Source organism: Buteo buteo, chromosome 9 (assembly GCF_964188355.1).
Source record: "Buteo buteo chromosome 9, bButBut1.hap1.1, whole genome shotgun sequence".
NCBI lineage: Eukaryota > Metazoa > Chordata > Aves > Accipitriformes > Accipitridae > Buteo > Buteo buteo.
This window is the reverse complement of record NC_134179.1, coordinates 43781507-43851396: the sequence shown is the minus strand read 5'-3', so window position 1 is coordinate 43851396 and position 69890 is coordinate 43781507. Positions and strand designations below refer to the sequence as shown.

The window sequence follows — 69890 nt, the reverse complement described above, 5'->3', positions numbered from 1 at the left end:
CTGCCCGGTCCCTTTCCCATCTTGCTTTTCTTTGTGTTTTTAACGACAGCAGCACTGGCTGCTGTTGGTGCTGGGAAGGTTCAGCACCGGGACACAGCAGCTTTCTCGGCTGATGGAAACACGGCGGGTGGCACGGTGATCCCGTGGGCTGGCCCTGGTGATGCTCCCGGCCCTGGAGCGAGGGCGGCACAGGACCAAAGCCCAGATAGAGGAGAAGGGCTGAACACCCGCAGGGACAAGGAGAACAGCAGCACCTGGCTGTGGCCCCAGGGAACCTGCCTGCCGTCCCCATCAGCTTGAGACGCAGGGGGGGGATGAGCCAGGGCCCAATCCTGCACCAAAGGGGTCCCCATAGGGTCCCCTGCAGATCATCGCTTGTAGCCTGGCCCTGCTCTGCTGCTCCCCCTCCAATGCCATTCCCCCCCTGCCAACTTTCACCAGCCCAAGGAAGAGAAACAACATGTATGTGCAACTCAGAGAGCCGTTTCACACCCAGGTTTATGTCCTGGATACAAACAACTTGTGTATCTGTAATATATAGATATATATCTATATACATATATATGTATTTTTTTAATTCCATGGCTTTAAGTTCCACACAGTTGAAGAGGGTCCAGAGAAGGAAGAACAAAGACGGGGGAAATGAAATAGAGGAACAACTCAGGGCTGCTTTGGTTATTTCCTTACTGCTCAGATTTGCTGTCAGGGTTTCTACGCTTTGGAGGAATTACGAGCCACCCTCAGGGGCCGGTAAGGCTGTGGATAAATCCAGGAGAAGCCAACACCAGAGAGCAGCGAATACTGTGGGTCCCCCCCTGCAGAGTGCAATTAGAAGGGGCAATTAATACTGCAGCGGGGTGGGGGAACAGGGGTTTGGCCTCCAGGGACCCGATGGCAGGAGAAGTGCTCACAGCACCGCACCTCCCGCGGGGAGGTTTGGCACCTCTCGACGAGGTCAGGAGGGAAATCAACCCCTGGGTTAAAAGGAATTCGATACGATCCAGCAAACACAAGGACGTGAGTGGTAATGGCTTAGAGAGAGGAGGAACCTGTCCACCCTGGGGCCACGGGGGACATTTTACCCTGCAAGCAGAAGCAGAGGATGGAAGTGGAAGGCAAGGGCAGGTCCTCCTCCCCGCAGCGGGATGCGGTCGCTGTGCCCATGCTCTGGGCAAGTGGGTGGGGATGGGCACTAAAGGTTTTTTCCAAGGTACCACCTTTCCAAAAGGTTTCCTGTCCCTCACGTCATGTTTTTTTTCCAGAGCATAAAGTCTCAAGGGACAATTTACTCCATCGCAAGGCTCAGCAGCTGAGCCAGGAGCTGCCTTGCTCAGGCAGGGTGTGAAGGGCAAACTGGGGAGCTCAGGCAGCACGAATTTCCCAGATTAAATTTCCAGTGGCCTCATGAAGAGGCAAGGAGACCTCAAGCATCAGGTTCAAGGCAACAGCACGCAGCTTCTGGCGTGGCCGGTGGAGGTCAGGCAGGCGAGGGGGATGAAGGTAAGAGGAAGCATGTGCAGGGCCCAGCCTGTGGGGAGCTGGCTTCTGGTCTTTTAGGAATTGCTCTTGTAAAGTCAAAAGGGAAAGACAGGAAAAAAATAAAAGACCCACAACCAACAACAAAAAAAACACCATTAGTGTTGGCAAACACCCACGGTGGAGTAGATGTCCGAGCTGCATAGAGAAGGCGTCATCTCAACATGGCAGGGGAAGGAGAAGGGAGGACCTAGAGAAAGTGCTTTAATCGCCAGAGAGAAAGGAGCTTGGAGAGGAAAGGCAGGAAAGTAACCCGGGAGCGGGGGCTGAGCGAGCAGCGCCGATGAGTGTGGGGTACACGGTGCGACCCCCCACGCCAGTCTTCTCCTTTCCCAGCTGCTTATAGTATGCAAAGTCTCTTCTGAGCCCGCCTCAACACTTCTTCTTGAGGACCTCCTGGAGATAGCGGGCGACCTCTGTAGCTGACTCCCAGGGGACAACAGTGGCCTGGAAGGCTCCAGGCTGCTGCTTCTCCATCTCTTGGGTCATTCGGTGCATGGGGTAGCCCTTCCGCGGGAAAGCCACGTCAGCTGAAGTCAAAGTCGCGGAAGGGCAGAAGTCATTGGCACCGTCTCCCACGTAGAAGACCCTCTCGAACTCTACCTCCTCCTGGGCTCTCTCCGCCAGGTACTCTGTTAGGATTTTGCGTTTGCACATGTTGGCCGGGCAGTCAAGGCACTTATGGCTGTGGTAGGGCCCCAAGGTGAAGTACCCCCTCTTGTCAAAACCAGACGGGTTGCTGAAGATCTTGCGGAAAAGGGAGTAGAAACCGGCTGCCCTCAGATTGCATTCGATGCCGAACATGTTGGCATCAGAGATGAGGATGATCTCGAAGAGCTCGTGGTTCTTGGAGAGGAACTGGAAGAGCTCTGGCATGCCAGGGGACAGGGGGATGTTCTCGTAGACAGTCTTGAAGTCCCCCATCTTGACCCCCTGGTCCCCCATGTACGCCAGGACGCGCTGCATGTACTCGTTGTAGAAGCCCTCGCGGAAAGTCTGTCGGATGTGCTCCGGCAGCGCCTGCCCCGGTGCTGCCCGGACGATGGAGTCATCGCTGTTCTCATTGATGATGGTCTCGTCGAAATCGAAGACGAGGAGGTATTTGGGAGGCCGGGAGCTGGCCATACCAACACCCTGCGAGGTGGAAGGATAACGCCCAGCCGTTAGTTCAAGGCACTTGGCTTCGGCCCTGGCACAGCGATGGTGGCAACCGCAGTAGCAAGAGGCTGCCAGTGCCGCAGAATGATGCTCCTTGGCTACCTTACCCCCCCAGGCAGCTTATTAGCCCAGCTGGGCTTGGGGGGGGGGCTAATCCCCTGCTGACATACCTCAGCCCCAGCCCTAAGGCGTTTATCCTGCCTATAAAGAGATCATTTTGTCACTGCTAATCCTGGTCCTGCCGTCAAGGCGGTCACTGGGCCGAGCAACTGCCGCACACGTCCTCCCAAGGGAGACGAGGACAGACTGTGCCTTGGGGTGGTTTGTGCAAGGAGGGTCCTCGGCAGAGAGGAGGGGAGGTTTACTCCCCAACCTGCTCCCATCCCACCTCTGAAAAGGGTTTTGTGTCCCTGCAGACCCCTCTTGCTGCCAGGACAAGTTTGGCTCTTCCCAACAGATGAAAACATTTGGCAGGTTGATTTTTGCTCCATCACTTAGATGCAGTTTCTCCCTGGGTTGGGCTCCGCAGGCTCCTGAGCAGCCCGGGATAACTGGGAGCCACCTCCTGCCCTGCTCTAAAACCAAAATAAACCCACTCTGCCAACAAGGGTGCAAAGCTGGTGAGCCCCAGCCTCCCGGTGCCTGTCTGCTCCCCTCGGCTAAAAGCCACGATGGCCCCAGCGGCACCCGCTCACCTCCCGGCTGCTCCCGTGCCGCCTGCGACCAGAGATTTGCAGGATGGGGACAAAATTCCCGCTCCCTGGCCCTGAGAAGAGAGGGAACAACCCCGTTCAGAGAGGACAAGACGAGTGAGAATGGCACTGACCTTAAACAGGCATGGCAGCCCAACGCCCTCACAGCACCTTTTCATTTTAAGACCATCACTCTGCAGGCAGCGTGTTGCTGAAGGCAGCGCTTAGGGCTCGCCGGGCTGCTCTCCTGACTGCAAACCATAAAGAAGGGGGAATTTGGTTAACGGCTTGGGTTTTCCCCAGCTGCCACCTTTGGGCACAGCACCAAACGGCACAGCACAGCCGGGCTCTACGTCCTGCAGCAAACTCCCAGGCTCAGGACCTTTTGTACCAGGCACGGAGGAATTAAAGGAGTCTCCGGAGAGCAGGGCGAGCGGGCAGACCCCGTTTAATGCTTCTCATCCCTCTTAATTCCCCCGAGCGCCAGGGCTTTGCCGCACATGAAAGCAGCCAGGGGAATGGCTCGGCAATAAACCCTGGCAACGCATGCCCTGTTCCAAAATTGCCCTGATTTTCTTCCAGTATAATTAGTTTGGGGTGTTTCTTTTAATGGAGTAATTATCCTGGAATGAAACTGGGTGCCCAGACAGCTCGGGTGAGGATGTGCCAGTCTGCTGCCCCAGAGCAAAGGCAGAGCCCAAGTTACTTCTCCTGAATTTTGCCGACCTCTTGTGGTCCACAGCGATCAAAGCAGAGTGATGGGAAACCTCAAAAAACCAACCTCGCAGCCAAACCCGGCTGAAAACTCAGCCGGGTGGTTAGCGGGAGGAATAACACACTGGGACACGGGAAATTTTAACTGGGCACCAGTAGCTCGGCTTAGCTGAGGCTAGGAGGATTTCAAAGATTTTTTTTGTCATCAGCATGACAACAGGAAGAGTTTTTCAGCTGAAGGTGATTTGTGTGGGATTTGTCTGGTTTGATGCCCAGCATCAAACTATTTTGGGCACAAATGCAATTCATGAGTCTGCTAAAATAATAAACCACAACTGCAACTCAAAGGTGGCACACTGCAAAAGGAAGCGGGCATTCAAAATTAAACCCTGGGTTGAAATCTTGTAAAAGCAACTTTTTGTGAAATCTTCAAACCCAACGCTAGTTATTTCCTTGTAGGAGCACCCATCAAAAGCCAAATAATGCTACAGCCAGCCTGGGGGTGGGATTAGCCACCACGATTTTCAGGTCCAAACCAAGGGAAACAGAAAAAAAAAAAAGATTAAACATGAAAGAGTAATTGTAATTTTTGTCATTATATTCTGAAGAGCTGCCAGGAGTGAGAAAATAATTTGGGTCTAAGCCTTAAGGAGACTTTGCGGTACCAATGCAGTGGCACGGGGAAAGAGCCCTGGAAGGGCTGGTTAACCCCGTGGACACCATTACAGGCAGCTGTAAAGGATGATGTGGACATAGGGAGCTAACCCGCCCCAGAAAAGCTCTTCTGGGCCCCAAGTTTTTGCATTTTGCAAAACAGGAAAGAATAACAGCACACATCTTGGATTTCGGGCAGATGAGGTCAAACACAGACCTCAACAGCAACCTCCGTGCAATCTATCGTCCCTTTAGCGCTTTTCAGCTGAGGTTCCCCAAATACCTTCCATTTAGCCACCTCTCCTGAATTAACCTTTTGTTATGTACATAGAAAAACCGACCTACAAGCTGGGGAAAAGCCAGTTTGGTCTCTTCTGGCTTATTTTTGCCCTGCCTCCCCCTAGAGCTGACCAGCACGAGGTCAGAAGTAGCATCACCCGCCCTGATCTCACATTAACTTGTCCTCAGCAGAGCTCTTGCCAATCCTCCCCACTTCCCCGGCATCACTCTGCTCTCCCTGAAGCACCGTGGGCACCAATAGCTCCAGCAGGGATAAATCCAGCTGCTCCCAAGAGCTGGAAAACAAAATCAGTTGCTCTACCAGGTTCCTTGCCCCCGTGTCTCCAGCACTGCCACCGCTGCTGCCCAGAGCCTCTCCCAGCCCAGGGCTCTGAGCCAAGCACCCTGACAGCAGCTTCTCCATCGGGGGGGAGGAAAAGAAGCCACCAGACCATTTTCTACAGGATTTCTAAGGAAAACGATAATCCGTGAAGTCAGCTTGGACAATTGCTGCCCCCCATCTACCGGCAGGAGATCGGAGCATTCCTGCCACGCTTCTGCAAAAGCCGCCTTCTGCTCTCAGCCATCCCCAACGCTGCTATTAATTGTATCAAAATGCGCATTGCTTTTATGCAAAGGAGAAATTGAAATCTAAGCCAGCGTTAATTAGGGAATAAAGGTCCGGGGATGGGGTTTCTCACCACCGGCCTCAGGGGGCTGTTGGGCAAATGACATCCTTCCCCCATGTGCTGTTTTCCCCTTGTGATACAGAAAAAGGAGATACCAGCGTTAGGAGCGACTCTTAATAAACCAGCGCTCATCCTCTCTGGCTAAAGACAAGCAGGCTGAGCTGTGGGGTCTGGCAGCGGCCACCTCAAACCCTGACTCTGCCCCGCGCAGGAGGAGAGCAGAGACGAGAAAAAAAATACTTCGCAAATCTCCCAGCCTTAAATTACCCTGTTAAATCCAGCCAGGAGCCGGCGGTGCCCGTGGGCACACCGCTAGTGGCGTGGGATGGAGCAGCCAGCTCCATCCGGGGAAGGAAGAAGTGAAATCCCTGCAGGACCATGTCACCGCTTCCAGCAGAGCTATTTCTGCGCGGAAATGACTCACCCGGCGGCTGCCTCCCGGGAGCGCGTCCGTCCACCTTCTGCAAAAAAGGGACTCCCTCCAAAATAAAAGAAAAGCGGCCGCGCTTCCTAACATTATGCAAAGCCTGAATGTTGGAACAGAAAATAAAACAGATATTTGCTCATTAATCGCGGCAAACATAAAGGTTTAAACAAACTGAATTTGGGATGAGGGTCAAAATATGCCTGATAAAAGTGGCGAGCTGCTGGGCTCACGGCGAAAATAATTTCCCAGGGTAGTTTATCCCCAAATCTCAATGTTTTCTTCCCCTCTGGCAATACCTCCAGCCATCCCCGGGATCTTTGTGCCCTGAAGAGGCCCAGAGAGGAAAAGCTGAAGCCCAGCAATATTCTCTGCCCTCCTCATCTCTGCAGAACAGCTCTTGCTGCGTGTCCCGGCAGATCCCTGCACCACCGTGCAACTTTGGGCTTAATCCCATAATGGGTTCAGCGCAGGATGAGCTGCATGGAAAGGAGCAGCACTGCGCTACGCGCCCGCCCTTTGCCGCAGGATCAGGCCCTACGTGAGCCCCCATCGCACCCGAACGAGCGCGGACGGGGATCAGCACCTGATTTTGGAGCCGGGAACTGCTGAGCCTCAAAAGCGAAGGGGCACGGGGGCATTTCCCAATTGCGGGCACAGTCCATGGGCTGGTTTTAATCACCTGGCGTACTCTGCTCTTGCCTGTTTTTAACCTTATAAAACCACTTGATGTTTTTGGTGTGTAAAACATGGGGTTTTTTTAGTTTTAACTCAAAACCCAAGCACTGACCTTTAGCAAACTTGTTTGTCCACCCCCTAGGACAGTACTAATGGCAAAACAAGAAGACAGAGTCCTGCTGCCCAAAAAGCAAAGGAGAGGAAAGTCTCCCTCCCAGGCACCGCCAGGCATGTCATCAGGATCATGAGACAATTTCACCGCTCCTGGAATAAAACCCGACCCGTTCCCATCCCTGGCCATCTACACAGCTCCCGAAACAGAAGCAAACGAGCAAATAAATAACAAATCACCGGACAGCGGAGCTCGGAGGGGTTTCTCAGCCAGCCCCGACCCCCTCCACGTGCCCAGGTGCCACCTCGCCCCTTCTTGTGCTCCGTGGCTCCGGCTTCATCCCAAATCCCCCTGGCAGGGGCGAAGGGGAACAGGAACGGGAATGGGAACACCTTCCCCGGGGCCAGGGCTCACCCTGCTCGCCCACACGGCTGCGACGCCGTGGCCGGTCACTTCGGGTTATGGGGATGGTCCTTTTTTTTTTTTTTTTTTTTTATGGTGTTTATTTTTCCTGCCGCCTGCCAGGAAGCCGTGGCGTTACCACAGCCAAAGGCTCCCGCTGCGGCCGTCGGGACCAGAGCTCTCTGCTCTGCAACAACAACAACAAAAAACCTGAAACAGGTGGTTTTGGCCCCAAAACGCTGCCGTTAGCAGGTGGCGGGTGCCAGATTGACGGCTGGTTTTGTGGGAGTCCCAAAACTGGATCCCAGATTCCCAGCTACGGTGCCGGAGCCGTACCTGGGCAGACGTATCCTGCGGCTTTTCGCCTTCGCGGTCACCGGTGCCGGTACTGGCCCGGTGTCAGCTCCCTGCGGTCGGTGGTACCGGAATGGACAGCGGCTGTTGCTCCGGCTCCGGTACCGGCATCCCGCAGCCTGCTGCCCGGGAAGCGGGAGCAGTGCCGACTCACGCACGGCCGCTCCTCCCGGTACCGGTGACGGTAACGGGGCTGACTCATGCACGGTCGGTACTGGGAGGCTCCTGCCCGGTTGGCACCTCCCGGTACCGGCACCAGTCGCATACCGGTCCTCCGAGAGTCCAACCGGGTGGGGACTCTCCGGTACCGGCATCAGCCGCCCCGGTCACCGCAGGGTCCTACCGGATCGGCACCTCCCGGTACCGGCACCAGCCACCCCCGGTCAGCAGAGACCACCACCGACCGGGCACCTCCCGGTACCGGCAGCAAGCCGTAGCGGATCAGCATCTCCCGGTGCCGAGAGCCGGTACACCGATCCTCGGAGCCTCCTAACCGGGTCGGTACCTCCCGGTACCGGCCGCCCCGGTGCAGACTCACGCCTGATCAGCCCCCGGAGCCTCCTTACCGGGTCGGAACCTCCCGGGAACACCCGGTTCGTCCCGGTGCCGGTGGGTGTGCAGGTAGCCCGGCGTCTTGGACCGTAAACGGGGCCGGGAACCGGTGGTTGGGGAGCGCGGTCCGGTCCGGTCCGGTGCGGCGGGGCCGGCGCCGCTGCCGGGGCTGCAGCGAGCGCGGCCCCTTTAAAGCGACGCAAACGGAGCGGCGGCGCGCCTCCGCGGAACAACCGCAGTCCCTGCACGTCACTAACGGGACAGCCAATAGCAGCCACGGCGGCGCGTATCAAAGAAGGCGGTGCCCGCCAGAACCACGCCCCCACTCCGCAGGGAGGGGGGAGCGGCTGAGCGCCCTCTTCCCCCCCCCCCCCGCCCTCCCCGCTAATACCGCGTTAGCGCAGGGTTTGCTCCCCAAAGTTGCAAAATCTTCAACAAGGAATAAAACGCTCCTAGAAATAGCATTGGAATTTAGCCATTTGGCCCCAAAACAAGGGGTGAGCATAGGGGGCAACCCCCAAGACCAAGGGGTGTGCGGAGGTTCTGACCAAGAAAAAAAAAAACAAACACAAATTCACCCCAAAAACAAGGCACCCTCCCAAGCTCCGGGGACCCAGAGGCACCGTCCGCGGGCCGAGCTGCTGCCCACAGCCCGGGGCAGGAAGCCGAGGCTAATTTTAGGTACTGGCTCTGCCCTGGGACACCGAATTGCAGGGTGTCCGGCCAGGCACAGAAGCAGGGCAGCCCCAGCAAGCGTGGTCCACACCCCAAAATACTCTCCTTGGCTCCGGCGTGGCGTTTAAGTGGTATCTTTGGTTTTGCAGCATGTCTAATTTGTACTGAAGTCGCCTGTGATAAAAAAAATAAGGCCAGTTTGTTCAAAGGCTGGAGGCAGAGGGTGTGGGCAGGGAGGGGACACAGCAGCATGGCCTTAAAAACATGTAGTTAAAGAGAGCACCAGAGGTTGGGGTTTGTGTTGCTTTTTAATTAAAAATGTCTAAGAATGGAAGGACGCAAACAGAATTCAAAGGGTCTGGAAAAACCACAGTTTTCTGCTCCCTATGTGGGCTGGACAAGAGTTGTCTGCCCCTGTGCCGGCTGCTCTGGGGAATGCCACGTTGTCCAAGCTCTCAAGCTGTAACCCCCCAATGCTCTAAAGTTTCCCCATTTTAGCAAAATTCAGTTCCAGCCCGAGCTGAGAACAGAGCTCAGAGCATTTCTGCAGCCAAACCCTTGCTATTCCAAGCCCCTTCCTAACAGCCCTTACTCCCAGTTAAAGGACAGCAACCTCTACCTACTGATAGCCTGAGTCACTAGCCTCTCCTGAGAAATAACCTTGGTTATCAAGAAAATATTTTATTGCCTATTTAGTCTGAGACATTCTGGCTTTTCGATGCAGAGCACACCCCGTTTCCTCTGCACAGTGTGGGTTTTGCCGTTTCTCCTTTCGCGTTACCCCCGCCCTTTGGAGTTACACCAGCTCCTATTGACACAGGAGACCGACCGCCTTCAAGCGATTTGTCAGTGGTACAAGGCAAGTGGGAAACTCAAAAGGGCAAATTCTCCGCTGCCTCCTGTCTCCTTCCCACTGAAAGGCAGCGGGGCAAAGATCATTCCAGAAACATCACAGACGGAGGAGTTTGGCAAGGGTGATCCTGTATCCCAGTGATTTTCCACTGTTAAGAACCCTGGAGAGCAAGTGAGGACAGCGCTTTCTGCGTTGGGCTGACCTGGCTCCTGGCAACCCCTGAATAGACAGGCAACACTCTTATGAACACACGGATTCCCCACAATGGGTGTAACATCCCTGCGCTACAAGAAATACACTGATGCACACTTCTCTCCAAGTTTGTCCTCCTGTTTTTTAACCAACAAGTGGATTGCATAAGCACATAAGCAAACCCTGAGCCCACAGCATCCACGTAGCTGTCTGTCTGTCCCACCCCACCCGCTTTATTTCCATCCTGCAGCACACACAAGAAGTTTGGTTAAGACTAGCTTGGTAGCTGCTGTGAAATCCATCTGGCTGCCTGTGTCAGACCTCCTTGGTGCCCATGGTCTGCAATACATATTTTGGGGAGGCTCTAAGTAAATGGAAGCTTTCCTTTACTTACAAGGGGAGCTAATCACTATAGCTCAGACTTCAAGGCACATGGACAAGAAAATTTTGATCCTCAACACAGTATTCTCTAATAAACAGTATTTCTTTTACAGCAATAAATTTTTGGTGGCCAAATACCATTTATATGCCCAATATCAGGAAAAACCTCAAGAACTATCAAGCAAGAAGACAGCAAACTCCATTCATTTCATTTCACCATGTGGGGTGACCTTCCCATGCATCTCCTCCTGCGAGTCCCCCTCAGTGCAACAGTGAGGATACTTGACAAAGAGTGGCCAACTCTGCTTAGTGCAGGCTACAGCAGTCCGAGCTGAGGTGTCCCTAATTTTCTCCTGTTGATGTGGGCTTCAGTTTTGTATTTAATGCTAAAAGTCACTAAGGAAGAAACAAGGACTTCCTAGAGGAGCGGTTAGCTCACCACCCATCAGGAGTCAAAGTATTTTATATGTTCTGTTCTATGTAACAGTAGAATGTAGAAATCAGGAAACCCAGGCAACAAGATAGGGCTTTTTATCAGGTGGATAAGCTTCTGCTGAAGTGGCAGGAGATGCATAGATAATGTCGACTGTCTCCACACACTACAGGTCAGAGGTATCAGCCACTCCAGCTGCTCTCACACCACCATGCTGGTGAGCAGAGCAAGACGATGCTCTCAATAACTGCAGCCCACTTTGTAAAACACATTGCACTCAGTCAGCTGGAAATCCTATTCTTTCACATGGAAGTCAGTTCAATCTCTATCTCCTTAAACCCCAGTCTAAAAATCCTCCTACTCCTTGCCAGTCATCCAGTGTAACAACTGACACCAATCATCACAATGGTTTCTAAAGAGACTGACAGAGGTGACAAATCTCTCACTGCAGCCTCAAGTTGCTGAGCATATTTAGGGAAATACAACTTAAGCAATGTGAAAATTCGAGAGATCAGGGACATTAGCAATTAATTAGAAACAAGCGGCAAATTGGAAATGTTCTCTAATTCACTAAGTTACTTCGTGCACAGATTCCAACATCGATACCGTCAGAGGAGCAAGCTGCCTTCCTTCATCCACTTCATTTGCTTCTTCAGAAGCAGGCAGCGATTCCCTCCGCTGCCATCTCCTGGCTAATCCTCCACAAACGGTTCCTCCTGCAGGTCTGTCTCCTCCTCAAGAGAAAGGACATTGATTAAATCTCAGCCCCCCGGGGAATGATTTCTCTGTGGGATGGGAAAAGCCAAGAGCTATGACAGCAACATAACGTATCGCAAGCTACATTAGCTTAAATTAATTTAAACCACTGAATTTATCTTTGGTGACAATCTAACATTATTTCTGTATTTTTTTAAACAGTAGGCAGTGGATGGATTACTGTAATCAATGAAAATATATGCCTAAAATGAGTAAATTAAAATCCATGAGACACTGTATAATAATCCGGTTGTTTTCTGGGAGTAACAAAAAAGCTTAAATTTTCACAGAACACAAGACAACATCTCAGGCCAAGCAGGAATTTTCCTATGAATTAACAACTCCAAATTACCAAATATATGATTTGTTGGAACTAGATGATCTTTAAGGTCCCTTCCAACCCAAACCATTCTATGATTCTATAACAACTCTAACTCTTTGTAAACTAGTATATTCTGACACACTCCCCGGTTTCCTTGGTGATGGCTGATGAATCATCTTCCATTACAAACCCGCAACTAGCATGGACAGTTAGGTAACATGCTTCTTTGACGCTCTCATTTCTCAATGCACTGGTTCTCCTTGTGGCCCCTGGGAACGAGGTCATCGTGCAGCTAACATCAAATTCAACCTCTCTGTTGACATGCGATGCATTTTCTTTTAGCACCCTCCAGAAACTGCTCTCTGAAAGGGAGGTGCAGGATACCTTAAAACCTGCTGAAATTACAGAGGTTACATAAGAATCAGAGCGCAGTTACCAAACGAGCCTTCAAAAAGGATGCAGGCTTTCATTTTAAGTGTCATAAGACCTTTGGACTATTAATGATATCTAAGGCTTAACAGAAAGCCAATACCTTCATGCTTGGGCTGTCTTGGAAGGAATCATTTTTCAGTCTGAACTAATTTTATGTATCATTATTCTAAGATATCTCCAGCTGAAACACTGGCTACGTTCTGTTCCCTGCATGGCTTATGCGATCAGAAACACATCGTGAGATGAGTAAGATTTCCCAATTGCTATTTTTTGCGTTTGCAGCTTTTTGCCTGTACATAGTAGCTCCAATACAACCACAAAGTAAGAGGCAAGTGATTCTTATCTCCTTTATTATAATATATGCTATCCACTGTCTGAAAAACCTTAGTGAGGGAATTATGTAGAAAATCTGAAAAGAACTGAAAAGGGAAATTGTGATCCTGTGGTTAGGGCAGTAGTCTGGATCAGAAATAACACAGAGCCCTGACCCCAGCTGTCACTCGCTTACATAATGTCAGGCAGGTCTCTCAGTTCCACATCTGCAGAACAGGGATATTTACTCATCTGACAGTAACACACTAAATTTAATCACACGGGCTGCTCAAGTAGACACACAAGTTACCACCACTGGAAACCCTTAAATAGTACGTTCTCTTTTACAACAGCTCTTTTCTAATAAGCTTCCTAGTTTTATCACAGCTTATTGAGAAAGTTGTCTTCCTCGTAAAGGTATTAAGTAATTCTCACAGGGTGCAGGAGGGAGGCCGAGAGTTTTAAGCATGGAGATGAAAGCATACCAATATTTTATAGGGAAAGTACGCAAACGACACTTCAATTCATTGCCCTGCATCAAGTTACTCAGGGAAGAAGGAAGGTTGAATTCCTGTTTGAAAAGCAAAACTGGAAACTATTTTGCAATATGCTCAGTCTTTCATTTTGCAAGCTCTCAGACATGCCAATGCACGGTTGCAGAATTATTTTGCAGCTCACAATTCACAGACATGAACACAACATCTCATAGTTTTTAACTCGCATACCCCCTTGAACGTGCAGCACACAGTAGCAGCACATGTGAATGACCGAGAAGGACAACGTTACGTTCCACTATCAGTTGGCCCTTGATTATTTTTCTCAGACTACAGGCAAAACAGAGTTGAAGCAATCTGAAGATGAAATTGCAAAATTAAAATTGTAAACAGGAACAGCACTTAACCATAACACACTTGCTTTTGTTCAAGTCAAATAAGAAGTCAGATACAAGCAACAATAACGGATCCTCACTATTTTTTTCACTTCAATGTTACTGGTGGCAGGGGGCTGTCAGCAGTTTGGCTACTTGATGTTTATGCTGCAGCTGTCTCCTGACTTCACTTTGTTAATTCCTTTTACTTCTTGCTAGTATCAGCCCTCATTAGAAATCTAAATGCATTAACTCCAATGGGAGTTCAAGAGAAAGCAGAAAGTTGGAAAATTTTAGCTCCCTACATGCCCATCCTTCCCCTTTCTTTTAATATGTTATCCAACTTTTCATGTAGGGAAAAATCGTTACTACGCATTTCTGAGAAACACGCTGCGTTACAACTTGCGAATGGAGCAACAACTAGTTTTCATAACCTTCCCATGCTACTCAAGAAATTTTACTAATTAGTTATTGCTGCATTAAAAACCAAAAACAACAACAAAAAAACCCCAAACAAACAAAAAAAACCCCAAAACCCAACAACAAAAATTCCTCCCCCCCCCAACCACACACACAACAAATCTCCAAAATCTTTCCACAATGGATTTTGGAATTACAGGTTGAAGAATGAAAGGTGCAACATCACCAAATCCCTCTCAGCATGAAGGCTGTAACCTCAACATTAGCAGCAAGTTGTGTTAGGGGAAAAAAACCCTGAGACAGCCTGCATGTGTCTGGAAACGCCCAAGTGGCTTTCTGAACACTGCCTGCTAGCCATTTTTTCCAGCTGGACCATGGTAAACAGCAAGGAGAAACAAAATCTCTGCTCTTAAGATGGTTTCATTCCTATACCTTCCACTCTAAACTAGGAAACAAATGTAATTCTCTTGCAGCTCACCTGAAGAACCTCCTGCTTTCCTACAGACAAGAATTCCCATCAAATCTTTATATTTCTTGTTTTTAAGTGATACATGAATGAATCCCCTCAACGCAGCAACCTTCTGTATTACTCAGTGACATACCATGATTTATTCCTGTACTTCTAATGAACTTGGCATACCTGTCCAGCAGTATCAATAACTGGCTTCTCTTTAGGGGTAATAATTTTAACAGCATTAACTCTGAACAGACTATGTGCATGCATATCTTTAAACTGGTCATTAGATTTTCATTCTTGCCCTCAATGCCTATTCTTATCCTAGGAAAGCACATGAGTTCAGCAGCATATCAGAAAAATCAATCAATTCTACTGTCCCTGAAGGAGTAGGGTGGGTACTTCCCTACTAACCTTTAAGCCAAGACTCTGCAAGCGGTCAAGTCAGCTTAAAAAAGCTTCAATGACCCTTTGGAAAACCAGGCACCTAGCTCAGGAAAAGTTAGATGTGTAGTTTCTTGGAAAGACATTCTCAACTGATCGGCGCCAGGGTTATTGCAAATTTCTCCTTTGTGCAGAAACAAGTTTAAAAATATCTAAGGGAACTATGCTACTGCTGTCTGGGTTGATTAAAATAAACAGCAACAACCCTGTTCAGAGGTCTCCAAGTGAAAGATAATAATTAATAGATCCCTTCAACAGGGTACTTTTAGTCTGCTTTCCCACTCTGCCCGGGAGATTGGCAGGTTTTTCAGGAAAGGGAATTAAAACAAAAGCTGTGTTTCCTTTTTGGTGGAAAATTTTATGTAATTTCTCACTTTCAAATGTGTGTAAACTGTGCATTATAAGGCTCTTATGCTGCAGTACACAGTAAAGTGCCTTAGGCCGTGGAAAACAGCATAAGAATTATAAATGCAAGCATATATCACACATATCCATTTTCATGCTAAATTAGAGGGATCAGTAAGACATGGGCAAAATAAATATTTACCAATACGATGAAATAAAAGGACAGTTTGCAAACATCTAGAACAACTGCTGTTCCCAGGGAACCTCCTTTGACTACAGTGCTTGTGTACATAAGTTCTTAGCACATAAAGAGATGGCCTACATTGCAAAATACATCCACTCTGTACATATATGTAGGCCATGACTCAGTGCAAAGGCAGCTATTCCCAATATCCAAAGACATTTCATCAGAAGATATTTGCTAATTCCAATCTGTAAAAGCAGCAACAGATCAAGAAAGCAAGAGGATTTATTTGAAAAAAAAAAAACACACCAAAACCCCAAAAACGGGACAGGCCAATTTTAAAAATAGAGAATAAATAAATAAAAAAAAGCCCAAACCTGAAACCACTAAATCCCTCTCAAATCTTTATCCTCATTTAAAAAGGCACAGCTAACGAGACAGAAGAATGCGGCACTGTCCAAAAAAAGCACTGATTATTTCGGAGATCAGAGGGCGCCCCCTGCGATCCACGACAAACTTTTCCTTAGGCATGAGAATAAACGCGAACTCAGGCAGAAATTATCTTGGTGGGTCAGAAAGCAGTAATGAAATTAATGTAATTCTCATTTCTTGTTCAGAATTATATTAGAAGCGTAAAACCTGCAAAATTATCCTGTTGCTGCCAGGATAAAAATCTTTATTAAGGACATCTGTGAACCTTAAGGTAGACTTTTATTCTAGTGTCTATAGGAAATGCAAATGCTTGCCTTTCTTTTGAACTCCTCTCTTTTTAAGGGTGGATTTTAATTCTTCTGCCATGTCTCCAATATCTGTACAATATATTACACAATTTATTTTTAGCACAATCAATGTGCTAAAATAAAAATAGAAGAATTAATTAATTTATACCTTTCAAGGCCAGCAAGACATTACCACTTATTAGTACCGGATTACTTCAAGAACTGCCTTCTGTCTGCCGAAACAGCGAAAGTTACTAATTTGAGTTTAATTCCAGTTTTGCACACCCTTAAATCTCCACAAAAAACTACCAAGTTTCATTCACATGCACATGAGCCCTGGGAAAATGAGCGTTCCTTCTTCCCCACTCACACCCTTTGAAGGAACACTCCCTGTGAATTGATAGGAAAGAGCATTTTACAAAAGAAAGCAAATAGCGAAATAGTACAAAAATGTTTTCAAGATACAAGTAAAATAACTATTATGGTACAAGGCAAATTCATTTGATGGAAGCTGGCAAGTGATGTGCTGTGAAAGACTTTAAATCTTAATGCCCATGTCAAAACTCGCACAGTGACACTTCTGCTCTCAAATTTAAACTGTAAAAGGGTGAAACCATCTTACAGTCTTTAATTTTCAATGTACCTTTCTTCTACTTTTGAAATACTTGAAGGTTTACTATATAGTCTAGACAGGTATGGTATTTATCAGTTCCGAACTGATGAGGTTGTAGGTAATAATGTCAATTTCTGAAACCTCAAATGGCAATTCCAAATTGTTAAAGTAGTGCATGATAACGTTATCTATAATTATTCAGTAGACTATGTAATACGAGTCTCACTGTCTTTAACATAAAAAATATCATCCTTCAAAGACACGTGGCTATTGGTTCTAACAAGTACACATACCTCCATTCTACACTTTTCTAACCAGGATGCAGAAGATTACATCCAAGCTCGAACTCTACAGGAGTCTTCTGCTCAGCAGTATGTATTATGCCAACCAAAAAAATCACACCAAAAAATTATGCCTGTTAAAAAAAAAATAATATCGCCAGACCGTAAGGACAGAGATCTGGGGAACTTCTATAGTCACTCCTGAAAAACAGTAAAGCTCAAAGTTCAGAAGCAGGTAAGATACAAGAATAAAGTCATGTTTTCCATTAAGAATCACTCACATTGGACATCAGGAAAAGGTTATTCACTGAGAGGGTGGTCAGTCACTGAACCAGGTTCCCCAGGGAAGTGGTCACAGCACCAAGCCTGTCAGGACTTCAAGGAACATCTGGATGATGATCTTAGTCATACAGTTTAGTTTTAGGTAGTCCTGTGAGGAGTAGAGAGTTGGACTCAATGATCATTATGGGTCCCTTCCAACTTGAGATATTCTGTGATATCTTAATCGGAGTGTTGCACGTAATAGACTAGAAAAACTGCCATTTCATTTTGTCATGAAAATGGGCAAGTGTTTATTTAATTGACCTGCATTATCTCTCAGGTAGCCATGTCTCCCAGGTTTAAAGACCAAAAACAACACTAAAACCAGAAATTTGATCCACCTTCTATTTACAAGTGAGATGTTCCTTACTAGTAGGTAATAAACATCTCATTGAGCTATACATTATGTTTGTTTGGTTTTTTTTTAATACCATTGGTCAATAGAAATATGAAACGATAAAATAATCTTTTAAACATTTTATGACCCTGAGCTCAAGTCCCAAGAGTGAAAAAAATCTGACATTATTAGTGTTCTTGAGTGCCTCACTGCAAGCTGCACGTTGTTTTATCATATTCTCAAAGGCACATTACCTACATACTCTGCAAGTAATAATCAAACCAAAAAGTGTCAATGCAACACACCACTATCTTTGCACGAATAGAAACAGCCCTGCACAACAGCCTCTCTCTCAAACTCCTAAAAAATGGTACTTGACCCCACTGATGGTCACACCATTGGTCATTATAACGCAAAGAAATAGGCAACAAATTAAATACACGTTACGAAAATACTAATCTTTTCAGCCCAGAGGTAAACTTGGTCTGTCGCTTACCTGGCTAAAACTGACAAAAACCGTCAAAGGGAAGCACTATCTTTTAAACTGCATATCCTGAGCTCTACCTCCTCCCCTCTTCAATAAATTGAAAATAGCTATTACATGCTCAAGAGACACAACAGGGCAAAGACAAAAACATCAAGGTGGACTGCACTGTTGAGATATGAACTAATTTCCCAGTGATAAAAGCCTACATTCAGCTTAAAGGACTCCTGAGAAGTCCATAATTTAAGATTTGGTTGGCAATACAAGGTGGGAGACAGTAACTTTTCATGTGCACAGCAATACAAATTAGGCCATCTAAGAAGTATCTGAGCTGTGTAAATAGGAGCGTCAATAATTCAGGCAGGCATGACAATACAAAACAAATAATCACCACACCTTTATCCAGCAAGATATGTTAGTCTGAGATAATACACTGAACAAACAAGCTCGCACAGCTAATGCCTTCAGTAAGGATAAGGCACTGTCTGGTAGATGAGCAGTTTAAACTTCTCCAGAAAAGATACTGTCCTTTAAACTGCTTAGAACAGTCTTAGAATGCTGACCTCCCAACCGTGTGTTAATTCTGTTGTATTTCCCCCCTTAAAAATGCAATGTTAAAAATTCAGTAAAACTTTGCCTTAGGCCATAGGATGGTTTTGGGGCTTGGGGGCTTTTTTTGGGGGGGAGGTGGGGGGTGGAGGGGGGAGGAAAATTTCATCCCACTTTCCAGAAACATTCAAACCAAACCCAAAGTTGGTATAATTTGTCTTTGCTCTTCCTGAAGGAAGCATTTTAGCAACACAAACCAACTCCTTAACTTACTAAATACAGTAAAGCCGATACAAAAACTTACACATCGTTTGTCAACATAAGCAGAAGGTAGTAAAACACACTTGAATACATTCCTTAGTGTTGCTGAAACTCTGTAGAAGGCAATGCAATGCAAATTTATGCAGAAATGAGAAGCCACAGCAAATCTCAACCTTGAATTTCCTGCCTTTTGTAACGCTCATTTTCCTTTTCTTGCTGAAATATATGTACTTTATAAGATATCACACTGCAACACTTTTAGACCAGTATGTCAGCTTCCGGTATGTTTGTCCCAGATAATGAGGAGAATCTGTTGACATCATGTCATATTATGACAGACTGTTAAGTGGGTTAGATAGTTTAATCTTCTTCCACAGAAAGGAAGTTCATAAGTCTCAGAAGGAAAAAATACAAGGTGTATCACTGCTATTAACTAAATAATAGAAAAAACTGTCCCAGATTTTAGAATTCTGAATAGCAGCCTAATACTGTAAATTTATTGAGAAGAAAATCATTTTGCAAAACTGGAATACAATTGATTTACCAAGAATTTTTTAGCATTTAAAAATCATTTAATAACAGGCCTGACCATAAAATAGTGGCACAACAGAAATGTAGGTTGCAAATGTGACGTGGAATGCATAGAACCACCGGGGCGGACCAGCCACAGTAAATACAACAGTCATAATCATGAGTGTAAATTCACTTTCATAACTGGCTTTTTCTTCTAGAAGGTAAGAGGGTGTATATAAATATTATAGAGAAAACATTTTTAAAAACCCATTGGTTTATTTTTCAGAAATGCTGGAAGGGGTTTCAGCTCAGTCAAAAATGAGTATGTTTGTTGGGCCAAAATTGGCCTTTCTGGTTCCTAAAGTTTCTTCTACTTGTTATGAAAAAACCAACATCAATGGTTAGGTGGTAGAAAACGGTGAAAAACAAACTAAGGAGCTAATTCTCAACAGAGGACATGGTGTTTCAAAACACAGTGCTTAACAGCATTAACCTTGAGGAAGAACGCTAGGAAGAATTTCCACCATTTCTTCTATCTTGAAAAAAAAATCAATCCCATTAGCCACAAAACCCCAGTTCATTACCAAGCAGAATAGAAGTTTGACATCTGCCTATGAAGATCTCTGGATGTATAGTTTGGTGGGATTTAAAAAGCAGCACAGAAGAGCAGGAATTTTAAGGAAAAGAGGACTTACAGTAGATTGCCTTGGGCCTCTGTCTTCATTGAAGGTGGCAACAAGTTCCTAGATTGCATAATGCTGCTATATTTAGTTTTAGTTGAAGAGAAATACAAACCTGAAAAAATAACAGCTACTTACTGGTTAAAACAGATACATTTGGCATTCCAGCCCACCATCCCTGCACTAAACTTGTCATTTCCCCCTCATTGCCTCCCAGGATTATGAAACAGTGACATGCCTACAATTCAAAGTTTCCTATTCTACAACTGTAAAACTTAGATTTGCCAAAAGTCTGACTACAACCCCTAGAAATCATCCCATAATTTTATGCACATTACATTTACGGGATAGAGCTTCACATGGTACATACAGTGCTATCAGTATTTTCTTAACAATGCAACTGAAACACCATTGTCTCATTCAAACTTCTCTTCTCAGTCTTACAATCAGCCAGTCAGAAACACCACATTTATGATCTCACTTAATTCCCCTCTCCTAACAACTCCAGGAATTCCAAAAAGCAATCTGAAGAGCAGCATTTGATATGATCCCCAACTTAAAATCATACCATGAAAAGCCACTGAAACCGGCTCTCCTACATAAAGAGAAAAGATGCTTGGCTGACTTGAGATACTTGGATTTCCTCTCTGCTGTCTGATTCTCATTCTGTTGTGACTCTCTATTCCCAAACTAGCGGGTCCCTACGTGTAAGGGGCTCCCCCTTTCTAACCCATCTCATACCTCATTCCAACTGAACTAAAGAAAACCTGTGGAGCAGGAATACGGTATCCCAATGTCCTTGTCCAAAAAGCTTAAGGGAAACGTAAGGGTAAAAAAAAAAAAAATCCCTACTAAAATAAATTACATAAAGTTCTGAAATCAACATCACTTTTGAGGCAACCTTTCCAGAGACCTCTTGGGTTCCTTTCTTCTCTGAAGCACCTTTTAAGTTGTATGGTTGTAAGAATAATTTTCACTATAGAAGCTATATGCATCTTTTAAGAATCACATTTTGATGATTATAAAAATTTATCTATTATACAACATAGGTCCAGCTACACTGAAAAAATTACACCGCTTATTGAAATACATTTCATTTTAGAAACAGACTACTAAATAGGTCTATACAAAAAACTCTAAAATAATTTCTGTAGTAAAATAAAGAGTGTGTTAGGAGAGCTACACAAACAAATTTTTTGTCTTTCTTTATAATGCTCAAATATACTGTGATACGTGGCTGGCTCACTCCATAGCCGGCACCAAAAGCGGAAAAGAATCCATTACGATACACAGTGATACAATTAATGCTCTGTATTAATCTCACAGCCTTTCCGATTAGTACAAAGAAAACCAGGCCTATCTCCTCTTTGAGCAGAAGTCCAGGATATAAAAGCAAGCATACCTCATCAGCTGATATGAAATTATAAAATTCCACAAGTCTCAGTATCTGAAATTTATAAAAGTCACCAGTAAAATGCAAGCAAATTGGGTTTAAGTCCTGTTGGTTCCCACATTCAAATGAGCACTGCTGATCCAAAACAGGATTTCCTTGTTTGTTAACTGATTCAAGGGAAAAATTAGGGCCATCTGCTGGGGTTAAGAGAAAGACAAAGATCCTCACCAACTAACCCTCTGTACTTCCATGAGGGCATGTTTCCATGTGCATAAAACGGGAAAAATAGCTGGCCGGAAGCAAAGATGTTAGTGGTGCTGTGCTGAACTGTTTTTTTCTGCCAGGTGCCGCAGAAAGTTGTCCTCACTCTGGCCTCTGTGATTTAAAGGCTCACTCTTAAAAAGAGCTGGAGGAGGGGGTAAATGAGGAACCGGGGGGACCGGGAGATGATGTGGATGGTGAGGATGAGGATGTAAGTGAAGGTGTGAATATGGGTGGGGAATGGGGCGTGGAGGAAGTGTGCTCACTGGGTTCAGGTTGATAGGTGGAGTTGGGGTGGTTGGTGTGTTCACTATAGCAGGGACTGTGGTGGCAGAAGTCGTGGACAGTGGGATCTGGACAGCAGCTGACACATTGACGGGGCTGGTAACACGGAAGCACTTCTCCTTGTGCGCCTTGAGCATGTTGGAGAAGCGAAATCGCTGGCCACACACGTCACATGGGTAGGGCTTCTCCCCTGTGTGAGTTCTGCGATGTCTCTTCATGTTTGGGCGGCTGGTGAAGCTCTTCCCACAAATTTCACAGATAAACGGCTTCTCTCCTGCCAAACACAGATACAGCCATCAGTTAGGCACAGAATATCTGCTAATACTTACTTCAGCATACTTACACACACAAACTGCATCCTACAAAAGCTACTGTGACTGCTACCTTCAGCAAATAGAGAGACAGCTGTTTCACAGAAGTCCTCAGTCTTTATGAAATCCTCTCTCACCTTTGGATTTTGATGCATGAGACAATCTTTGATAAGGCTTTGGCAAGGGGTTCCTTCTGACCAAAATAACAAGGAAGTAAGCCTAACCACTCATTTTCCCCCACAGCAAATCACAGGACTACAGACAGTTAGATTTAACAGTAAGGTAATGTATTAACCTTTCCTGTCTAATTTTCTAGGTTGGATAACAGTTTTGATCCCAAATTCCAAGAAAGGGAATACAGCTGGAAGTATAGGAAAGCTTTTGTCCTGGAGGTACTTGTGCTTTTCTTTGATAAGTTCTTACCAGTGTGTGTTTTCATGTGCTCATCGAAGTACTGTTTCATGTTGAAGTCTTTGCCACACCACTGGCACATGAACTGTTTGTGCCCAATGTGGATGCTCATGTGGGAACGCAGTTGGTACTTGTACTGAAACCTCTCATCACAGTTCTGCAACAGAAAAAGAGCAACCCATGATATTCAGGCACCATATGCATTAAGAAGCAAGGCAGTCATGGGACAGCACTCAAATGTACTATGTGAAGGAGTAAATAGTACCTGAACTAGTACACACAGAGACCCTCACACAAACACAGAATTTAAATTATTTAGTAAGAGTAGAATTTGGTCTGTACTAAAAGGTCTGCTGACACAAGAGCCTTGGCAGAGAGCGTGGAACAGTCACAACCTTTAGTTGACACAGCTGTTGGCAAAAGCCTGGCAGAGACACGGTTATGCCAACAGAAAAGTGCTTCTGTTGGCTTAAGGTATCATTTGGAGGTTTTGCAGCTTTGCCAGCGATCTCTGCTGGACTACAGCATGTCTCCACTAGAGGACTCTGCTCACACAGCAAAACCAACAGCAGCTCTACGGCAGGCTTGCTTTTCAGCAAGCCAGCCTGTTTTCCAGCTATTATTTATTGGTATGAGGTAATTTCTTTCCCTATGACAAGACTACTCTGGCTGCACTACCGCCATTACTACTACTTACTACCATGTGTCTGGCTGGAATTGTGCCCCAGTTCATGGACACGGTGAGCCACCAGACCTGCTCTGGAAACAGGAAGGGCTCTGCACCCCCTCTGCCTCCATCATGTGATACCCACAAGCATCCCCATCAGATGACTGAGACAGTATCTGCCCCAGACATATGACTGGGTAAGTCTGTCCATTACGGTCTCCTTCCCAAGGGCAGGCATAAAATTACAATCACAAATGCACATGAACGCATCAGTGAGATACTCTCCCCCATCCCAACACACACATAACTTGATTTAAGAAATGCAAATTCAGAGCACTGTCTTAGATCTCAAGGAGGCAATAGTTTGCAGCGAGGACAATAGTTTTTCCCACAAGTGAAAAGCAAGCAGTAATTTGTTTATTTTCACTGTCGCCGCTTCTATCTGTTTCAAGTTACTGGGCAGGACAGGGAGGATTAATGTAATTTGCATTGGGCTTTGCTATGATCACCGAGGGAAAACTAGGATTCAAATCCTGCTGTAGTGCGTACTCATTGAGAAAAACACGACAGCCAGCAGTAAAAGCAAACCAAACACATCTCAGTTTGAACTACTGCTAGATGCACTCCTGCTGTGCTCTCCACATGGAGAAGAATTTTCCCCAAATTTTTATGAAACTGCACCTCATTTACAAGTCAGTCAATTCACTTTCCACCTACATTCCCTGCTGACAGTGTTACTAATTTTATACCTTATGCTACCGTATCTAAACATATTAACAGTGGCTGCCTCACCTCACATCTGAAAGGCTTCTCTCCAGAATGCTGTAGGGAATGTACTTTGAGAGACATACTGCGTTTGAATGATTTTCCACAGGTTTCACATGTAAACGGCATGTCCTTTGTGTGTGCTGCAACACAACAGTACATTAGAGATGGTCACTCAAATGCAAACAGTTCTTTAACCAACTTTTTCCTCCAACTCCAAGCAGGAAAATGATTACTGCTGAACAGCTTGTAAGTATATACACATATGTACACACATAGGTATTTTCCTTGCTGCCCGGTACTACAGACTTGAACTTTTTGCTAAGGATAAAACTCAGACAACTGAATTTGCCTTATTATTTTTCTCCTCAAAACAGCAATTATGAGTTAAGAACCACAGAGACACGTTATGAGGCAGAACCAACAGAAGCACCAATCAATAACTCACCAACCATATGTTTCCGCACATGGGCCATGGTGTAGAACTTTTTTTCGCAAATCTCACAGGAGAATTTCTTTTCTGCATATCCATGGATAATCTTGATATGTTCATGGAGGGACCAGAGCTTCTTAAATGATTTATTACAGGAAACGCACTGAATGAATGGGATAAATAGAAGGAAGTTTAAATTAGAAAGATTCAGTGATTCAAGTTTGTGGAGTTAAGCCACGTTATCTTCCTCTTGGCATGACAAAAAGAAGCCCAAAACAAATCAATATGCTGTATATTGTCTCAGACTGTACTTCAGCTTACATTTACTGTTTCACATTTGAAACAATTACACTAAGAAAAGCCAGATCAAGCAGGATTAGAGAGGATGTTAACCCGCTGCATTTTGGTGCCACCCGAAGAGCACCACAGCCACTGCACTAACTCATTTCCAAAACACAACAGCATATATGGCTGGATGCAGCCCTTGAGGAGCGAGCACAGAGAAGACAACTTCACAGGCACTGATGCTGCTGGTGTGGGAAGAATCCAAACCCCTGGCGTGGGAAGAAGCCAACAGAGGTGGAGGAGGCCAACACCAACAAGTTGCCTTAAACCCATCTGCACATCCAGGCCTGGCTTTCACAGGAGTGCTGTGACCCCTCAAACTCCAGGTCTAACTGAGCCCGTGAACTAGCCAAAGCTCTCTCCTTTTAGCTCTATACAGAAGACAGCTTCCATCTTGCAGCTCTTGACCATGTGGTGAATTTGGTACACAGCTCATACAGCAAAGCAAGTTGTCAGTTCCGTCTTTCATGTTCTGACTCTTCATTTATATCAGTATCAGTAGCACTGTAGGTCTACAATCACAATACGCAAACAATGTTTTAATCTGTTCCCACAACTACTGTGAAATGTCCAGAAAGTCAGCGATGAGCAGGATCCTGAGGCTTTCACGCATCTCTTTTTTCCCCCCAATAGTTAGTTCTTGCTAAAGACTTGATAAAAAAAATCCATGTACAATTTTTAAAATTCCAGAATAACCTTAGTTGTAAAACTTGATAGTAGACACATATGTGAGGATACCAAGCCATTTTCATCTTTGAAGTGAAGAGGAAGGAATTGCGGCTTGTTATTTTTTGTTAGCTGTTGGGATGTTCGGGGTTTTTGGTACATTTCCATTTTTCTGCCTATCAACTACCCTCCTTCCCTCAAAGTAAGAAGGGCTGTATGCTGTTCACTGCTGAACTAGCAAATACTATGCCTTCTGCCAGCTTGAGTTGTTTCTTCTCTGCACAGACAAGTTATGCTGCTTTCACAGTGCTTGAATCTCTGCAGGCTTGGAAACTCTGGTACACCGCTCACCATGCCGACTCCAAGGAGAGCCTCTGCGTCCAAAAGTACCTACTTGGAGGCATGTGAAGAACAAGCTGTAGCCCTCAGGGGGGACAAAAAGAGTAAAGCAATGCTAAGAAATGATCAAAAATCCTTTGTTTTAAGGTTAAGCGAGCCCTTGAAGTGGTCAGTCTACAATTTAATTGACGATCAGCAGCAAGTAATTTAGAACACTAATATTGAGAGCTACTACACAGAGAGTCTAAGGTGACAACAGAAATTCTGTGAAGGTGCTAATTTTGAAAGGATGAAAAACAGAAATTACGTGGAAAAACAGATACATTTCATCACGTAGATGAAAAATATAGAGGAGCCAGCCATGTTTATCAGTTCAATTACTGCTTACATAATGAAACAATTTTTTTTCCTAGACAAAGCTCCATATCCCCCTTGACATATTAAACCTTACATTAATGTAAAACTTTCATATCCCCTTACTCCTTTTGCCAAGTGTAATAAAAACAAATTAGGAGGCAGCTGCGGAACACATTCCAAATGTCAGGACAGACAAAAATAATTGTTGAATATATGCTTATACTGAGAACTTGAAGATGACTAGCGGTGCTTCTGGCACTATTTGGGGAATATTTGGGGAAGTTTCTGGACCTGATTCTTCTAGTACTGGATATAAACCACAATTTCTACAATTTCTTCTTTTCCTATCACTTTTGGACAGAGGAATGTAACCCCTCAGAAGCATGTGTGTGCATGGATTACAGGATACTTCTCCATTCTATTCCACATATTCAAACTATTAATGAATTCCTGTTTCAAGTCGAAAGATTTTATGCTGTGAATGAGCCACCTGGATGACAGGGCATTCCTTACAGTTACACTTAAATGTTCCTTGTTACATTAAACTTTTGAAGTATTTATTTCAAAAACTGCAAGTACATACTGAAATGTTTATGTATTTTACTAACTATGCTCAAAACTCATTATCTTATATTCCTTCCTTCAGTCTTCCTCCTATGAGCTGAAACATAAGGAAAAATAACAGCGTTATACAGAGCTGCATTTGAATCTTACAGCAAAGAGAAATTGCAATAAATATTTCAACTGTCTCCTGCACAGTGGGGATCAAATACCAATTCAGTTTAGCATTAAACAAACAAACAAACTCACTCTTAAATCTTTCTGGTAAAACTCATTGGACAGACAAAAAACTTGTTGCCCTACAAACTCTCAACATTTCAGCTGCACAAAAATTGAACTCAAGCTGCTTCATACAGGCAGCGGGATTATTTCAGAAGTAGGTGGCAACACTGTGCCTAGTTTAACAAGGCAAAAAAAAGCACATTCTAATCGCCAGATAAAACAACAGTGTCCCCAGTTACATGAGAACATAGATGCCTATGAGCAAAGTACAAACCGCAGATGAATCAGAAACTCTGAAACTCTTTCCACAACTTAAACTTTAAAATGTTTCTATTACAACACAGCCTTCCATTGTTGTATAAAATTAAAAGCTGCAAATCTTCTGGTGAGAAAGACCAGAGATCTTTAGATTATCAGTGAGATTTACTGAACTTTTTACACTGGGAAAAGGGCAGGCTCATGAGCAGATTTAGTCCCTGACTTCGTACACTTTCATAGGCATACATGAACACTACTGTATATTGCCTGTATATAATTATAGGATTTTAAAAAAAGCTACATTTTAACACAAGTTCAAATCCTGACTTCACTAGTTTCTCTCTCACCTGCTTGCCTCTCTGGTATTTTAAAAATTTCTGATTCCCATACTAGCAAAGTGCCATAATTCCATTCTCCCTTGAAACCTTACCTGGACATACTCTGTGACTGAGTTTCAGGACACTGAAACACTTTGAACTTTAAAGCTAGCGAGAGCTGCAGGTGCTCAGCACCTGAAGAAGGAGGGTTTATCCTGTCAAAGTACTTCATTGCAAATGCACTTGTTTTCAGGCCAGTTACTCTTGAGTCTGACATTTGTTAAAGTAGCTTTGCGTTTTCCCCAACTCGTAGTTAAATACTAGAGTAACTCTGCTAAAGCAGATGTCAGTTGTACACTCTGTTCCCTGCAATTTACTTCTTTTGGAAGTCACCAAAGTGTTGATATGTAGAGACAAGGTCTCGGTCAGAACCTGGTCTGTGCAAAAGATTTCCCCCTCTGAAGTGTCCACTAGCTGTATCCAGGGCACGACAGAAGGTATGGAAATCTGGCAAGCAGGTGAGCAAACCTACCTGGATATTTTTTTCACAGTCTGTTTGCTGGTGAAGGGACAGCTCACTTTCTAGAACAAATTTCTTCCCACATTTGTCGCAGATCTGCATGCGCCTGTGAGTGACGTTCATGTGCTTCTCCAGGTACCAGCGTGTGTTAAACACCCTGGGGCACTTCTCACAGGTTAAAGTCTCCTTCTCTTCACACTTTGATTTCTGCACAGGTGCCTTGGGCTCCTTTGCAGCTTTCTTCTTACGCTTGGGGGGCTCCACACTCTTTCTACGACCCCTTGTAGTTCTGGGTGATGGGGAAGTTGTGGCTGCTGCAGCAGATGCAGCTCTCCTTGTTCTCCTTTGTGCAACACTAACTTTTTCCACTCTTTTCTCTTTTTTCTTCTGCCTCTCATTTTCCTCATAATCATTACTGTCTTCAGTGGCCTCTTCCCCACTGTCACCCTCCTCTTCCTCACTGCTGGTCTTAAGAACAGCAGTCTCTTTGGACTGGGAGGGGACACCCTTCTCCCCTTTTGATACATTTAATGTTTGGTTGTTAAGGTTTACCTCTACTATAATCTGCTCCCTTTTGTAAGTCACTTCATCTTCCTCCTCTTCTTCCTCCTCAGAGTCGTCAGAGTTTTCTCTATCTTCTTTCACAGCCCGGACCTCTCCTACCGATCTGTTCTCCCTGAAATATGGCTGCTCCTCTCTTTCATGGAGATGTGGTTTACTCATTTTGCTGTCCACCAACACAGAGTAAGGACTTCCTGACTCTCTCTTGTATACTTTGGTAGACAGATCAAGTTCCTGGCTGGCACCATGATAAAACGTGGGTGGCACTTGACCACGGCGACTGTCCTCTTGCGCCATCCCTGCATGTGCGGCACAGTTTTCAACCAACTGTTGGCAAGAATTGGCTGTTTGACTCATTTGGGGGGCCCTAATTCATTGAGCACCTTTAATCCCAGAAAACCAAGTAAGCAGCTTTGAATCAGGATGGATTCTCAAGACCGATGCCTGTTCCATCTACACAGAATGAACAAAATACGATTCTCTGCCGGTGTTTAGCACTAATGTGTAGGTCACAGAATTCTGGTATTATGGCAAGAGCAGAGCAGTAGTAATTATTCTTCTGGAGAAAGTTGCCAATGAACCGTTGAACATTTTATCTATAAAAGACAACAGAGAAAACAAAATAAATTAAAAAAAAAATCACTAAAATCATCAGCAAATTCTTTTGTTTTGAGTTTGTACAACTGGGGTAAAGCACAGGGTATATTATCTGAGCTGCATCTGCTGGGCGTGGACTGTCCTATAGCACTGTCTCAAGCAAAACTGGCAGTTAAGTACAAATACATGCACCTTTTGTGGGGATCAGAACTGGTACTAGACTCATCAAGGCAATGAGTATTCTCCACCTGACAAAGATCACCGCCACCTGCCTCAACGCTGGGCCAAGATGCTGACCTGCGTTTCTCCTGGACTCTCGGGAGCACTGATGGCCCTGAAACTCTGCTCTACTCCCATATGCCTCTCCATCAAACACGGTGCATACTTCCCCAGAAATACCTCTTCTCCTTCTGTATCTCCCAAAAGGAGCCCATCCTTACCCAGAAAGAGGACATATTATACTGGACAACATTCCATTAATGTAGATATGCATGAAGAATTTCAATGGAGACATTTTCAACTTGCAGCACTAAATCAGATTAAGAACACCATGTCCCCTGCTTGTTTCCACCTCAGAGATCCCTCATACAGCCTCTTGATTTAAGGCACTTATTCTTTTGTCTCATTCTCCCTTCCCCCAACTACTTATTCCTTAATGCAGTAGCCAAACAATATTACATTTGCCCATCTAAATTTCACTTGCAGTTATTCAAGTTGGAATTTGACCGGGACACTGTTACTTCCTCTTGCAAAAAAAAAGCCACGTGATCCCTAATGAATACAAGTAATCAGTCTCTCACATCTATTTTTCACCAGGACAATTAGATTTTGGTAGCACTGTATTACAACATCAAGCCAAGATTTTTGGCTGTGCAGATCAAATCAGAAATACATTGGAACTCCTGACCAAACAGCATACACAGAGCTAAACCTGTGACTAGAGGGTGCAGAAGAAGAGAATTAAGGACAGAGCCTAAGAGACATCCCATGACTAGAGGACAGACAAGGGCCCTAACAGAAAATGGATGGATCGAGCAGCTAAATGAAGAAAACCGGATCCCCACTATCAGAATCTGAACATACCCTTGAGGCTATAAGCTTGGGCTAAGTCCAGCAGACAGGTATAAAACACTTGGATTTTGCAGAATCATATGGCCATTTTTATTAGTAGTATTCTTGAAGCAACAATAAAAACCAACCAACCTAAAGCAGTATTACAGACATGGATTTTTATAATAAATTTCCTTCCACATCATAGTGAGTTAAAATACCCTCCACACTACAAATGTGGTAACTTCCATCCAAACATGTTTTCATATGATTTGTATATTACAGTTTCTATTTTACTCTTCCACCAGAAATTTCCCCCTTTGAAGTGAATTTAATTGAACAGGAGATGAACCTACCAATGGTCTCAGTGGTTTGAATAATAAAGAAGACTGAACTGTTGCCCACAATCTTTGTGAAGTGACATGCTGGGGAAAGTGACAGACCAATAACCAGTTGTCCGATTACCAGCTTAAAAGCAGATTCTTAAACGGTACTCCAGTATTTCCAAATGCACTCAAAAAGCACCCTGCAGACGGCTGACAGAGTGATCTGCAGAGAGACTCACAGCACCGCAACACCAGGGTTTATTCCTGCTGCTGGATACTTGCTCCACGCTCAGCAGGGTCTCAGGTTCCAGCTTCCCAGCTCCAGAGGTGAGGCAGGAAGACGAGCACCAAGACCCAGCTGGAACAGGAAATACGTGGAGATGGGTTGTTAACATTGGCTTGTGATCACAAGTAATATTCAGATGGAAAAGCTAGTAAATAATAAAATAAACTGGTTGTGATTGCAAGCCAAAATTAACAAGTCTATACCGAGGAAGGCCCTGAGAAAGCAGTGGGCACGATGAAATCCAGTTTAGCTTTTCCTTTAACAAATTGTAATAAATTATTCAGGAGCTCAGAAAAATCACTATGTCACATAGAAAATGATACCCAATTATTTCCTCAGCCTATTAAGCATCTCTCGCAAGCTGCACAAGTAAATCAGGAAGGCTACCAGAATGCTGCTGCTAGATCGCCAGAAAAAGCAAAAAACTTGTCATGAAAGGGAAGCTTTACTTCCACCCCCCATTTACTGAATGTCAAAATATTCTCTTCACATATCCTGCCACCATTTCACCTCTGCTCATTTAAGGAATATTTAATAAACCACTTTGTATGAACAGAGTACCACTTCAAATAAAAACAACAAAGGGGCTTATTCCGAGTTATCAAAGCTATTTGGTTTTAAAACCACTTCACTCTGCAGAATCAGTAACCTACTTTCACTTTGAATACACCGCCTGCTACCCTCAAGGGACCTGCAACTTTCGAACAACATTATTTAACAGTCAAACAGCTGGTAAAGCAAAGCCCTCTTTATACATTTAATACCATCAACATACTTACTAGACTACTGACAGTTCTGAGAGACAGTAGTTTAAATACTGCCCAAAATATTATAATGGAAGATTTTTTCCCTTAAGTTTCTAATCCCAAATGTAAGAAAGCAGCATTTGGGTGTTTTTATTTTTGCTGCCCCACCCCCCTTTTTTTAAAGGTGAATCCACTTTTTTTCAAAGCTGCTAAACAGCTTGGGCTCACAGAATGAATTTCAGCCATAATACAAAAAGGGAGAAATACAGGTTCTGATTAAAATGTAAAAAGGATACACAATTTCGAAGCAATTTTTGAAGAAGCCTATCTAGACATAAAACTGAGGAATAACTGTATTACAAGCATAGAGTGACTCTATGAGGTGCATGCAACACTTGCAATCAAAGACCATACAAGAAAGGTTTGCAAGCCTATGAATGTTAAAGGCTCAAACCCAGGAAAAAAGTACAAAAAACTTGAAGACAAATGTGTAGGTGGAGGAAGCATGTGTATGTGGGAGCAACACTTCATACAATGCTTTCGCTACTGGTAAAGAAAAACCGCATTTCTTCACATTATCTGTACTAAAAATAGAACAATTTATAGCAGAGAGCACAAGCACAATTACCTGCCCCAACTTTGGCTCAACAGATGCCTTGAAATCAGCACAGACCAAGCACAATATACTCAGAGGTTAATGACTTTAAATTACATGTCCTTAGTTTGCCCTCAGAGAGGGACCAGCTTGACAGCCTGGCTATCTCATATTTTCGTCTAACCTGTGCCAAGGACATACGATTTGACTTCTGGCAAGCATCCGCCAGAAGCAGACACTGATGTAAAGAAACACAGCTTCTTCCAGCTTTTGTAGTAAGTCAAGTGGTTGCACAGTCATCTCTGCCTATCAAGGCTCCCTGTGAGCTACTGACCCCTGCATGGCCTACAGCTGTTTGCCTGCTATCACAAACAGGCTGCCAGCTCCACAGATGTACACTTAACTGCTCATTCTTTCTGCCTGCATGTTTCTGGTGGCTCCCATAACAGGGCAGAAGAGGCACTTCGGGGCACTCCACAACCAGCGATGACCCTGCCACTCCTGGTCAATGTGACAGTGGCCTAATTTTTTTTATTTTTTACCAGTTTAATCACTGCCTGTAGAAAAGTTATCAATATTAGCTCTGAAAATTGACAGACGCTGGTCTTACTCACTTTGCTGTAGGTTGGCAAGTCTAGAAGCATTGCAGGCACAAGGGTGATTTGTCTACTGACACAAAGACGGCACTGTATTGATTTATTACTTAGTTAACATCTGGAAGTTCCCCCCACTCTTCCCAGATAGCCATAAGGACCAGAAAATTCCTTTAAAAAAAATACCCGCGCCTCAATTCACAAATCAGTGGCATTTGCTTGTGTAAGTTTTACTCACACCACAAGGAAAAAGAAGAGGAAGGGTAAGAGCTTGGGGCTTTCCCGCAGCTCACCTACTTCTTGCATGAAAAGTGAATACTATGAAAGAAGAGATTGCGATAGTCAATGTCCCACATTAAAAATGCATTAATTTATTAGCCATCCATTATTTTCTTGCTTTGTTATAAGACAGCCTTTCAAGACAGGTACAGAATATAAGTTTTTGTTTCTGTTTACTAGCCACTTGTACTAGATTTCACTTCCAACTTGGTACAGTAAGAAGTGTTCTCAACCTTAATATAGCTCACAAGACACCAAGACAAAATTATTTCTCCAGAAGTATACAGCACCTAACACGTGGGGGAACCTGAGCCACAGCTAACACTGCGGCACTGAAATACCACGCACCCTAACAAGCATCACAAATTATTTGCACACTTCCTTTACAACACAAGACCTGTAACATCACACAAGAGAACCCCCAAAACTTCTTTTTCTTCCCCTTTTCAGTTTAGAAGCAGACAGATCTCAGTTTAACAGCAGCTTTTAGATGGATACAATCAAGAGGCATTGCGGGGAATTAACAGGTTTTCCACTCTACCATTTAGAAGTTTGATCATCTTGAAATTTGATGTTTTCTTTTCCATAAAACAAGACTTCTCTCAGACTACAGTTGGAAAAAGTTAAGAAAAAAATAACTGTGTTATAATTAAAGGCAATGCCATTTTACATACACATTAACAATCTGAAGTTTTTAAGGATCCTGGACACCTTTCTGTTGGAAGCTACAATCCAGCAGCTCCATTAAGTCCTGGGGCAACCAGATTTGCACTCAGTTTACAAGTGGTGAAACGACCATGTGCATAAATAAATAATTTACATTATTTAAGATAATGGGCCAATTTTAAACTAGTCAAGTAGTTGTTGAAGAAACTATACTCAGAACAGGAGTAAGACAGTGGTTGCTGGTTGGGGGGATTAATTAAACATAGTTCCAACATTATGCCAAACCTGGGGCACATTACAGTCTGGCTACCACCCAAATTTCTAACCAAAACTGGAGCACCAGCTTCCCCGCTTCCTTTCTACTCATCAGGTAGAAATTTCTAGTACAGCTAAAACCTATGTGAATTCAGAATGCTAGCGTAGCTCAACCCTTTCTAAAGGGCAGTACCATTTTAAGTTAAATGCTTTCACACTTACTAGTCACATTATTTGGATACAGAAGAAGTATTACAACTATGACAAATTGGCATGGGTTTATTTTGGAAGGCTGATAAGAGAATGCATCACTCTGGTAAGTATAAATGTAGATGTAAATGTATAAATGTGATTTTTTTCACTTTGCCTCTGTTAATATTAATCAGTGTTACCCATTAATCAATTTCAAGTCATCAATTTCATCAGCAGACAGGACAGAAATACAAGAAAATGCATCAGAAAAATATAATTTTCATTACACAGATACAACTTAGCTTTAAGTATACTGCCCAACACAAAGTTCTGCCGTATTTTTCCTAAAAATAACAAAACATTAATGCTTTCTCACTACAACTCCGCTCTAGGAAATCCGTAGGTAACATGAATTCTGAAAAGCATATTAGCAAGAAATAACTAGAGATTGCAATGTGAAAATACAAAACGTTTGACTAAAATGGTCCAGTCACCTACAGTTCAACACATGAGCAATATTTCAGAGGACAAGAAAAAAAAAGGTTTCAATATACTTGCGCAGTTTGAAGAACAGGTGCATGAAACAGAATAGTGCACAGGCACAGCAATTCCCAGTTAGTGGGAAAACACATCTGGTACAAGTTACATCATGTCAGCGGATAGTAATCAGGACTATAACACAAGAGGGAATTATTTATATCATCGTACAATCACTCCTTTCTTGTGAATCTCAGCTGCTTTATATGCAAAAAACCTGAAAATATGTTCTTAAGTGGTAAGTTTTATGTCAAGACAGAGCCATAGTCAGCACATCCTCACAGTTTTTGCATTTCTATGGGTAAGTACTCAAGCCTGCCTTTACCCATGTAAATGCAAAATAAAAAGACTGACTGCTACTAATGACCTAGTCTGTTATCTGCTAGACCTCAAGGGACAGCTTGTAACACCCATCTAAGAGATGGTATCTGTAATAGGTTCACGCTTAGTAGAGCTACAAAGGAAACGAGGGAAGAGTAATCCTATCTACTGTATCAGAAGGACAATTTTGTGCAGCTGACACAGACTTTAGGAATCTGGTGTAACATGGCAAGAGGATATTCAGAAACAGCATTTGCAATTCCTGGGACTGTTCTGTGAAAAACAGAAAAATCATAACTCTCTTCACTGCAAGCTCAAAAGTCACTTGAAACAGATTTTCCCATCAATGTATATAAAAGATTAGACATAAAATGGTGTATGGCACTGTGGCTTGTATTTTGGTGAAATTAAAGTTATGCCACATATTTGGGCATCTCTGTCTCAAATGGATTAGTCTTGGTACAACTAAGCAAACCGACATGCACATCATAAAAACCCAACAACGCTGGCAGTAACTGAAAGTATTGCAGCGAGTCTTGGCACAGAAACAAAAGACTGGAGAGTGAATAAATACTGTCTAATTCTTGAAGTAAAGGTCTGGGCAGAAGTACGTTCGACGGGGTGGTATATGAAAGCCTGAAGACGCAGTACAGCATCTAGACTGTCCCACCATCCAGTTACTTTTTTCGACCACTCCTAAAATAATCTATGATAGGTATCTCGCTAACTCAGCAGGCAACATATTTTCACTGTATGGAGCTGGCTATTTGCCTGTAAGTATTTAACAGTCTAATGGAAAATGAAGCAGACCATATTTCCAATTCCAGAAAAATGCCTTATATAATATCCTGCAGCTAAAACATAAAAACTATGATAAAAAACCTTCAGGCTTTTTCCATTTCTTAAGATGAATTATTTGGCTCTATCTAGAAGTTTGGTTTGAGGGACAAAAGCTTTCAAACCAGTGATTTCCAGAACCGTGAATCTGGAATTTTTTCAAGCATTATCTCCACTGAAAATAGTTTAAAAGGTTGCCATTTCAGAATTCAGCAGCATTATAATCCCTCAGCTTTTGCAATAAGCTGAAAGATTTCTATTGGCTATGAACTAGTTTTAGCTATGACAGCCATAAACCTCAACATTTTTCTTTTACTAGGCAAAACCATCTTGAAAGAAGTTCTAGTACACCACGATATACAGTCAAATTAAAAGTCTAAGCTCTTCCTACTACCTTAAATATATAAAAATTAAACACGTGACTGAATTAGGAACTTCCTTGTATTCAAATCTGTTGTGCCTCATCTGTATCTTTCAATGCAAAAAATAGAAAGCAAGATTAAACCACAACCAGGTAGTTGCCACTTAACAGTAGTCATTCACATGTATACACCTTTCACATTTATTACTTTTCTGTAATTGTTTGGTAACTTGAAGACAATATATGAAGCAAAAAAGCCTCATATGACAACATTAACAGATCATCTGTCCCTTCAAATTTGTATACTCATCAAAATATGTGCCAGAAGTTCAAAACTACCCACTGCTATGATACTGAAGGGCAATTGTTTCACCCATTAGCCTACTCTTTGTTCCAAATCACTTTTTATTGCCTAGCTTTCATCTTTGTTCAGTGGCAAGATTCCTTTTTGCTTTAAAAACACTTGCTTTCATCATTATCTGCTCACATATCTTGAAGACTAGTAAAAATTGCACTAAGATTTTAAACCGGCCATTTATATTCATAGACGGCAGTGATGACACTTATTAAATACCAAACTTATTCTAAGATTGCAGGTGATTGCACTAACAATATAGGCTACACACAAAGCCATATGAAAACAAAAAGGAAATCTATCATCAAGATCTGTACCTTGGGAAACAAAAGTTAGCATTTTCCCTCTCAGAGAGGAAGAGTGGAGAAAGAAGCACTAGATGTTTATCAGTGTCTTTAAATATGTAGATGTGATCAGTTGAGAGCTCAAAAAAATGTAAATGGTCTGTCCACAAAGTAAAGCTGACAGGTATAACTTCCACCTGGACATTTATTCTGGAGGAAAGGTGTTTTTCCTCGGTTTAAGCTGACAGTACCAACTTGGCAAGAAATAATAAACTTTTATATCCAGAATAGACTTACCTCCTCTCCTAGCAAGCCCCAAAGGAGACCTTTGCAAATATGTAGAATGGAGGTAACAATCAAGTTTTGTATTTTTTAAAGAAGGGTTCAGTTCAAGAAAACTCACAGAGAGGTTCACTTATTTGCTTACAGCTTTTTGTTGACCAGCCTGTACTACACATCACAGCGTGTAACGTGCTCCTGTATCATTTATCTTTTACAGTGTAATAATGGAACGTTTAAAATAATCTCATCTGAGCCGAGAGCATGATGTTACACACATGCTTTACAGAGTCCCTCAGTCACAGTTTAATGTAGTTTTTAAAAAACATTTTGATTCATTTCCAGTCTACCAGTTTATCTTAAAAAAAAACCAAAAAAACCAAACCTGCAAATATTTTGGAACTTTGCTGAGAGTGGTATGTAGTAGAAAAAGATTTAAATCGCAAAATCTTCTTTGGCTTCACAAAGTGTGAATTTGATCTCTCCAAAATAAAGTTTGTTCTTCTCACATCATTGGAATGTGCTTACGGATAGGTTTAAAATCCTCTCCATTTTTCATTTAGAGCTCTTTACACACTAGATAATTTTGACTTTGAAACCAGCAACAAGTTTGTAAAAACCACCATAGCAACAAAAAAGCTTGCAGCAGCTGCACAACTGCCCTCTGCACAGTGGCAGATGCACTAGCTAGGAGCATGACTCACCACTCTGGTACTGGTAAATGCTGTGCTGATGGAGAATTAACACAAGGAGCTTTCCCTACTTTTCCTTACCTGGGCTTCTCTTAGCATCTCCTTTCAAACTGCCCACAAAACCACACCTGCATGTGCCTGTAGAGTTTCAGTTTTATAACTTCTAGCAGCGTTTTAATTACTGAATCGCCAAACACTACTCGGATCAAGCCCGGCTAACCTTGTGGTTAATACAAAGATGATACGTACGTTCATGCAAGCACAAATCACCAGGAGAAGTTTAAGTAATCTACTGTTGACAAAAGTCTAAATGTGCCAATACCAAAACTATACTATTGTAAGTGTTTCTTCTTGCACAATGTCACAACGCTCCTGTAAACCCTGAATAACCATTTGGTATGGTTATCTTCCACTGCCAATTACTGTCTCGTTTTGAGCTACTGAATCTTCTGAAACATTACACAGTTTGTTTTAGATGCATACATAATGTAAACTTTCAGAAAAACAGACCTTCTTGCTTTTGTAATATTTACCAAATTTAACAAAGCACATTTAACAACACACAGATTTATCAACTTCCAAGAAATGCTAACCAAGTAACAATACTTCAACAGAACTCCTATTTGCACATATTCTACCTTTGCAAGTACATTCAGCGTTCTCCCTGAAGTTACCAGGACTAGACAGGGAGATATAAAGCTGTTCAGCAAGTCTATGCGTGACCAAAACAGACACTGTACCACAGCAGCAGTTCATTTCAACCTTCACATGTTTTACAGTTGCAATTCTCAAGCATACCCGCTCTTCCCACTGATACAGTGGATTTTCTTCCCAGTTTTCCCTCTAATTCATTATGCAGCTATGGGCAATACAGCTAAATACAAAGCTATCTCCGCTTTGTATTTAAATTTCCTTCTGGGCAAAGTGAGGACAATTATCAGTGAAGGCCAGCATTACTTGTTCATTTCAATCTGATCTAAGTCTGTGTGGCTGCCAAAGGAGGCAGTACACTCTTTCCCTATTTATATGCCAACACCAGCATTCTTATGGTTGCAAGGCGAGATGCCTTGGGAAATCAGTCTGCCTGGAAAATAACCATTCCTTGGGATAATTTTTCAGCTGGATCAGTTCTCTGAACCAGCTAACTGTGCAAGTTCATGAATACCACCATCCAAGATTTTGCTTCCTGAAATAATCAATTTGTTCTACAGGTGCAATCTGGCTTTCACCTTCCACAAAATACCAAGGTAAGAGAACCAGAAGCACAGTAACAAATTTGTGGAAAAAAATCTGAGGATGATGCTTAAGAATTGAGGTTGAAAAAATAATGTATTTTCAAGAACCTGTAGCAAACAGGAATTTTTCTGAAATGACTTCAGCCTTTGCATAACTCATGCTTTCATTTAAAAATAAGTTTCTAATGATTATGAAAACATTCTTAGATATGAGTTCTCTCTCCTTACTGACATGTTGTAATCTAAAACCACAGATTTAAGAACAGTAGGATCAGAGTTATAGGCTTCAAGTCAAATCCACATCTTGGCAAAGCTCTGAACGAAGTATCACAGAAACCACCTCAGGACCTACTCAGTGGTGCACGAGTTCCAAATCTCAGCAATGAGATGCTGCCTTTACAGCAGCCAGCAAGTTTCAAGATGAGAGGGAAAACACTTGAAAAAAAACCCCAAACTTTTATTTTCCCTCTTGGCAAAAAGGCACAATGGTTACTTAACTTCCTAAGCAAGACAGGGAATAGCATCTCAGTAAGAATCTCAGTAAGATTGGGGTTATTTGTGCAAAGGGAGAGTGAGAAAAGAAAGCGTCCGCTGACAGCAAGGATAATTAACTTCCATCTTATTGTCTGAATTTAAAGTGCTAGGAGTGTGGGATAATAGAAGTTGGTTGTGCACAGGAGAGATTATTTTAAATTATTTTATAGCAGCATAAGTGGGCTAGGTAATTTATCAAAGATAAGTAGAAGATGGGATCCTTCATCAAGAAATCTGCAGCTTAGAGGAAAGGCCATGAAAATCTAAAAGAGGGGAAAGAAAACAGCCTACTTTAGGAAACAAGTTTAAAAAAAGGCAGTAGAAAACTGTAATAAAGAAAGCCTAAGGTGAGGGGACACTAAACAGGAAAACAGAAGTATTGAAATGAATTTAGAAAGGTACAAGTGGAAGAAGAAAAGTGCAACCAGGTATGTGTTAAAACAAAACTGCCTGGCAAAAAGTTGCAATTACATTCAGGACATAATTTTTCTCAGACCTTTAAACTGCAGTCAGTATGGCATTTCACTCTGACTAATAGATTTTGTCCTGCAGCTAGTAAGTGTGAAATGAATGATTCAACACATGCACATTACAATAAACCAAACTAGATTCTCAGCAGCCATTTTTACTATTACATGACACGGGCATGTTTCTGTCTCTGCTCAAGACTTCTGAAGTCACATCTATATACCACAACTTGTATTGTCCTAACGTCAAACACCTATGCCAACATAAGCCCCTCATAAAGTGACATGCAGTTAAAACACAGGAAATCTAAGCACAGTGCATGTCACTTAACAGGGAACTTGGAGAATTTACTACAGTGAGAAAGCATATAAAATATACTGAGGAATGGCAATGCATCTGACCCCATCATTTATGTAAGAAACACCTCAAATTTTCTAGGCTGAAAAAGAAAAAAAGGGAAAGTTACTGGAATTAAGGACAGAGCTCCCATCATGGTATGAAACAGTATAGTTTGTTAGAAAAGACAGAACCAGAAAGCCCACAGAAGTATGAAGGAGAGTTTCTTCTTTAAAACATATGTAGCAAAAAATATCCAAAAATGTTACAGTGACACAGGTAGTTGACAGTACCTGCTACATGTTAGGCTATTGGACACTAAAAGCAATCAGGCTTTTTGTTAGAAATAGTCTGCCTTCTGCCATTAAAATTCACAGTTGTCACCGTATGTAATGTGTCTTCAGACAGCACTATTAAGACACATTCCATAACTCTCTTTTCATCACATAAGCACTAAAAAGGCTTAAATAAGCATGACCTGCAAACAACTGTGGACTTCAGAACAGATTTTTACTGTCTTCCAAGAGACTAGTGAGCCATAGGAAAAGCAAAGTTCTAGTAAGCTTTCTGCACCTGCAAGATTCAGCCATGCTCCAACTCAAATATTTGCAACTTTTTGTGTACAACATTCCCATAAAAGAAGGTATGTGGATCAATGGATGCTTGTCTGTAAATTTGCAACTATAAAACTTTCCGCTTGTAAAAAACAAGAAAAGCTCTACTACCTTATCCTACCAGGCCATCTGTCTTCGCAGTGTTACCGTGAATATTCTTTCAAAATTCCAGCTGAAAAACTTTTTGTTCACTTGTATTTAGTACCTGGGACAGAATGAAATTGGCTTAACAGGTTTTGCCTCAAATGTTAATATGGATCCTAATTCCACTAACCTATCTTCAAGCAGGCCCGCTTGCCTTTCACATTACACTCCTAAAATCACTTTTCCACTGAAAGATTCAAGTTTCAAAACTTAAAAATACAGAAACAGCACAGCAATACAGCATAAAGTGCTGGTAGTTGCTCGGCATAGCTAAATGTTTCTCTTGAGTGAAAACTACTAGTCTGAAACCTCCTCAGGGAAGGGTGTCTGAAAGTGTCAAGGCAACTAATGCAAGCTGCTTGTGTTAATGAGTTTAAGCTGCTGGCACCAGAGCTACCGCCAGAGTTTCACTGCCTATGCAATTGTTTTTCAGGAGGGAGCAGCAACCTAAAAATCACCAATTTAAGATTACTTGGAAAATTAAGCATTTGTGAAGGTAATTTGGAAATCAGATACTAGAAGTTTAGGTTATAATGAATGTTTCAACTGAACTAGGAAAGTCTGTCTGATATGCTTTTTACTAGTTGTGAGAGCTACATGAATTCTACTTCAGAGTTATAAGCAAACCCCACCCACTTTCCAAAATACTGAAAATGAAGATCCTGCAAAGACTCAGGATGGTATATAATTTTACTTACGCTTACTCACTTACAAGGGTGTTTAAACAGAGTTTGCAACTTCAAGGACAAATATTTTTATTAAAATGTTCTTAAAGGCATAAAATTTGTCACCTCTACACAAAATATCCTTTCATGTTAAGAGATTAGTTATTTAGTTTTTTGATACAATAAAGGAGTTATTGCAGAGTTTTAAAAATACATAAGTCTCGTATTTACAGTGGAAAGAGGTGGAAGTTAAGCATTTAGATCCGCGGAAAGAACAGGTTAAGAACTACACATTCTTATTGGAAAACACTGAAATAATTCAGCCATGCTTCCTCAGCTTGAGGAAGCTCAAGACATTATAGGGTGATGTCAACTGTGGACAGTATCTGCTCACTGACTGCATTAATATTTAAAGTGTATAACTTCATGATAATAAAATGACCTCCACATAAACCCCCACGTTTTTTCCAACTGTTGTGGGGGAAAAACCCCAAACTTTAGTATCATAAGATTCTGAAAAGACAAATAGCACATATTTAACAAAATGTAAACTAATGTTGTTTTAAAAACCAAAATTATGCTCTTTAAAATTTACTTCATCTTCCATTTAAAATAAAAGCCAAGATCTGGATTTTGTAGGGAGAGCTGTTTCACAGCAGAATACAGTAAGAGATCAGCTGTTCTGTGCTGTAGGAATTTAACCAAGGGAATGGTTATATTTTAATACAATAATAATCCACACAATCAGGTTGGTAGAGAACATATCAGTCTTCTCAATTGGTTGGTACTTCCTTCCAATTATGTCTCTCTTTTTTGTGGGGTTAGAAAGAAATTTGTTCTTTGATAAGGCATATTATAGTGTGCCACAGAGAAATAGGTCACTGATGACATGTAGTTTTGTAATCACCTTAAATATACCTATGCCTATCTCAAATATGCTATTGGTACACCACTCTTCCATTAGGCACCGATATGACACGTGATACCAAGACTGGAAGATGGTATCTTGCTTACTGGAAATATCTATTTAATGCAGTTGTATGAACTCAAAGAGGACTCTTCCCAAGTCTTTCTTACATGGACATCTCATGCTCTGGGTGGTATGACACCAGAAAAAGTATGTTTGACCTATAAGCAATTTCTTGTACATATAAAGACTTTCCATCTTTAGATAAAATTGCATCTCTCCATCTGAAATTTCCACATTCTATGATTCTGGCAAAAAGAAAACAAACAGAACATCCCAGTATCTTGCATTTGCAACAGAACCTGACAAACTCCTTTTATAATTTAGCCCTTATATATACACCTAACCTTTCATACAAAACTGCTGAAGAATTTACTCTCCAGAAAACATCAGTTAAAGGCTTCCTGTATCAGTATTAGATGAGAAGAAATAATAATACAATCAATTAAGTCCTTTAAAAAAAGTTCACAATAGTCTATAATGCCAAAGCCTCTTTTGATCATGTAAATATTTGAATTTTTTTTTACAAGTATTACAAATGCTGAGCCACAAAACATGTATTGATCTTCCCAAATCTCAATTACTGCAACTAAATCTAAAGTAGCTATAAATACTAGTCACTAAATACCAGATAAAATTATAAATAAATTCTTAAGTCTCTGACATCCTAGTAAATGCAATCGCTTAGTTAGAAAAATAAAAAGCCTTCATGATTTTGCACTTTTCTTTCAAACACATCCTGTCTGAAAAAGCTTGCAAAATTTCTATCCCTCAGCTACACATTTACACTGTGAGTTTACTCTATATCTCAACTTTATTATCAACATCTAAATTTAAGTGTGGGCTGCCTGGGGCAGGGATGGGGCTCTTCATTCATTCAGCACAACAACCATATGGCAAGTGCTTGATTAATCTCTAAAAAGCAGGAAAAAATGCATCTTGCATGCAGGTAGAAAGACAGATAAAGGGGTTTCAAATAGGTACCAATGAGAACACTAGACCCATATAAAGGATGTAAATGATCTCTTACCATGAAATACTAGATCCTTTCAAAATTACATTTTGCAACTCCACAGCCCATTTAACACGACTAGTGTCCACAGTCCTGCGTCTATAAAATGTGTTTTATTAATACACACCAGATATCTCAAGAGAAAGAGCACCCAACTTCCACATGTGAACAATCAAGCTACAGTCAATCAGCGCGGTGGCAAATCAAGGTGCACCAGACCATCCTTCACAAATCAATGCTCACACATTACATCTCCTTTATTCAGCGCGCACACACATACCCCACCATCATTCTCTTGATTCACCGCGCATACACCACTGTCAACAAAGCATGTGCCAGTTGCCATTCCCAGAACAATACAGCTCAGGTCATCCCCTGAAAAGATAAAAATGCACATTCCTCACATCCTTTATGTCTACAGTACTTCCCTCGCTTTGACTTAAATCACTTCTACCGCACAAGATGCCAAAACTCAGTTGTGATTAAAGACACTTACATAATACTATTAAGACCAAAGAGATACGCTGTCTTGAAGCATATCTTTTCATTCTAACAATACCTGTACCAAGACATCCACAGGACCGAAAGTTGCACAGAAGGCACTTAAAAATCAAAACAAAAACCAAAACCCTAAGGCGCACATACCACAACATCTGTCCTGAGAGCAAAGAGAAGGGGAAGATATCTAAGCAAAAGACTGAGGAAAAGAGAATACATCTGATTTTACAGCTGATTTTCCCCTTCACACGCCTAGACCCAGAACCTGCAACTGTAAAAGGTAACATTTCATTTCCTCACCTACCCCATGACAACTCCGGTCCCAGAAGCGAGTGCATTTAAGAACCGCGTTCCCTCCTAACAATCGCGGACCGTGCACCGTCGTGGCGGCACAATTAGCAAGTGACAAGGAGAAAGGAGAAGGCTGCCAGTGACCCCCACACCTCCATGCCACCACTCCGCGGGAGGGGGCTGGAAAGCAAAGCCAGAAAGCGAAGAGAGATGTGGAAAGGCAGTCCAACACAGCCAAATGCAGCAAGATTTTTTTTTTTTTTTTCTTTCCCCCACTTGCTTCCCTGCAACTCACCTTCCCTCCCCTCCCCCCCGGCAGGTGGCACAGCCCCCCCCCCCAGCGGGGTGCAGCAGCCAGGGCTGATCCCCCCCCCCCCCCGGCCCTATTCCTCCCCCGCCCGCTCCCCTCCTCCGGCGGGGGGCTCTCCCCTGGCTGCACCCCCTTCGCCCGGGGTGTGTGTGTGTGTTGGGGGGGGTGCCCTGCTCGCACCCTGCTCCTCCAGGGGGCTGCGGGCCGGGCACAGCATTCCCCCCCCTACACACCCCCCCCCGCTCCCTTCCAGGCCGGGAGGCGGCTCTATCCCGCTCCCTCCGTCACCCACCCCCGGGCTGGGCCTAGCGTTGCTCGGCGGCTGCCGCCAGGCCCGAAGAGAACGGGGGGAAGGGGAGATTCCCCCCCCAGCCGAACGGGCGGCCCACACTCACCCAGGCCGATCCCTTCAGGGCCACCCCCACCGCCTTCCATGCCGGGCGGCTGAGGGGAGGGGGGGCACAGGCGAGGCGGCGGAGGGCGGGTGGAGGAGGCGAGGCGGGAGGGCGGAGGGCAGGGCGGCCGGGGCCCTCCCTCTCTTCCCTCCGCTCGGCCCCCTCAGCTGCCGCTGCCGCCGCCGCGGCGCGTCGAGTAGCCGCTGGCTCGGGCTCAGGCCCAGGCCCCGGCCGTCGCCGGCGGACGCGGCTCCCGCTCCCCTCAGCTTCAGCCGCCGCCGCCGCCGCAGCGCTACGTGGCCGCCGCAGCCAGTCTCGCGACTCCGCTCGCGCGCACGCGCGCGGCGCGCGCGCGCGTGTGCGCGTCTGTCTGTGTGTCTGTGTGTGTGCCGGTGCGGGCGCGCGCGCGCGCGCGCCGAGGAGGTGGTTGCCGCGGCGGCGGGGGGGGGGTAGTGCGCGTGTGCGCGCGCGGGGGAGCGCGCGCGGGGCGAGGAGGACTGCGGGGGGGACGACACGGACACCCCCATAGGCTGAAGGGAGCGGGGGGGGGGGGGCGGCCCCGACGCGCGGCGCCCAGGGGCGCATGCGCGGTTGGGCTGTTGCTTCTCTTCCCCCCCGCCAGTTCCCAAGCCCGCTCCCGCCCTTCACCTCAGGCTGCGGCGGGGCCGGAGGGGAGCGCGGAGCGCAGGTGAGACGCGGGGGGGGGGGGGGGCGCAGTGGGGGACGCTGCGCATGCGCGGGGGGGCCGGCGCCCCGCGGGGCTCAGGTGAGGCGGCGCGCGCGGAGGCCGGTTGCGTCGGCGGGAAGGCGGGGGAGGGCGCCGGCTCCCCCTCAGCGGGGCCGACCGTTACTCCGGCTGAGGTAATTAGAGAGGCTGCCCTAATTGCAGTCAGCTGAGCCGGGCAAGCTGTGGCGAGCGCTCCGCCGCGCTGCGGCTAACCCTGGCCCACGCCTTGCCTCGCTCCGCGGGCATCTCCGTCGCTCCGATAAAGGCCCCTTTGGTCGCAGCCTCCTGCCGCCGGCAACCGGGGGAATAATGGCCGCTAACGGGAGCCGACCCTCGGGGCTCCCGGTCCTCACGGATAAGTGGAAGTAATGCTTCACACGGCGGCTGCCGTGAGGGAGCGGCTGCGGCCTCGGGATGGGAGGCGCCTTGAAGGGGCCGTGTGTCGTGTAGGGTGACAGAGCTGCCCCTCAGGAGACAGGTAAGACCCTAAAAAAGGCCTCTTTAGTGAGGCCCTATCTGATTTACAGTAGCCAGAGGAGTTGGTCCTTCTGTTATTATGCCAAACCCCAGCTCCCGCTTGTTCAAACCTTCCTCTCCCCTTAAAATACTAATAACTACTTAACTCTGGCCTGTGGTTTCTTGATTACACCCACCTGCAGGGCCCAGGCCTGATGTATGAGGGAAGTGTGACGAGAAGTAAAAAAATATATTTTGCTGGTAGAGCTCTCTGTTCGTGGCAGGTATGGGGCTCATAAAAGGATGTGGGGAGGGTAGGAGCTGCTGCTTTCCAGGCTGGCACAGCGTTTCATAGTGGTACCACCTCTCCCAGGAAGCTGCGAAGCCTACTCCATAGCCATGAAAACCACTGCTGAGCACTGTGTAGGAGGAAAGAGCACTGCTGTGGTTTAGGTTTGGCGGTGGTAAAAGAATTAGCGAGAGTAGCAGAAACAGGAAAAGGGGGAAGGGCACTAGCCCCTTTGGTAGCGTTAGCTGCTTCCCAGGGACTTCAGGAATCTCTTGTGCCCTGTAGCTTTGGCTCCCTCTTGTCTGCTCTCAAACTTGTGTTTGTGCTGTAGTCCCCTTTTTAAAGCCTTTAGTCTGCAATCCCTTCTCTACCTGTGGTTTGTTTCCTCATCTGCTTTGTCTGATGCATATGCCCCCCCCCCCCAACAGCGTAGGGGACTTGATTTGAGGTTCTGCAAAAAATCTATACACCCTCACTCCCCTGAAATGTAATGTTACATGCCAATGTATTTGACCTGCTCTCGATTATTGAACATAAAACCCAGATTTGAGCTCCCTGTAAAGAGCAAGGATTGGGGCTTTCAGAGTCAAAGTTCAGGATCAAATAAAAGGGGCAGGGGAGGCTGGGGAAGCCCCATGGTGGGATCAGAACAACGTTGCCAGTTTTCTTCTTTGCCCCAGCAACCCCTGCTGTGGGAGCATGGGAAAGGAGCAGAGCATGGTGCACTTTACTCTGACCAGCCCCATGGGAGCTGTTACTAGCTGGCCCAGTTCAGGGCAGGCCCCAGGCTGTTATGATCTCTGCTGGGACCTGTGTATTGCTGAAGAGGGAAGAGGTAGCCAGGGGAGACCCTGGGCTTTGAGAGCATGGGCACTGCTCCATCTCAGCCCAACACCCCTGTGCAATGCAGCTTCTTGAGAAAAATAAGAGGATGTCAGGGGATGTGGTGCTGCTGTTGGTTAACTGTGTGCGTGTGAAGGATGCCATGTAGAATTTCCTGCTTTGAAAAGGGCAGGAAGAAAAATGTTGGGGACCTTTTTCTTGGAAGGTGAATGAACAAGGCAGCAGTGACAGAGCCCCACTTGATGTCAGTGAGGGTTATTTCACTCCCCCCAAATAAGAAATATGCAGAGATTAAAAGGAAGTGCCAAATCCCTCTTTCTCAGTGGGCACCATGACTCTGCAGAGGGAGAGTTTAAAAAAAAAAATAAAATGGGGACCAAGTGCAAATATTCTTGGACTCTGAAGGGCTTCTGACCTGATGAAACCAAAGCATTTGTCCTCATGGCCCTGCTTGTGTCCCATCAGCATCAGTGGTGGCCTAGGGAAGAGACAGCTGCAGAGAGCAACTCTTCCTAGCCTCACTGCATGGTTTGGCTCCTCAATGCCCAGGGCACCCTGCAGTTGCTTTCTTCCCTGGGTGTTTGGCTAATGGAGGGTGACAGCTCCCAGGGAGGGGTCCAGCTGAGAGGTTGGCTGTGGCACTCAGCCCTGTTCCCACAAGGAAGCCTGTTTCAGCTATTTACATCCCTCTCTTTGATCTAGCTTATGACATGAAAAGACATGTCAGCCAGGTAAAGGGAAACAAACAAAATGCAGCAACAGCCCCACATCTCTGCTTGCACATGATCTGCTCCCTAGCACACACCTGCCTTACAGCCACAGATCCTTATCAGCCCTCTGATTTCCTTGCTGTCATCTCTGCTTTCCCTGCACACTGGTGTGCAACTTTCTGCATCTTGTTCACTGCTCAGTAAGATGCTGTGGCTCCCTTGCCCCCTCTCTGTAGCATTTCCCTTCTCTCTAGGGTACAACCAGTGTGGGAAATGCCTTTGCATGTCCTCCTCATTGCATGCAGTGCCAGGGACAGGTGATACTGATCTTTGTTTCCTCCCTAAACTGCTGCAGTGTTTCAGCAAGAAGCTGTTTGCAGCTCACTCCAGAAGTAGCAGTAGTACAGTGACATTGTCCCTCCCTGGAAACCAGATCTTTTTTCTGCTAAGCAGCTTAGGACCTTTCAGGGTGAAAAGTACAATAAAAGTATGAGAATTTGCTGGGCCCAGGGCTGCAGACACAGCAGAACAGTGTTTCCCACCTGTGTTTTTCTAAAGGACTAGATGTTCTAGACTTGCTGAGAAAGCAAACTTAACTAGTAAGAGTATTGTTGAGATGCAGCAAGCTCTGCGGTGGGGATAACCACTAGCACAAACTGCAGAAGAGTGTGGGAAGGAGAAAATCAGAGGTGAAGTCCTACTTTTATCAGCTGTTAATTTTCCTGTGGCATGGGCAGGCTTTTTGGGTTTGCAAAGCTGGGTGTTCCTGGGCAGTCCCTGAGCCATATGCTCTGTTTATTTTATATGGCTTTCAGGCTGTAAACCGTATAGGCTGGAATCATTTAGTAAGGGAGATGTCTGCCCAGTCCAGGGCCTGCAGACCCACGCAAGCTGTGCTTCTGTGAGATGAGGCCTAGTTTACAAGAGTTCTTGGCTTTACCCAGGCAGCAATGGCTCTCTGCTGCATCCAGACTCCTGCTGTGATGATTTCTTGGGAAACCCAGCAGCCAGCAAATCAGCCCTCCTAGCCCTCTTTCTTTCCAAAGCCAACAGGGAGATGGGCTGCCTTCCTGCTCGTCCTACCTGCCTCCTCCCATGGTGAGAGGTGGCTCTTGGTGGCTTGTTGGTTCTGGTGACAGGGCTGGCACTAAGCGGGGCCAAGTGGAACCAGTACTAGCCCTTCTCCGCATGCTTGGTGTTTTGCTGAGGCCTCCACATCACAACAGTTCTGTTTTGGGAACAGCCTGAACTGGGCATGACTTGACACTTGTGAGAGTGCAGTTGCAATTGGGACTCTCTCTTTCCCCAAGGGAGGAAGGCCCTTGGAACTAGGTGCTGCTCAAAGACCTGCAAAGCACAGGCCCTGCCCCACTAGGAAAACAAGCCAAGGGCGAGAAGAGAAAGTGAGGCGTGGACAGGGTGCTGACACCTTGCTGACCTGGTCTGCAACCCAACCAGTTGATTCTCAGATTAATGCTTTATCTTTTGGGTATCCTGCTATGTCCTGCAGGATTCAGGATCCTTTCAAGCAATGGGAAAGGAAGCAAGAGGAGTACAAAGGGTTTTTCCTGCTAGCTCTTGTCACAGGAAGCCCTGCACTGTCTGAGGGAACCACCACGAAGTGCAGAGGCACTGAGCTTTGAGACTATATCAGAGCAAAGTAAAAGTTCAAGCAGAGGAAATTCCTGTTCCCATTCTCCCTTCTCATTTACTAGTTCAGTGTAAGGCCACAATTAAAGATTAACTGCCTTCAAATAATACAGCAGAGCTAACACCCACCAGCATCTCCTTGTGCCCAAGATTAGACCTTCAGAGCAGCAGGGTACAGGCAGAGCTGACATGCAATAAACACCTGAGAAGCAGAACCACAGACAGGTACCCACAGGGGGTACTAGTAGCTTTAACTCTGCCCTTCTGAAAAGATGCACTCAGCCCTCCTTGACAAGTATTTCAATGCTGCAGTGCAAGCACCTGGGTGCTGAGGGGCAGCTCTTCAGGGACCCAGCATGGCCATGTGGTTTCAGCATGGTTTTACAGGGCCTTGTGCATTAAGGGCTTGAACTCAGCCTGGGCAGGGCAGCAGTAACAGCCTTTTTATAATACAGAAAAGCCTGGCAGATCCATGTGTGGGTTATTAACTTTCTTTGGGGTACTGGGGGCGGGGTGGTAACATGACTGTATTATCAGAGCAATCAGCCTCTGCATAAAAATCATGCCACCAAAAAAAAAAATAATAAAAAGTTCTCTTTGGGGAGCCTTGGTTTTGTGCCTTTTTTTTTTTCCTTAAATAAAGTAAAATACAGATTGCAGTTGGACAAGAGCAGGATGGGAGTGAGGGAAACTCACAGAATTGGGCTTTTACTCTTTGTTTAATCAGCTTTGGTCTTATGCTGTAATCTCAGGTGGTCTCCCCAACAGACTGCCTATGTAAGAGAAGTTCTAAGGTCTAAGGTTTGTGCTGGGGTGATTGTTAAATGGAAACAACATGACAGCAGGCTGTTAGAGACATTTCGGTTCCTCCATTAAAGAGCACCTCAGATAGGCATCAACCTGTACCAAAGCAGTGCAGGTAGGGTCCATGTACTTTGGCTGGTTAGGAACTGGTTTAACTAGAGCTCTTTCCATTCAACACCCAATCTTCCAGCTTAGCTTTTTGTGTAGAAACTTCCCTCTGGGTTTGAAAAACACCCATGGAAAGCTGTGCTTGGGAGGAAGATGCTATAAGTAACAGAGAAACAGAGCTGTATTTACCAGCTTTGCAGAAGGGGCACTTCAAGACACATGAAAGTCATGTTTGAATTAATGTCTCTGGGATAGACTCACCTTGTTCAGGCTTAACCCCTGCTTCCTTCCTGTTCTTGCCTCTGTTGAATATTTTTAACCTACTGCTTCAGAGGCATCCTGCACACGCTCTTTCCTAGCCTCCTCCTGCCCTTCCTGCCTTGCTGCCCTTACCAGCATGGGGGACACAAACATGTCTTGCAACTGGCATCTTCCACTGCCTCCATCTTCTGCACTGCCCTCCTGCAGCTCAGTCTGGGACACAGTTTCCCATGCTCATGCACAGCTGTGGCTTGTCAGAGATCAAGGATAACTCACTGCAGGTTTCTGACTCAGTCCAGATCAGCATCATGTGCAGATCCAGTGTGGGCAACCCCAAATGCTGTTTTTACAGCAGCAGTTGAACTCAGCCTCTCTAGTTCCTCTCCTTTCTGGGGATGCGTTCAGCAAGAACTGGATGCCTGCTCCACCAGCTCCTTTCCCCATAGATTTGTTTCTTTACTGCTTTCTGGGGGGGGGGGCGGGGAATGAACCAGGCATGGCTGTGCGTGAGCATGTGGTTAAAAGAAGTTTCCACTATATTTTTCCAAAGACATCAGATGCTTTACTTTCTCTGGAAGTTTGTTCTGCATCCCCCAGCTAGAGCATGCTTTGTGTCCCCCGTCATTCACCCTGATACTTCTCTACCTGCGAGAGTCCTCTCCTGCTTCATCAAGTAGAAAACCAAAGCACAAAGCACCGAGTCACCCCTAAGTAAACTTGACCTACCCCTCAGAGTTACATTAGTGTAAGTCAGGACTTGCTGGACTTAAGTCAGCTCAGTTCTGCTGATGGAAAATAAGCATATGAGAAATATCTCAGCCCCCAGGGCTGCCTAGTGCCAGGCAAGGAATAATTAAACCAGATTTGTCCCTGAGAATGCTCGCGATCTCCCAGCACAGCTGAGCTCCAAATAATGTCCTGACTTAGGACATTATTTCCTACCCCCTTCCACAAGTGCTTTCTCCCCCTGCACACCCCGCCACATCCTCTGTGTTTCAGGACAGAGGCATTTTCTGCTAGATCCACTTGGATATAAACAGCACAAAGGAAGTAATAAGGAAACTCCTCCCTATCCCTTGCTCTAACCACTTCAGACATGCTGCCAGCTTGCTGCAGGGTACAAATTATCACAAACTTGGGGAGCTGCCTTACCTGGAGAGGCTTCAGCACTGGCGCATCAGCGACTATCAGGGAGCAGATGCCCATTTCAATGCAACAGCCATACTGCAAATTACAAGTGCTCCAGAGTGCCTGTCCATGTGGTTGCTTTCGGTCTCCACAAGTCAGGTAGGCTGGTTATCTATTAAATAGGGAGAAAGCGCACGCAAGAGAGAGAGGGTGAACACACAGAGGAAATCAGGCAGTTTCCTGTTTGTTTATCATGAACAAAAGCTTGTTTGGCTGGTCTGAATGTTGCTAGTGGCCTGGCCCAGCTGCTGCGGGTGGTGCAGAGCTGAGCTCTTCCACTAGCATGAAAGGAACAAGAAACAAGGCAGAGTCTTCCAGGAAAAAACAAAACAAACCCAAACCTCTCTGGAGGTTTGCAGGCAAGGCAGAGCAGTGGGAAGGGAGTTTTCACCTTGGCTTGTAAGGCTCTGATGTGTGAAGGTGGCAACCAGCTGCTGCTGTTTGGTCTCAAGAGGGAGGTGTGTTCTGGTAGCAGAGGGCTGCAGTCCCCCTCATAAAGGCCCCTTTAGTCACCCCAGCAGGTCTCATGTTGCCTGATTCTAGCAGACCTTTGCTCAAAACTCGGCCCCTGTAGTTTAGTTTTTGGGCTGTATTCAGAGAAATACAAGTGACAAGTCCGTGCTGCCATTACTCTAATTGCTCTGGGGCCACAAAACTACAGGGCTTCTGATGAAAAGACTGCTAAGCTTTTACCAATACTAGGCCCTCCAGTATGAATTCATCATACTAACGTTCTGAACCCAAAGACTCAATGCTGTTTTCTAATGTCAAGCTAAAGCAACTTGCACCTCTGAAGTCATGCCTAGACATTTCTGTTGTTCCTGCCCACCTTGAATTAGTAACAAACGAGGGACGGCCTTCGGTGGGTGGGAAAGGGAAAGGAGGAATGCTCCCTGGCAAGGAGACATGCTGCAAAGCCAAGCCACCCTGGGACCAGGGTTAGAAAGGGAGACAGGCATTTGCACATTTCAGTGTTATACCTTAGGCTACAGGAATTAAAACCTGGAGCTGGAGATGCTCAGCAGAGTGAAGTGGGCATGAGAGGTTTACCAGGACAGCCTGGCACAGGAACTAAACCCTTGTACCTGCCTGCCTGAGTGGTACTGCCTGTCAGACAGCTCTCTTGCCAGCTTGTGCTTTTTCTTCCTCACCGGGAGACTGTGCTATTGTGTTTGCCCTTGTTCACATCCACTCCTTGCGTCCTCTGCCCAGGGCAGGGTGACCTCCCGGCTCACCTGTCCCCACGGGAGGCTGAGGGACACCCTTTGGTCCCCGCTACCCTTTCCTGTGCAGAGATCAGAATTGCTGCTGCCATCTGGTGGGAGAGCAGCCTGGCTGCCGGCCTCTGCCGCTCCTCAGTTTGCATTCATCTTGCCTTCTGAAAAAGGTGACCGCTTCGCAAGCGTCCTTCCTGGCTAACGCGGTCTGTCATGGTTAGCAGCAAAGCTACAGCCTCCGTCACTCACCCACAAAGCACCCCTGGCCCCAAGATTCTGGTGCTAAATGTAACGATTTGTTGGAAAAATGGAAAGATCCAGGAGTACCCCGTGTGATGCTGGTGTGAGTCAGCTCTGGGGAGAGCCTGACAGAAGGGCATTTAATTCCAACTAGCCAACATCCAAGCAGAGCCTTTCTCCAAGTAAATTTTTGGGCCATTTTAGCTGGGTTGCTTAAGGAAGTGAGTGCTTTCTCCAGCCCAGTAACACATTCAACCTTGCTGGGGAAGCACTGGCTTTATGCAATCATGCTGTCCTTCCTTCAGAGAAAACCAATTTCAACAGAGGGATTAAAAGTCATGGAATATACTAAATTCAAAGTGTTTTGTGCAAATAGGTGGCAAAAATGAAGAAAAAATTCACCACAGAAAGTATTCCCTCCCCCAAGCAAAAGTTTTAGCATGGCTGCAATCCCTAATAAGCAGCAGAAAAGCCACACAACAGAGAACTGGTATAACTGCCCAACGCAGGAAATTCTTCAGTCAGACTTGTGCCATGCATTTCAGACAGTGAGAATCCAGGCATGACAGCCAGACCACGCGCCCACTGGCTTTTCTGTTCACAGAAACAAACCTGAAGTTTCTCCACCTCCCTTCAAGTGGCATCACCCGGCTGCCTCCCACCTGCGATCACGGCTTACCTTGAGCTGAAGTGTCTTACCCAAAAAGACGTGGCACATGGTGGTCACAGAGTACTATGTCACAGACGGTGGTTGCTCCTGCAGGTATGGTCACAAGACAGCCCCTCTCTTGCTCTCTCTAAGGCTAAGGCGAAGGGGAGAGATCTGCTGTTCCTGGAGCATCTCCAGCACCTTTGTACGCATGAGAGTTGCAAAGAGTAGGCAGCCTTTGCAATAGCTCTGTCCTGCAGCTGCGAGCCAGCCCCTCTTAGGCCAGCAGAGCAGCAGGTGACAGTTGCAGGATACCCGGCTGATCAAGTGGTTTACGCAGGCTTGCTGGGAGGGCAGATCAGAACCTGCACAACAAAACTCCTTTCTCTGCCCTCAGTATAAAGCCACATGCCTTGACCCTCTCTCGTTTCTCCACCCCAGGCTGCGCTCCACTTTCACGAGCAAGTTTTTGTTACTGGATTATTAAGAGGAGTAAGGTTAGAAATGCCAGAAAGGGTGGGGATGCCTTGTTTGTTTGAGCAGCGAGGGCGGCCTACCTTCACATTACCCAAGCCCAAAGTTCTTTCTATTGCCCCGACAAGTAGAGCACTGAGAGCAAGTGCTCACACCCTGCTGACGCCTCCCGAACACTGTGAGGGAAGGGGAGTTCAGCCTTCGACTCTCTTCATTCGGTCCAGCCTTGGCCAGGAATGCCAGGCAGGCCAATCCTTGACTACACATTCTCAACTCTGTTTTGTTTTTACATTAAGGAGTCTCCCAGCACCTGAGGAGTTTGGCAGAGGATGCCAGACAGCGCTCACTCGCTGCTGCGTAGCTCTCAGAGCAACATCCATCCAGCAAGCAGAAGGCTGTTTCCTCACCCAGTATCCCTGTGCAGCCCACACAAAACCACATCCTGATTTTAGGGTCACCATTCCCATCTGGAGCCAGATGGTTGGAAGGTCCACATGGTTTACAAGGCTGAAGAGCAGCTATAAACACAGTATAAACAAGGGGTTCAGCTAGCACACATCAAGACAGCTACAGGTTCAAGAACAGCTTTGAAGTCTGATGAGTTCATGGCAGCTTTAGGCATTAAGTGAGGCAGAGCAAGGGTAAAGGAGCAGTTAACAGCCAGGGAACATTTGTAAAAAGAATTACACCCAAAAGCAAAGGAAATGATGATTAATCAGACCCAGGGGCCACCATTAGAGCCTCACACACCTCCTCCAGGGAGGCTAACAGCAAAAGCAGCAGGAAACACTCCATACTCCACCAAAAATGCAGAACTGGAGGCAGAGGTAATGCAGAGCCACAGAAGCTGAGAAGGGATTTCAGACACACTGTTTTGAGCCCAACACCTGGTCATGAAACTAATGGACAGAAATGCAGGAAACGCTAAGGGGGCTTTAAAAGGAGCCTTGGGAGAAAAGTCGAAGCTTCCTTAGAAGTGTCTGAAGCGGTAAACCAGAAGAATAAAGAACAAGAACACTGGAGGTGGAAGATGTCTGGAAGTTATTTGGGAGTTACAGACCTGACTGCTCAGCTGTTTAAAATATTTTGCAAGCTCAGGCACCTCATCACTGCAAGCGTGTACCCTGCCCAGCAGAAAAAGCAGGCAAGCCTTTCCATTTCGCCAGAGACAAGGGCAACAACTCAAAAGTGGCTGTACGATGACAAATTGAGCCCACCATTCACAGAAGCTTTCCCAAGGGTTCAACATCCTCAAGGTAGCGATGACGTCCACCTAGGACTACGTTGCCGCGGGATAACAGACCGTACAAGCACCCTATTTGCAGGATGGGGGCAATGGTGTGCCAGGATAGTACCATGCCTTCTGACAGCTGCTGACAGGTTTGTGGCTCACTGTAGGCTGTATCTGGCACAATACACCCCCGTTTTCTTTCCGACAGCACAGTGTTGCATCAAAAGAGCACCCTGGAAAATGTAGGTACGTGTAGTAAACAACAGCCTGAACTGCACATGGAAAGCAGTTAAAAACTCTTGCAATAACCTCAAGATACTCTCAGCCTTACCTTGTTGCAGGAATTCAGCCTAAGAATCATGTTTAAAGCTTTAAATCATCAGGAGCAAGACCTATTTGCCTGTGCTAAGTGACTTTTATCCAAATAATCTAGCACAAGCATGAGGTGTCTTGCTCCACTGACCCAACCTTCATTCTTCTGAGCTATCAAAAAAAAAAAACCCCAAAAACAACCCCACACTACTACACTTGGGACCGTGACATTTATTGAAGTCTGGTTATACAATCTCAAACCCATCACATCCTCCTCACAATTCAGGTTCCCTAAATAAAAAGAGCATTGATGTAACAGAGAATTCTGCCCACCTCTGACTGCCTGAGCCACGGAGCACTGTCATCCCCTCTTTGTCCCACGTGCCATCTGCAATAGGCCAACTGCCACTTTTACTGACCTTGGTGAAAGAACCAACAACGCTGCACAACAGGGCAAGCGGCAGCAGACCAGTGTGTGGTGGCAGGGGGAGAAGTGGAGATGTCCCATTGCTGGCATGTACATGAGAAGTATTTCCTGCAGAGGAAGTATCTTCTCCCTCCATGCTTGAAATCTATCTACTACATAAAGTGAATCTCTGCTATTCTCACCCCCAGCCACAATCCACTCGACCTGTGCCTCCAGCTAAAAAAGACTGGCTTGACCAAAGAGCGAGCCCCAAGCGTCCCTGTTTCATAGTCCAGGACCTGCAAGTCTGGAACAACCCTGGCTCAGCCAGCCTAAAGGCACTGAAGCATCGCTGTGAAACCTGATTGATACAGTACTCGTGTGGTCAGGGAGTCACCTGGGCTACTTGTTCATCCCAGGAGCGAACAGATGCAAACTCTGCTCCTATTGCTCAAACTGCCTGGAAAGGGGCAATTCTCAAACCTAGCTTAATGGTCAGTGGAGCCACTGCTCTGACCGTACATGGGAGGAATGCAGGTTTGTTGTCAAGAGCGTTCAGTTTTATTTGATTAAGAATTCAAAATGGGTTGAATTTTAATTTCCTCTGCTTTTACCAATGAGGAAATTGCGAAGATTCTTTTGGAAAGGGCTGATCTGGTAGGTGGAGGTGACCAGGCTAGCTATGGCTGCAGAGCCAGGTTCACTGCGGCAGCTGGAGGAGCACAGACTGTCCAGAGGGCAGATAGGTGATGTTGCGGGACCGTGAGAGCTGGTATGCAATGTCTTCAGCTGCCTCCAGCTTGCGCAGCTCAATCAAGCCATCACCTGCAGTGGCCAGCGAGTTAGCAATCAGCTCGGCTGCTTTTGAGTCTCCTTCAGCAGAGATGACAGCTGCTTTCTTCTGCTGCTCAGCCTGAAAGTAAACAGATGAGAAGAGAACAGAGAAAATGAGCAAAAGAGAAGGAAGATGCTATTGCCTTGTTTAGAATTTAAATTCCCACTTCACCACCCTACTATTCTTTTCCCCAATAGGGGAGCTAAGATAGGTGATTTTATTTTAAAGCTACATTCTGTTAAACCGTTTTTCTGCCTACTGTGGAAAAAAGGTTGAAAAATCATCTTGCAATTGTTTTATCAGTCTTAACCTTGTGAAACATTAACCCACCTAAGGGCATTCCTGGTGGAAAATTGTCTATGAAAGATTCGAGAACTTCGGTGGAGTTAAAACCAAGTCAGATAAACACTTCTGCTGTTTAATCATCCTGGCTGATTACATGCATCTTACTGCATCCACTGGATTAACTCTGGGTGTAGTTGCAGGTTCTTGCAATCTCAGCAGGCATGTGTTCTCAGCTGTACTAGGGTACTTTAACATGAAACTGTTTCTGTGGATGCTCACTGAGATCCTGGGTTGATCTGAGATTATGTGGTCTTGCATGCAGCCAGTAACACTCCTAGGACACAGGCCCCCGTGCCCATGATGTCAAACATCACGGAAAGCTTCGGCCACCCTCTCAAAATTCACAAACAGCAGGATCACTTGGGTTGCAAAGCTCAACCTCAAACCCCATTTCTAAATGGCACTTCCTCCTGAGTTCCATTTCTGTTCAGCACTCCAGTAAGACCGTGATGTGGTAGAAGAAAAAAGGATCCCAAAACCCAGCAAAACCAACCTTAGGCTTTATCTATCCAACAGTCATGTGCCAGAGCCAAGAACCGTATCAGCATTATGACCCTAAGTGACTGCGTCACTCAACCTGCCCAGTCTCCTGGACAGCTGAGCGAGGTGTTCACTGCAAGCTAGAGTGGGAAGGAGATAACAGGAACCGTTTCCAAGTTTCTCAGAAGGACAAGGTACCTTTTCCACAATGAATCTGGCTCTCTCTGCTTCTTGCTGGGCCACTTGCTTCATTTCCACCGCCTCTGTGAACTCCTTGCCAAAGGTCAGATGGGTCTGCAGGGCACAAATCAAGCAAAGTCCACAATGCTGACAGTTTACAGCAGCACTGCTGTGACCCACACAGCTCTCAGGGAGGAAGCAGCCTGCCCGTATCAGTGAAACTGAGTGGAAATGGAAAGCCAGTATCCCTAAAAGAACAGAAACTGGGACAACCGGGCCTCTGCATCCAGTTTTGAACTCTCAAGGGAGACGCCACAAGCACAGCTCCAGTCCATCAGACCAGTAACACCAGTACCTTCAGAGACACACCACGCTCCCCTGCCACCACTGCTTGCTCGAGCACCTGGCAGAGGGAGCCCACTCGCTCAGCGCTCCCCTCCAAGGCAGTGAAGCCTGCTGTCTGCCAAGCCATGCTCACCCTTCATGCTCCCACATGCACTGGTGTGCTCAGCCTGGGCTGTTTGGACAGCTGCTGGCTCCTGAGATGTAACAGGGGAAAGGTGAATTTCCTTCATTAGTGTACTCAGGAGAAAGCACAAGAAACAAAGTCACCTTCCTGCAAAAATTTTCTAAATGTCCCTTTCCTCTAAGCAGGCTTTCCAGGGAAGTCCCAGAAGAGAGAGGGAGAGGTGCACATACAAGCCAGATTACAACACATTTAATTTACAAAGGTTATAGGGAGATAGTAGGGGGAGGAAGGAGAACTCCCTCCTTGAACAATATTAGAAGAAAACACAGCCAGGAGAAAACCTAATACTTTGTAGAAAAAAGATGCTATCAAAAGTGGATATTTTCACTACCTCCTCATGCCTAGCACTTTCTCCCTGTGTCTCAGGGTGCTTGTGGAACAGCTGCCTTCTCTAAAGCAATGTGCAGCCTGATCCATCACCCACAGAAACATTTGCTCTTCATTTTAACTACAAAAGCCCCGCAACAGTGAAATCTGTCAATCAGCCAGCGCAGCAGAGCCTTCAAGGGCTTGCTCAAGGTCACAGAAGGCCAGCAACAAAACCAGAGGTACTGACTCGAGCGGTAACTACTACATACCATGCAACTGCAGACAGACAAACATAGTCCACACATCCAAACTTCCAGCCCACCCTTCTCTGGCCATCCACTGAGTCTCTCCTCCACTGCTCATATTTGGGCACACTCCAAAAAGAAAAACTGAAAAGGGAGAACTCTTACCAAAGACACATCATCCAGAATGAGCCCGAAGGTTGCTGCTCTCTCCGTGAGGTCTTCACTCACTTGCCTCGAGACCAGCTCTCTCTGAGTGATTAATTCTCCAGCATCAAAGCGAGCCTGAAATCAGGATGGACAACAATGTGAAGAAAGCTCCCAAAAGTGAAAGATTCTCCACACCCTGCCTGTCTTTGCACCCATGAGCCCCAGAGTGAATCCAATTCTTCTCCCAAAACTAGCAAACACTGAGCTGCCCAGGCATTTAAAGTAAGAGCATGACTGAATGACTGAGAATTTAAGTGTAAGCTGGAAGGGAGGTTGTCTAGTTGAGCATGTAACATAAGAGCTCATAAGCTGGGCTAAAGTTGTTTAGTAATTGTTTAGCAGTCCCCTGGGGATGCTTCCAAAACCAGAGGTCTTCAGTAAGCTGAAATCTAAGATTACATGAGAAGTGAAAATCCCAGTCTCTTGCCTGAGACTCCCAGCCTGAAGAGCAGAGCTAACAGCTGAGAGCAGGTAATGAAGAAACCTCTTTCTCTCTAGAGATCATCCAACGTGAATCAAGTTAGGCCAAGCAGTCATAATGACTGAGAAACAGACAATTAGCATAGCTACAATTAGCTTTTCTGGATGGCCCAGGAGAGCCTTGGGGCTGGAAAGAGAAGCCTTATTCTGGAACATGACATATTCCGTGCTCCAGCACGTCTCACTGCTAAAAAGAGGAAAAACCCAGCAGCTGTCACGCTGTCCTTACCACAACAGACTTGAGGATTTCGGTTGTGATTGAGGGCAGGACACGTTCATCGTAGTCCTCTCCAATACTGGTGAAAATCCGCGGTAACTGGGCAGTCACTGGTCTAAACAGGATACGCAATGTGATGTTCACGTTCTGTAGATCTGTAGGAAGACAGTCACCAGTTTAGTGGCAAACCACAGGGACCAGAGACATCCTGAAGCTGTCCTCTGCATGGCAAATAAATGAGAAAGAATAAACAGAATTCTTTTTGCCAGCAAAGACAAGTTATTTTTACTACCCCTTCCACCTTGGGATCCAAATCCTCCTTACAGATAAGATTTAAGCTTCTGTTTGTTTGCAATGCAGGGAATTGCGTGCCGTACTGTAAAGACAGATTCATTATGTTTAAAGGGATGACTTACAGGATGGAAGGAAGGGTCCTTTAATCTGTTCTGTAACTAAAAAGACAAGATCAAACCATTCCTGACTCTGTGCCAAACTGGACTTGGGACACGTGGGATCTCCATGTCCAGAAGAATAAAAAAAAAACAACAAAAAAAAAAAACATCAGAGCATCTGGTTCTCTTATGGTTGCCGGGTCCAAACACTCACCTTTGCTGCCAGTGATCACAGGAATGTTACGGGGGCGAGAGCGGCAGTCGAAAATGATGGGTTTCTGTACCCAAGGGATGAGGAAGTGGGTACCTTCTCCCACCACTGTGTCCTGGACCCCACGGAACCGGTCAAAGATGACAGCTCTGTGACCCGCATCAACTAGAGAAGAAAACAGCACGTCAAGCGCAGTTTCACTATTGCTGCCCGTTGTTCCTGCACACCACCAAAACCTCCGTGGCAATGGTCTATCAGGGTTAGTTAAGACCTTTTGCTACAGATCGGTGAAATTAATTAGATTGCTGGGAGCAACAAAGCAAAAGAGAAGATGCAGCCATGAGTCCTGGCCCCCAGCCTGCTCACAAGGGCAGCAGCTAATGGACAGCTTTCTAGAGAAAGGCCCTTGCAATCCTCTTGCTTGTGCAACACACAAGGTATAAAACAGCCCAGCAAGATTTCACGTCTATTCTCCTGCAATGCTATTAGCAATAAAAGCACACATCAGCCAAGATGCTGACAAAAAAAAAAAGATACAAAGTGAACTGGAAGCGCTCAGCTTCTCCCACTCACCGTTGTAAAGAGCAGAATTGACAACTCCACCTGCGACAGCCAACCCCAGGCCAAGCTTCCCAATGCTTTCAAACACCTTCGCGGCCATTTCACACGTCCAGTTCCAGCCCCTTTAAAAAGTCCCTCCTGCAAAAACCCATCATCTTGTTAAAGATTAAGCAAGGCCAGGGGATCCTGTGTGCAGTTGCTGATGGAGCCAAGGATTAATCCCCCCCCCCCAAAAAACCCAACCCCAAATTGCAGTGGCGGCATGCCCCCCCAACAACTCCTTCTCTCCCCTCAACAGCCACCTCCACCCGCACGCCTCTCCTCCCCGCGGCTCTGAGCCCGAAGCCCCGCAGCACCCCGCGTGGGTGGACACCCCCAGCCCAGCACTCCCCACCCGACCCCCACCCCCACGGCCGCCCCCACTCCGTCCCTCTGTACTACCCCACCTCCCCGCTGCAGGCCAGGCCCGCCCCGGCCTCCCCCCTCCCCTCTCCCCGCTCCCCGCTCTCTCCTAGGCCTCTCGCCCCCAGGACACGCGTCCCGTGAGCCGAAGGCTCCGCTCCCGCTCGAAGGCCCCGGCCCCGGCCCCGGGACCCACCGTTCCCTCCCGCCCCGCTCCCCTCCCGTCAGCGCCCCTGACCTCCACATGAATCCACGGCCACTCGCCTAGAGCGCGCCTGCGCGCCGCGCTAAAGACGCCCGCTCCTCATTGGCCCGCATTTCACCCGCTGCATTCTGGGACTTGTAGTTCTACGTTATCCCGCCCGCAGCCGGGAGGCCTACAACTCCCGGCAGGCCCCGCGGCGGCCCGCTCGTTGAGTAAGGACGCTTTCTATTGGCTGCGGCTTCCCGCTGCCTCGCAGTGCCTCTTGGGAGTTGTAGTCCCAGTAGAGGGAAGCCACGTTGGGGCTGCGCCGGGGGGGGGGTCGGGGCCGGTGCAGAGGCTTGGGGGGCCCGGAGGTGCTGCCTGAACACCCGGGGAGGGTGGGCCAGCCTTATGCCCACTCCTCGCTTGTCACGGGAGAAAACGGGCCTGGAACTGCCCTTTCCCGGTACCTGGGCAGAGGGGCAGCGGGCCCTGGGCGGGGGGTGTGTGTGGAGGGGGTGGTCGTGGGGATCCTGGCGGATGAATGGATTTTAGGGAAGCGGTGTTAATACCAAGGAGGGACCCCAGACGTCTGGGTACATCCGCGCCTGCCTGCCCCCGGACCAGGCAGACACCCGCCATGCGCTTTGTCCCCTTCGGCGTGAGAAACCAGACAGCCCCCCCCCCTCTCCAGGGCAGCCCCCGTCCCGCTGCGGACAAAGACCCCTTATTCCCTCACCCTGAGCCTCCCCTTCGGCACAGCAACCCCACGAGCAGAAGCGCCGGTGCCGCTAGAGGGAAGCAGCACTCTCCCATCGGCTCCGGGAATCCTGATTGAAAGGGAAAAAAGAGAGGGCGGGGGGGGCTGGAAACAACAAACCTTTCTGCCCAGGGAGACCCCCCCAGAGGAGCCACCTTCCCCCGAGGCAGCCCTGTCCTGTCCCCACCCTGGGACCCTCCCTGGTGGGTTTTCCCTCTGGCGTGACACCGCTGGGCACAAGGGACTGCATTACCCCCGCTCCGGCCACGTCGTCCCTGACAGCACCTCAGGATGAAAATGGTGCTGACTCCCTCTCCTTTAGGGGCCCAGCAGAGCCCAGGAGCAATCAGGGAGCATCGTGTCCCCTCCACGAGCTCAGAGGGTCCCCTTCACCCCCTGCTCTGCTCCATGTGGGGAAACTGAGGCACGGAGCTGCTTAGCAACCCGGCGATGGAGGCTCCTGTGCTGCAGCCTCCTGGCTAGCTGCGCTGCCCTTGGAGTGGGGTGATGGATGGGGGCCCTAAAAGTGAGGGCAGGTCCCACCCGATGTCCTCGATCCCCACCTCTCACCTGCATGCACCTCCAACCCCGTGTGTCCAGCCTGGGGTAGCCACGCTGGAGCAGCTCCTGCCTGGGAAGGTCACCCCCTCCCGGGTCCCCTGTGGCATCCTGGGGTCCCCAGGGCCCCCGGCACAGCTGTGCAGACAGATGTGCAGTGGAAGCCCCGTCCTGTGTCTGGCAATGCTCCTCCCGAGGCCACAAAAGCTCTTTTGTGTCTCAGCAGCGCTGGGAAGCGGATGCCGACAAGGACCAGGAGGAGGTGAAGGTGTTCGGTGGCGGCCGGATCTGCCGGGGATCCCCCCTGAAGCCCAGCTGAAACGGGGGTGCCCCAGCGAGCCACGGCCAAGCCCTAAAAGCTGCCCTGAGCAGGACTTGGCCCTCCTTACGATCATTGTTCCCAAAACACCGAGTCACCGCAAACCAATTTGAGGGCCAGATCCTGGCAACCCCCAACCGCAGTAAGCGGGAAATGTAAAGCTGAATTTTGGGTGCTCCCGCGCCCGTCCTCAGCCATGTGCCTCCTTTCAGGGATAAACCCCGGGAGCATCCGCCTCCGCCTCCAGCCCAGCCGACAGGATCAGCCCCCCACGGCCCAACGCTGTCCTGCTGCATCCCCCACCAGCCGCTGGGCTTTCCCCCAAGGATGACTTTGCCCTGGGAGGCTTCTATCTACTTGCATCTAATCCAATAACAACATCCTAATTGGTGACAAAGCCACAGCTATAAACACCAAGAGATTTATTCCCTTTTGACGTGAGATTCACGCAGGGCACAATTCAATCATTAAACTTGGGATTTATGGAGCCAGGGACTGGAGCTTTGCACCTCCCTGCCTGGCATCGTCCCGCGCTTTGCATTTCATAGCAGCCGTCATGGGTGCATTCACTGCTGGGTTTATGCAGCCCCCTTCCCTTTTCCTCACTATGTAAAACAAGTGTTTCACATTCATGCAAAAAAGGGAAGAAGGCTCGTGGCAATGGGGATTTTTGGTCCAGGGCCCGGGTTTTAGGGTGGGAGCCCCAGGAGCCGCCGGGTTGGAGCCGGTGACACCCGCACTGCAAAACCAGAAGAAAATGAGTCTTTTGTGCGGGGAATATCTGGCGGGTGATTCAGCCAGGGCTGACGCCGGCGGTACGGACTGACACGCTGCTTGGCGGCGTGTGGGGACCCGATGAGTCTCCCCGCTGCCTGCTGAGACCGTCCCCAGCTTCGTGGGGCTGGGGGACACAGCACAAACCCTCGGTGGCCGGTGACTTACTGGGATCGGGATGGAGGGGAGGGGGCTGAGCAGCCCTGAAGCAGCCAGGAGCATCCTCTGCCCCAGGGAATGAGGCGAAGGCAGCCGTGGAGGTGCACCCTGAAACAGCACCGGGCTGAGACCCCGCTGTCAGGCGATGGCAGCGAGCTGCACCCCTCGCTTGATTCTTTTAACGAGGCTGCTGCCGTCCACCACATTTCAGGGCGGACATTCCTCCATGGGGCAAAGAAACGGCGGCTTCAAGAAGCGGCTCATTGTCCTCAGGCAGCGCAGCCGGGGCTGGGCAGCCTGGCCCAGCTCCGGCCACCACGGCACGGGAACAAAAAGCCTCCTCTTCTCCAGCTCTCCGCAACCAGGCGTCCCCAACCAGCGCTGCCCCTGAAAAATTTATGGCATGAAGTTTGCAAACTGCGGAGAATCCGAGCGCTCGGCGGCCGGTGACCCCAGGGACGCGGGGCCGTGAAGGCAGGCGTTGATCCACAGGGATGCAGCGGCAGAGCCACCCGAGTGGAGAGCGGCTTTTGGCAGAAATGAGGTTTTTCCACCCCAAAGCATGGGTTTGATTTGCACATGGCAGGACAGGGCTTATGCTGCTGCCCCGTTCCCACCTGCCCAGCCCCACGCGGGGGTCCCAGCCTGAGCCCCGGCGGCTCCAACCCCGCGCCCGGCACGTAACCCAGTTAGTCTCAATAAGCGTTTAAATTAAATTAGTTAAACTACATTAAACCCCTGCGAGGACACGGTTCAGAGTGGAAACGGCCTTAATGTGATTTCAGCTGACTTCCCTGCCACGATTTGCAAGTCAGAGAAATCGAATTAAGGCTGTTTTCATTCTGAACTCTGTCCACACAGGCCCGTAATGCAGTTTAATTAATCTGCTTTAAAATTGAGCCTGTCTTTCATTCAGGCAACTTCACCTGACTCACCCCAGAGAAGCAAAAACCCCCCAGGCAGACAGCGGGGCTAGGCTGGGACCCCCAGGTGGGCGCGGGGCTTGGCCATAGGTTTGGGGATGGAAAATCCTGGAGGGTTTAGAGAAAACCAGGATTATCCCTAATCCCATCAGGGAATAATCTGGGGTCAAGCTCTGTGCAGCACTGAGCTGTAGCTGTCCACGCTGCGCTCCCCATCGCCCGGTGAGCCAGAACCGGAGCATCCCGGCTCTCTGCCGCCCGGGGTCCCGGCAGCACCGCGGGCACCGGGGCCAGGGTTTCTCAGCTCTCCTCGATGGTTATCGCCACTTAACAAAGTTTTCTCCTCGGTGGAAGCGAGCAGCCAGCTGAAACCGGCTGCATTAAGCCCCACGCTGCTCCGGGGAAGGCTGTAATGGCTGATAATTGCCGGCCAGCAGCTCTGAGGAGGCTGGGGCTGGGCCAGGGAAAAACGTCGGCCCCCCAAAACCCACAGCTGCTTTATCTTCCCTACATCCTCCAGCTGGTCCCCATCCCCTTCCCCATCGCCTTCCTCTGGTTTGCACCAAATTTGCAAAGTAAATGGGATGCTTGGTCTCCATCACCAAAACAAAACCCGGGGGGCATCTGGGGCTCCCCCAGAGCGGGGGGTCTTTCCCATCCTCCCTTCGCTCCTAACTCCTGTTTTCTCTGCAAAGGTAAAATGGCATCTCCATAAAGAAGCTCCAATTAAAAGGGAGTTAATGACTTAATGAATCATAACAAAATCTGCTTGCATTAGCACATGAACTGCTGACCCTCTCTCATTGTGGCTACCAGCTTTTTAATTGCTTACCTTTTTATTTCCTTCCCAGCAAATTGGCTGCTCGTTAAGTGTGTTGGGGGGGAGCGAGCGGGGCTCTGGAGGGCGAGCAGCAGGTAAAACCCAGCCTAGAGGGGTTGAGTCCCGCTGCGCCCCATCCTGCACCAGCACTGACCTGAAGCCTGAGCCCCAGCACACCAAGAAGCCGTGCTGTCAGCCCCTGCTCCTTTCCCCTGCTGACGAGGATTTGCAGCGCTGCAGAAAATTAAGACTTAAATTAAATTTTTTTGGAGTGCTAGGAGCTGTACAAACCCCCAAACGAGGTTTGTGTGCTGCTGCAGCATCCTCATCACCCCCCACCTACCTTAGAGCCCTCCAGAGCAGCCAGGAGGGCTAACGGAGCTGGACTCTCCTCCTCATTAACTGCTCATTAATTCCCCATCACACAATGGGGAACAGCTCCAGGATGGAGTGGAGCCCAGCTGTGCCCACCCAAGGACCCCCACAGCTGCTTGTATCCTGAGCCACAAGAGCATCCTCTAATAAGCACCTTCTCACCCCATAGCTTTGGGTGGGGGGTCCCACAGACACCAAAATAACACCCAGCCCACCCTGGGCTTTGTCTGACTTTTTCCCCCTCCCCTTTCTGGCACGGTCATCATTTCCCTTCCTCCTTACGGCTTCTCCAACACCAACCTGCTGTACCCACCCAAAGGCAGCACCGGCCGTGGGTGCTCCACGGGGGTGGCTGAGCCCACCCGCGCGAGGCTGGGTGATCGATGGCTCCGTGCTGCCGTTGACGTTTGATTTATGGCAAGCTGCATCCAGCCCCGCTCCTCTCCGCCCAGGGGCTCTGAAAGCATTTTCATCCGAGCTGGTGCGTTACAGGAAGCGCTGGAAGGAGCCGACTCCGCGCTGGCACGACGGCACGGGAGGGTGAAGCCATGGCACGGCCCCGTAATGGGGGGGGTTCACCCTGGGGTGGCGGAGTTTGGGGGCCTGGGAAGCCCTGGGACCCATCATGAGGCTGGTGGGAGCTGCTTTGCTGGGGAGGTTGCAGCATTTCTCTGCTGCTGCCTGGGTCTGCTGGAAGGGCAGGAACAGTCGCCAGCATATTTGCAGGAAAAAAAAAAAAAAAGCAAAATTGACAGTTTTGGGGGTGACATGGCCAGGATTCAGTGGGGGTCTCTGCTGCTGGGGTGCCCACAGGGAGGAAAAACCCTCCTGGTGCTTTTTGCATGCCTCAGAGCAAGGTGGGGGTTGGGTCTGGGGGGATGCAGTTGGTGCATCCCAGTGGTCCCCAACCGAGACCTCCGCATCCCACCAGCCCCATCGCTGTCCCCGACGTGGGACTCCCCGAGCCCTGAGCCAAAATCCCTGCAGGGGAAACAGGCTGGGCTCGGTGCACCCCGCATCCCGTGTCGGGATAAATCCTGCCCTCTCCCGCTGCAGCCCATCCGCCCTTGGGACAATAGCACTTCAGTCTCGCCGCCAGCAGCTGCCCGTACGGCCGTGCCCCCGCGCCCCTTCTGCCCTCGGGGGGGGCCGCGATGCCCCCCATCCCACTGGGAACAGCCAGGCTGAGCATCCCGGACCTGTCAGCCGGGTGGCTGTTTCCAGGGGAACTATGAGAGGGTCAGGGAGAGGTCTGGGAAGTTTTAGTCTTCCTGTAATGTCTTTAGTTGCTCATTTATTTAGTGCAATTAGTCCCAGGTGCTTGCTCTTGTCTGCGTGACCTCGGCGGATGCCTCTCCAGCCTGGCCTGGCTATTCCGAGCTGCCGGATCAATCGGCTCCCGGCGAACGTTGCCGAGTCCCCTCTTGCCGCTTGAGCCAGGCTGTGTCCCTGTGTGTGTAACACGTTCACGTCCTTCACCCGTGACCTTATCCTTGGCACGGTCCCCTCGTCCCTGCCAAGGTCAGTTCATCCCCAGCATCCCCCTGTGGCCGTGCAGGAGGGATGGGGTGGGGGGATGCTGTTCTGCAGCCCCCCCCAAGATGTGCACCGGGTGAACGCAGCCCTCCGGAGAAGCGGTACCAGTCAGAGCATCCTCATCCCAGCCCAAACTGTGCTGGGCACCCAGTGCCAGGCCATGCTGAGCCAGCAGCTGGGTGGGCAATGTTGGGTGCAGGAGCCATCCCTGGAAAAAAAAACTCCCCCCCCCCCCCCGACTTTCTGCTGTCCCGGAGGAGGCAGGAACGTTGCTGGAGCTGGCGGCTGCTTGGGTGGGGGGGAACAATCCGGCGCTTTGTGGAAGCTGCCGTGAAAAGAAACCACCCCGAAACGCCGGCGAGGTCAGGCAGCCCCAGGCTGCCTTTTGTCCCTTAGGCAGAGCGCTGGGAGGGGGGACAAACCGCAGAGCCCCTTCGCTGTGAGTCAGGGCAGGAATCACCAGTGCTGGCAGCGAGAGCCAACTGGGGGGGTCGCAGGCACTGGAGGGGGGTTCGCAGGCATCAGCAGGGGGGTTCGCAGGCATCGTGAAATTACACAGCCCCTGCTCTTTGCCCACTAGTACAACCTGCCCCACTGCTGGCTTTAGCAGACTGGCCGGGCAGCCGATGGGGGGGGTTGGCAGCCAGCCCCCCCCGGCTGAGCACCCCGTCGCCTCCAGCCCTTCCCTTTAACTCCTCCAGCTTCTAAAAAGCCGGGGGCTTTCTCTGCCAAATGCATCTCCATCGCTCCCCAGGTATTACTTCCCCCATGGCTCTCTCCCAGCGTTTTCATTCCCTGGCACCGTTAACAACCAGGAGCTCTTTGAGATTAAACCTTTTTGCTGCCTATTTCTCCGTACACCCAAATTTCAATGCACTTTAATTGTCTGCCAATTGATTCCCTAAATTCCCCACTGACACACATAATGTTTAATTCGCGGATACTGGGAAAGAGGCAGCTCCGGGGCCGTATGAATCCATCCTTAACTCAGTTGCACTCAGACAGATCACAGAGCATTGGGGAAAAGATGCTGAGAAAAGCAGTTCTTTGTGGGCTGGG

General features: G+C 46.9%; 4 protein-coding genes across 15 annotated transcripts in view; 1 reads left to right on the top strand and 3 right to left on the bottom strand.

The window, feature by feature from the left end:
• Positions 1 to 491, top strand: part of ABI3 (ABI family member 3) — a 5492-nt gene extending 5001 nt beyond the window's left edge. The window contains exon 8 of the mRNA XM_075036385.1: positions 1 to 491. This exon is cut by the window's left edge and continues 338 nt beyond it. The gene's annotated coding sequence lies outside the window, so the exon portion shown is untranslated.
• A 1069-nt stretch (positions 492 to 1560) lies between these two features.
• PHOSPHO1 (phosphoethanolamine/phosphocholine phosphatase 1) lies at positions 1561 to 8463 on the bottom strand. Of its 10 annotated transcripts, XM_075036388.1 has the most exons (5): positions 7176 to 7185; positions 6937 to 7088; positions 6147 to 6249; positions 3390 to 3460; positions 1561 to 2670 (listed from the first exon to the last, which is right to left on the bottom strand). In XM_075036388.1, the coding sequence occupies exons 2-5, from the start codon at positions 7054 to 7056 to the stop codon at positions 1909 to 1911; spliced, it is 1056 nt and encodes a 351-aa protein (XP_074892489.1). In that variant the 5' UTR covers positions 7057 to 7088; positions 7176 to 7185; the 3' UTR covers positions 1561 to 1908. The 10 variants fall into 10 exon arrangements, with proteins under 10 accessions (XP_074892489.1, XP_074892488.1, XP_074892490.1 ...); XM_075036387.1 differs by having other exon boundaries at positions 6937 to 7402; XM_075036389.1 differs by lacking the exons at positions 3390 to 3460; positions 6937 to 7088; positions 7176 to 7185 and adding an exon at positions 8259 to 8463.
• An 8746-nt stretch (positions 8464 to 17209) lies between these two features.
• On the bottom strand, positions 17210 to 52482 carry ZNF652 (zinc finger protein 652). 3 transcript variants are annotated; one of them, XM_075036383.1, is made up of 6 exons: positions 52466 to 52482; positions 28197 to 29341; positions 24615 to 24762; positions 24194 to 24309; positions 22747 to 22891; positions 17210 to 22286 (listed from the first exon to the last, which is right to left on the bottom strand). In XM_075036383.1, exons 2-6 carry the CDS (start codon positions 29100 to 29102, stop codon positions 21775 to 21777), a joined length of 1827 nt encoding a protein of 608 aa, XP_074892484.1. In that variant the 5' UTR covers positions 29103 to 29341; positions 52466 to 52482; the 3' UTR covers positions 17210 to 21774. The 3 variants fall into 3 exon arrangements, with proteins under 3 accessions (XP_074892484.1, XP_074892482.1, XP_074892483.1); XM_075036381.1 differs by lacking the exon at positions 52466 to 52482 and adding an exon at positions 45466 to 45779; XM_075036382.1 differs by lacking the exon at positions 52466 to 52482 and adding an exon at positions 44774 to 44791.
• A 4357-nt stretch (positions 52483 to 56839) lies between these two features.
• On the bottom strand, positions 56840 to 62750 carry PHB1 (prohibitin 1). Its single transcript, XM_075036380.1, has 7 exons — positions 62662 to 62750; positions 62034 to 62159; positions 61464 to 61625; positions 60870 to 61012; positions 60119 to 60235; positions 58889 to 58984; positions 56840 to 57943 (listed from the first exon to the last, which is right to left on the bottom strand). The coding sequence occupies exons 2-7, from the start codon at positions 62119 to 62121 to the stop codon at positions 57731 to 57733; spliced, it is 819 nt and encodes a 272-aa protein (XP_074892481.1). The 5' UTR covers positions 62122 to 62159; positions 62662 to 62750; the 3' UTR covers positions 56840 to 57730.
• Between the last annotated feature and the right edge of the window lie 7140 nt (positions 62751 to 69890).

Coding starts and splice junctions, on each gene's coding strand:
- ZNF652 (XM_075036383.1), bottom strand. CDS start 29,102: ATGAGTCAAACAGCCAATTCTTGCCAACAGTTGGTTGAAAACTGTGCC. Junction 24,763..28,196: donor ACTGTGAAAAAAATATCCAG/GTAGGTTTGCTC, acceptor CCATTCATTCAG/TGCGTTTCCTGTAATAAATC. Junction 22,287..22,746: donor GCACATGAAAACACACACTG/GTAAGAACTTAT, acceptor TGTGTTTGGCAG/GAGAGAAGCCGTTTATCTGT.
- PHB1 (XM_075036380.1), bottom strand. CDS start 62,121: ATGGCCGCGAAGGTGTTTGAAAGCATTGGGAAGCTTGGCCTGGGGTTG. Junction 60,236..60,869: donor AAATCCTCAAGTCTGTTGTG/GTAAGGACAGCG, acceptor TCCTGATTTCAG/GCTCGCTTTGATGCTGGAGA. Junction 57,944..58,888: donor CCAGATTCATTGTGGAAAAG/GTACCTTGTCCT, acceptor GTTTACTTTCAG/GCTGAGCAGCAGAAGAAAGC.
- PHOSPHO1 (XM_075036386.1), bottom strand. CDS start 8,006: ATGCCGGTACCGGAGAGTCCCCACCCGGTTGGACTCTCGGAGGACCGG. Junction 6,250..7,674: donor CGCAGGATACGTCTGCCCAG/GTACGGCTCCGG, acceptor TCCAACATTCAG/GCTTTGCATAATGTTAGGAA. Junction 2,671..6,146: donor TCCCGGGAGGCAGCCGCCGG/GTGAGTCATTTC, acceptor TCCACCTCGCAG/GGTGTTGGTATGGCCAGCTC.